The sequence below is a fragment of the Calliphora vicina genome, chromosome 3, assembly GCF_958450345.1.
Source record: "Calliphora vicina chromosome 3, idCalVici1.1, whole genome shotgun sequence".
Classification (NCBI taxonomy): Eukaryota; Metazoa; Arthropoda; class Insecta; order Diptera; family Calliphoridae; genus Calliphora; species Calliphora vicina.
The window spans coordinates 93,365,656-93,437,744 of NC_088782.1; the positions used below are offsets into that span (position 1 = coordinate 93,365,656).

General features: G+C 31.3%; 6 protein-coding genes across 8 annotated transcripts in view; 3 read left to right on the plus strand and 3 right to left on the minus strand.

Moving 5' to 3' along the window:
* The first annotated feature begins 16,994 nt into the window (after nucleotides 1–16,994).
* LOC135953494 (zinc finger protein 706-like) lies at nucleotides 16,995–21,936 on the plus strand. Of its 3 annotated transcripts, none has more exons than XM_065503420.1 (3): nucleotides 16,995–17,152; nucleotides 21,378–21,535; nucleotides 21,610–21,936. In XM_065503420.1, the coding sequence occupies exons 2-3, from the start codon at nucleotides 21,392–21,394 to the stop codon at nucleotides 21,700–21,702; spliced, it is 237 nt and encodes a 78-aa protein (XP_065359492.1). In that variant the 5' UTR covers nucleotides 16,995–17,152; nucleotides 21,378–21,391; the 3' UTR covers nucleotides 21,703–21,936. The 3 variants fall into 3 exon arrangements, with proteins under 3 accessions (XP_065359492.1, XP_065359494.1, XP_065359493.1); XM_065503422.1 differs by lacking the exon at nucleotides 16,995–17,152 and adding an exon at nucleotides 19,263–19,286; XM_065503421.1 differs by lacking the exon at nucleotides 16,995–17,152 and adding an exon at nucleotides 19,317–19,369.
* An 11,036-nt stretch (nucleotides 21,937–32,972) lies between these two features.
* ssp2 (short spindle 2) lies at nucleotides 32,973–51,444 on the plus strand. Its single transcript, XM_065506129.1, has 7 exons — nucleotides 32,973–33,672; nucleotides 33,739–33,854; nucleotides 34,636–34,706; nucleotides 46,330–49,251; nucleotides 49,371–49,442; nucleotides 49,509–49,715; nucleotides 49,784–51,444. The coding sequence occupies exons 1-7, from the start codon at nucleotides 33,626–33,628 to the stop codon at nucleotides 50,018–50,020; spliced, it is 3,672 nt and encodes a 1,223-aa protein (XP_065362201.1). The 5' UTR covers nucleotides 32,973–33,625; the 3' UTR covers nucleotides 50,021–51,444.
* A 4,866-nt stretch (nucleotides 51,445–56,310) lies between these two features.
* NUCB1 (Nucleobindin 1) lies at nucleotides 56,311–59,787 on the minus strand. The gene is made up of 4 exons (XM_065502783.1): nucleotides 59,393–59,787; nucleotides 58,775–59,273; nucleotides 57,340–57,677; nucleotides 56,311–57,269 (listed from the first exon to the last, which is right to left on the minus strand). Exons 1-4 carry the CDS (start codon nucleotides 59,624–59,626, stop codon nucleotides 56,694–56,696), a joined length of 1,647 nt encoding a protein of 548 aa, XP_065358855.1. The 5' UTR covers nucleotides 59,627–59,787; the 3' UTR covers nucleotides 56,311–56,693.
* An 8,945-nt stretch (nucleotides 59,788–68,732) lies between these two features.
* On the minus strand, nucleotides 68,733–69,953 carry LOC135955631 (putative nuclease HARBI1). The gene is made up of 3 exons (XM_065505989.1): nucleotides 69,835–69,953; nucleotides 69,335–69,761; nucleotides 68,733–69,248 (listed from the first exon to the last, which is right to left on the minus strand). Exons 1-3 carry the CDS (start codon nucleotides 69,951–69,953, stop codon nucleotides 68,733–68,735), a joined length of 1,062 nt encoding a protein of 353 aa, XP_065362061.1.
* A 445-nt stretch (nucleotides 69,954–70,398) lies between these two features.
* Nucleotides 70,399–71,629, minus strand: Prosbeta2 (Proteasome beta2 subunit). The gene is made up of 4 exons (XM_065504590.1): nucleotides 71,471–71,629; nucleotides 71,229–71,408; nucleotides 70,667–71,138; nucleotides 70,399–70,597 (listed from the first exon to the last, which is right to left on the minus strand). The coding sequence occupies exons 1-4, from the start codon at nucleotides 71,530–71,532 to the stop codon at nucleotides 70,493–70,495; spliced, it is 819 nt and encodes a 272-aa protein (XP_065360662.1). The 5' UTR covers nucleotides 71,533–71,629; the 3' UTR covers nucleotides 70,399–70,492.
* A 147-nt stretch (nucleotides 71,630–71,776) lies between these two features.
* mRpL39 (mitochondrial ribosomal protein L39) overlaps nucleotides 71,777–72,089 on the plus strand; it is a 5,122-nt gene continuing 4,809 nt past the window's right edge. Inside the window, exons 1-2 of the mRNA XM_065503577.1 lie at nucleotides 71,777–71,939; nucleotides 72,019–72,089. The exon at nucleotides 72,019–72,089 is cut by the window's right edge and continues 248 nt beyond it. Of these exons, the coding sequence (XP_065359649.1) occupies nucleotides 71,867–71,939; nucleotides 72,019–72,089 (144 nt within the window). The 5' untranslated portion in view covers nucleotides 71,777–71,866. The remainder of the gene's footprint in view (nucleotides 71,940–72,018) is intronic.

A 72,089-nucleotide genomic window follows, 5' to 3' on the forward strand; every position in this document is an offset into this window, starting at 1 on the left:
TTGATTTTTCTATTAAATTAATGATAATTAAAACTAAAAACTAATAAAACAATGCAAATTGAAATTAAAAATAATTAAGAATCATGTTTTTGTAAATTAATATTATTATTTTTAAATTTTAGTATGGTTACCAAATTTTATTGTAATACAAATTTTGTGTCATATTGTTGTGGGGTTATTGACCACATAGTGAACCATTAAGTCAACATACATAGATTTAAGAGTTTTTTTCTTTATTTTATTTGCTATAATTTTGTTATTGTTTTTTTTTATAAACGTAACAATTTTCATTACATATAAATTCAATTCAATATTTTTCAACATAATGTTTAAATTTTTAATTTGAAATTTTAATTTTAATAAATCAATATGATTTTGTGCTAAATTTGAAAATTTAATTGTTTTGATTTAAAAACTTTTGGTTATTTGCTGTAAAGAAATGGGATTACTAAGTGGTTTATTTTTGGATTTGGCTTTAGTAATCATGGTAGGGTGGGCAGTATATTGAGTCGAAACATCAGATTCAATCAGACTTTATAGTTTTAGAAAGTTCCTTTTTTTATATTCATTTTCATTAATATTCTTTTAATATATTGCATGCAAAATTTAAAATTTTATAGTGGCAAGATTCACACGAAGCAGCAGGCAACGAACCTCCCCTCCGACGAGCAATAAGGCTGGCTAAATGCATGCAACTCGCTTGTTTATGCTTCCACAAACATTTTTAAATTTTTAACACGTTATATGCTACAGGCATTGGAATATTTTTTAACTTTTTGGGTTCCAAAAACCCCATGATTAATGTTCTAGGGCACAGGAATCTCTTAACGGAACAATCTACCAATCCAAAAAAATCTTTCTGCGACTTTCCAAATTTTTATCTGGGGTGGGCATATGCGAGTCTGGGGTGATTTTTACCAACCCCATCACCCCCCTATCTACGCCAATGTATGTAGTGTAGATAATTGTATAGTGAGGACTTTACTTATTTACATATGTACAGTGGTGGCCACCAATTTAAGACAAATACTTGAATTTTTTTCATCAACTGAATTTTAAGTGCGATAGAGCCAAATAAAAGGACCTCTAAGGGTATGAAATTTATTATTAATGTTTCTAGTTTCTCAAAAATGTTTTGAAAAATCGGTAAAACATATATGGACAAAGATATGTGGAAATACGTTGACCCACCTCAGCGAACATCCGCTGTTAATAACATGATATGACCGAAACTAATGGAACTAATAATAGGAAATTTGGTCCGAATATTTTATAATAATAAAAATATAATGATATAAATGTGAGAAAATATGTTTATTTAAAAAAAAAAAATTTGGTCAAGTTGTAGAAAAATTTTATGTGTTCGTGGTGAATATGTATGAATTGACACAGTCGAATAAAAAACACTTGTGTGTTAAAACAGTCCTCATGCATACATATTTGTGGAAATATTTGAAAAAATAATTGACAATCACGTGGAATTTAGCAAACAATTTTTGTCTTAAATTCCTGGCCACCACTGTATGTAAAAAATAAATATTTTGTTAATACGATTAGAATACATATGTAGATATTTAAATATAAATACAAGCTTTGACAACTGTTAGAACCAAAAAGCGAAAAAATTATCAGTTGTTTGACCTACTCCACCTTATATAAATTCGCCTTGGCTAATGCTGGCCACACACGCATGATTTGTGAGTCCGATTTGTTCGTGTTCGACGTCTTGTTACTTGTTAATGGGGCTGTGCGCGAATAAAATCACAAATCAGGCGAACAAATCATTCCGTGTGTGGCTAGCTTAATATATTACAAAAACAAATCATGTTACAATTATTTTTAAAGTGCCCTGGAGACGATCAAATAAACACATCAATCACATGGTTGTGTGCGTGAAGTCGTTCTATTTCGGCTATACGTACGTGTTGTCGGCGATGATTGATGAAAATCAAAAAGTTTCTATTTTTTTATTTTACGACTGATTATTTGATCGTCTCCTGTTGTGATTGACAATCAATTTTCATTTGCTTTGTGTTTGCCGTCACGTGAAGTGCACGGATGAAAAAAATATATTCATATTTTGTGTTTTACGTCTCTGATTACTAAAAAAATCTTCAGTTTCTTTTAGATTTTTGGTAATAATGGAAAAGTGCATCAAAATACAAATGGTGATTGACGTATTTATTTGTACGTCTCCTTTAAACGGGTTTATTTGATCGTCTCCAGGGCACTTAAAATTTACATGCATTTGATAATAACAAATTATTAATTGTTGAGTTTTAAGCTGTGCAAAATAATGACAGCGCTTCAATTTGAAAATAAACATATTGTAAAAGTTATTCAAAGTTATTATTTTGTTAATGTCTAATTTTTCGACCTTTTTTATTATTAATTTTATTTATTTTTAGTTAAGCTTGAGGTCACTTTTTTATAAACAATTATATTTATGTATTTATTTTCAATATTTCGCTACTCTTTGTGTAGCATCATCAGGAAAACAGTTTAACAAATTAATTATAACATCAAATTGTTTTTTAAATATTTCAATAAAAATTTTCAAAATGAAAAATTTTTAAATATTACACATTAACATCGACTCATCAACAATTCGGAAAAACTTATCAAAGTGAACCTTAAAGCCCACAGTGCTAGAAAAGTACCAATGATGTCTAAAAAGAACGTGCAACAAAAGTTAAAATTTGCTGAATTTGGTCGGATGAGACAAAAATTAATTTATTTAATTCTGATCGAGGTCTTCATACTGTAAGAAAACCAACTAATACAGCATACGACCCCATGTACACTCTTAAGACGATGAAGCATGGTGGTGGTAATACGTTGTTTGGGGATCATTTTCCTACTATGGTGTTGGGCCACTATATCGTATACAGGGCATTATTAAAGCAACTGATTATGTCGAAATCCTCTAGAATTGTATGCTACCATATGCAGAAGAAAATATGCCACTTCGATATTTATTCCAACAGGATAATGACCCCAAACACACCGCAAAGTGTACTAAGAAGTGGTTTGAGAACAACAAAATAAATTTATTAGACCGGCCCGCACAGTCTCCAGATCTAAATCCGATTGAGAATTTGTGGAATACAGTCAAAACATCAATCAGAGGAAAGTGTCTTACACATTACGATGAGCTCTGGGAGTTAATTCAGGCTGCATGGAACGATATAATGGTATCAGCCTATCAAACCCTTATTACGTTGTGAGCTATATCTGGTTTTCATTTGGTCATTTTAATTCGTCTCCGAACGAGTTCATGCATTTCTTTTTCAGCTAAAGAACCTTCACCCATCTTGGAACCCGGCCTGATGATCATTTCTCTGCGGGACAGACCAAGCACTCCAACAGGAACCATTCTGTCGTTGCACGGTTCAACGAGGGCCTCCATTGTTACATGGCCATTTCTCACATCCGCTGGTTCCAACACCTCACGAGCCCATACCAAATCCTCTGCCTCAGTGCTAGCTCTTTTTAAAGGTGGCTCCTGCACACTGAGGGAAAAACAACGTTGCAAAATCGACAACGGTTGGTGTCATTTTGCCACCATACGGTGTCACTTTTTTTCGACACCGTACGTTTACAATTTGTAAACAAACGGGTACGAATCGACAACGCAATGTTGTTAAATTATTCGCGACGCATTTCAACGTGACTTGCTTTTTATAAGTGTTTTTTAATTTTATTTACATTAAAAAATTTAAAATATTTTAATAAATAATAAAGTTTAAGAACCAAAATATAAAAGAATGTGTAATTGTGTTTGATTGCGAATTTGTGTTGATGCAGATGGAGATCCAGGCAGAAAAGACCACCGAATCCAGTGGCGACATACAACTCCAAATGAAAATGTATAGTTTTATTTTTATATTTATATATATTGTATTAAAAAAATGTAAAAAATAAAGAAATTGTTATTTATATTAATTACCAAAAAAATAAAAAGGTGTCAAATCGTACACGAACGGTATCAAGTCGATAATTTTTGGTGTCAAATTGACAACGGTCTGGTGTCAAATCGTACACAAACGGTGACAAATTGTCAACGGTCTGTTATAAAATCGTACACGAACGTTGTCAAATCGACAACGGATGGTGTCAATTCGGAAACGGAATGGTGTAACTTTTTCGTTGTCAAATTGACACCGTTCGTGTACGATTTGTACACATACGGGGTTGATACACTATTGACACCGAATGGTGTCAAATTGTACACGGCTTCTCATTTAAAGCCTCTAAAACTGCCTCTTTTTGACATTGAACTTTATTCAAGTCCGACACCTTTTTATCAATGCCATCCACTCTGGTGTTAATAACATCAGACACATTCTGAATTTTCTTATCTGTGGCTCTAGAAGATTCTTGAAGTTTTGTTAGAAGATTATCGTTGTTTACTCTGAAAGTTTCTTTAACTTCAGCTAACAGTTTCTCGTTGTTTACTTTAAAAGTTTCTTGAACTTCGGCTTTAACTTCAGCTAATAGCTTCTCATTTTTGACTCTTGAATTTTCTTGAACTTCAGCAAATTTCTCATTTGTTTCTTTGAATTTTTCCATCATAGCAGCAAACCTAGTGCTTAAATCCATGCTGCTTGTTGTTGCACGGGTAGAAACTTCTAATTCTTCTTTATATTCAAACTCGTAAGCACCGATGTCATTATCACGCCGCTTGAATTCGTCTATCAGCCTATTCTGCAATTCTGCCTCGTTACCTGCTGTTGGTAGCTCCAACTTACTCAATTCTTTCTTGAGTTGTTCAACTTTTAGTTCTTCAACTTCATGCTTATTATTTTGCAATCCCACTTCTGACACCAATTGTTACGTTTTAACCTTTTCAAAACGTTGGTTTATTTCCTTTAAATAAACCGGGTACTTTTGATTGCAAATAAAAGCCGTTTAGTAGTTTGAAAATTGTAACAACTCTTTATTTATTTAAAATGTACAACAGAATTATATAGTCACTCAATGTTTTATTTTATACACGTTTATAAATTCTCAGAAATACAGACACACTTTATAATGTACACGAATTCACTTGAAAAACACAGCACACTTTAAGGCACTCAGTTGATATTTATTCACAAAGCGTCTCTGATCAACTAACTAACGACTGCAACCTCTGCCACTATTTATAACACTGCCATCTGCACTCTAGATTGTTCTTTAACTGTCAAAGCTCGTATATTCTAGAGCTTTCTAATACATACGCCATCTGTGGTGTACTTTCTACAATGTTCTTTAACTGAATATTCGAATATACGGTCGCAGCAAACAGCGTTGCCAACTTACAATCAATGGTCATTGCCCACAGATATGTTACATAATAGAGGAACTGCTATTTGAAAGCATTATGCAACTTTTAAATCAGCCGTTAAAATCGTTATATTTGAATTCAAGTACAATTTCGTAACAATATGTTTTTTTGGTGCTAACTGATTCACATTAAATAGACAAAATGATTACTTTTACCCAAATAGTCTTATGGTCGTGAAAGGGTTAATTTATGATCACATATTGTTATGCCACATTAGTGTCTTTATTACGTTTCACATCACTGTAAGACTATAGTAAATTGGACCTACAATGGGTCAAAATCGGAAAAAAATATTTTTCGCTAAATATTAAAAAAACAATTCGAAAATTTTTTTTTTACAAAAAATGAAAAAAACAACTTTGGAAAAAAAATAAATTTTGTTTACCTACTGTAATGTCATGAACATGGCAATCCTTTTTATATTTGACATTTCATTATATTATCTTCTTAAATACATACATTTTCAGTTATTATTCTTATTCCTTTTTCAATTACTCTTGTGAGCACACATGTCATATATTGTAAATCCGTTTCTTTTAATAATTAAATAATTTGTACTGAATTTATATGAAATTAAATATTGTTATAAACAAAAGAGCAGCCAGCGTGTATTTATTTCAACAAACACAACAGAACTGGCGCCGAAGAAAAACTAGGAAGAACATAATCGTGCATAACCTCAGAAATGGAGGCTCAAGTCCAACAATTGCTACAAGCGATTACAGCTATGACCGCGGCAATGCAACGCCAGCAAATCCAGCAGAGTCAACAAACGTTTAACACCAGCGTTAACATTATATCAAGCTTTGACGCATTTGATCCCAAAATTTAACAATTTAAAACATACAAGGATCGTCTGCAAATTAATTTTCAGATCAAAAAGATTTTTGAAGATAAGGAGATGTGTGCAAAATTGTTACTACAATACATTGGTTCACCAACTTATTCGCTGTTGACCACATTAGCAGCACCTAAGGATGTTAATCAACTAAAATATGATGAGATTGTTGCGCTTTTGGAAACACATTTCTGTCCCAAAAAGAATGTCTTAGTGGAGCAGCACTGTTTCCTATGTGAAGTTCAGAACGAGAACCAGTCTATTTTAGAATTCGTTGCGGTTTTACAAAAAAGAGGAATTGAATGTGAATTTGTGTGTGAATGTAAAAAGTCGGTGGCAGACATTTTTCTCAGAGCTCAATTCATCAGGGGGTTACGTGATTCTTACATTCGTGAACAATTGTTACAAAATCCGAAAGCAACATTTAAAGATATTGTAGAACAAGTAAGAGTACTATATTCGGCCGTGCTGAATCTTAAATACCCTCCACCTAAATATGATGGTATACCAACTGAAATAATATAACAATTGTTAGAAAGACTAGTTTACGCAGAACATATTTTATTTCAAATGTACAAAAAATTGTATTTAATTCAGCAATTTATAACTGAAATTCCTATTAGAACATATGGAATTTAACTATTTATTTACTTAATAATTAGTTAATACGTTTGGATCAACATTTTTCCCTTTTAACATCAAGTGAAGAAACAGAGTATAAAAAAGTAAGAGTACTATATTTGGCCGTGTCGAATCTTAAATACCCTCGACCTAAATATGATGGTATAAAAGCTGAAATAATATAACAATTGTTAAAAAGACTAGTTTACGCAGAAGATGTTTTATTTCAAATGTACAAAAAATTGTATCTAATTCAGCAATTTATAACTGAAATTCCTATTACAACGTTTGACACAGTTAATTATTGTCTTTTAATTGAGAAATTGTCGTCTAAATTTAATTTTTCTAAATCTTCGTGTAAATTATTATTTTCTTACATAAGTAACCGTAAACAATTTGTTGGAACTGGGTTAAACGATCTACAATATCTGAGTGTCAAAGTGGCGCACAGTGGTATGAGAAAAAAAAAAAAGAGGAAAATAAATCTGTAACTTCTAAACCCTTAGTCCGATTTTAATGAAATTTCACATGCGCAAAGGGGAAGTGTTGTCGAGTTAAAGTCTGGACCTCATGAAATGAAATTTAACAATTTATATGCTTAATAATTACTTAATATGTTTGGATCAACATTTTTCCCTTTTAACCACAAGTGAAGAAACAGAGTATAAAACAAGTAAGAGTGCTATATTCGGCTGTGCCGAATCTTATATACCCTTCACCAAATTATACTTCAAAATTTTAAATATTTTTAGGTAAACAAAATTTAATTTTTTTCCAGTTGTTTTTTGAATTTTTTGAAAAAAAAAATTTTCGATTGTTATTTTAAATTTAATTATTTTTTTTTTAAATTTAAAATTTTTTTTTTAAATTTTAAAAATTATTTTTTTTTAAATTTAAAAATTTTTTTTTTAAATTTTAAATTTTTTTTTTGTTTTTTCAATTTTTTTTTTTTTAAAAAAAATTCGGGTTCAAAATTTTTTTTTCCCGATTTTGACCCATTGTAGGTCCAACTTACTATGGTCTTATATACGTCGTTGCAAATGTCTTTGAAATATCTATCATTAGATATCCATATTGTCTATATTAATGTCTTAGTAATCCAGATATAGGTAAAAAATAGGTCAAAAATAGAGGTTGTCTTGGTTTTTTCCTCATATCTCAGCCATTTGTGGACCGATTTTGCTGATTTTAAATAGCAAAATTCTCGAAAGCATGTCTGACCGAATTATTGAAGATTTGGATCCCGAAGATATCTGGGGTCTTCAGAAAACTGATTTCAACAGACAGACAGACGGACAGACAGACAGACAGACAGACAGACAGACAGACAGACAGACAGACAGACAGACAGACAGACAGACAGACAGACAGACAGACAGACGGACATGGCTTAATCGACTCCGCTATCTATAAGGATCCAGAATATATATACTTTATAGGGTCGGAAATGAAAAATGTAGAAATTACAAACGGAATGACAAACTTATATATACCCTTCTCACGAAGCTGAAGGGTATAAAAAGGGTATACAAATATATTTTGACAAATTTCAAAATATCTGGATGTGGGACTTATGCGGGAGCTATGACCTATTATGATTCGATTGTCATAAAATATTTTTCCGTGATTTTTATGTATTTATATGAGAGCTGTGGCCAATTATGGACCAATAATCACAAAATTCAGTATTATGATTTTTGAATACAAATTACTGATCTGTGTACTATTTTGGTGATGCTATGACCTATTATGGTCCTAAGTATTTAAGGGTTATTTTTGTAGAATTTCATATAAACAACGCTATTAACAAGAGTGGACCTTATGTGGGAGCTATGCCGAATTATGCACCAATATTTAAAAAATCTTGTAGTAGTGTAGATTTTTATGGATATTTGTGCAGGGTAATGTGTTCTCCTGAAGAAGTTCTTATATGGAGGTTATGACCAATTATGGGCCTATCATCATAAAATTTGGTACATCGATTTTTGTATATATTGAATAAATTTGTTTTGAATTTCAACCTGATAACTATATTTGTAAGAAATTTATGAGGATATTAGTGATTTTCGGGTGTGGACCTTATATGGGAGCTATGGTTAAATATGGACCGATATTCACAAAATCCAGAAGTGCGTAATTTCATTTTGATATCGATATGTTTTTAATACTTTTTAAGGTTAATATCTTTTTTCGGAAATGGGCCTTATAGGGGAGCTATGACCAATTATGGGGCAATCTGCATAAAATTTGGTACAGTGGTATCTATGTATATGAGTATAATTTTTGTCGAATTTTAGCATGATAAATGTATTATAAGAGTTTTATGAGTACTTAACTGATTTTTGGAAGTGGACCTTATATGGGAGCTATGGTCAAATATGGACCGATATTCACAAAATCCAGTAGTATGATTTCTAAATATATATACTATGGATGTGTGTGAAATTTTGTTTTGATATTTTTTAGATATTTATGTATGTTATTGTGTTTTTCGGAAGTGGTCCTTATATGGGAGCTATAACCAATTATCGGCCGATCTTCATAGAATTAGGTATATCGATTTTGGTATATATGGGGATTATTCGTGTCGAATTTCAACTTGATAGCGATATTTATAAGACATTTATGCTTATTTAAGAGATTTTCGGAAGTGTACTTTATATGGGGGCTATGGTCAAATATGGGCCGATCCACGAAAAATTTTGTAATATTATTTTTTTTACCACGAAACTTATTTTTGCTGAATTTTATGTGGATATTCCTATTCTGTAGGCATTTATAGACCATAGAACCATATTTCGGGAAGAAATTTGTATGGGGGCTAGGAGAAATCATGGACCGATTCTTATAATTTTCACCATAGTTACTCCTTTTATCATAAAAGTAACGAGTGCAAAATTTTATGATATTTGCTGTAATTTGTAAATGTGAAAATTATCTATTTTTTTTTTAAGTTGTCCCACATTTTCATTCATAACTTTGGTTCTACTGTACCGATTTGGCTGATTTTCAATACCAAACTGCTTAGGATAATAATAAACATTTTTCTTGCAACTCTACTAAGTTTGTTTGCGTATTTTGGACGTGAGCGTGTTTTACACAGACGGACAGACGGACAGACAGACGGACAGACAGACGGACATGGCTCAATCGACTTAGAATTTCATAAGGATCAATAATATATATACTTTGTTGGGTCTCAGATGATTATTTCTCAATGTTACACACGGAATGACAAACTTATATATACCCTCATTCACCACTTATGGTGGTGGAGGGTATAAAAAGCAACTGCATTAGAAGCAGCAAAAGTAGACAACAGAGTGATTGGCAATAGTTCTTCATGTTCAACAACTGATGTACATCAAACACAATACACACACACAACCGTAAAGGAGGAAATCGTAATCGTAACATATCTAAAAATCAAACATCAAAATCAAAAACAAGAGTAAATTACAGTGAGCTAGGTATAGAAGGTTTGTGTCTTCGATGTGGTCGTAACAATCACTTATCAACAGAGTGCACAATAAACAAACATAATTTGAAATGCAAATCATGTGGCAAGACTGGTCATGTCAAGCAAGTATGTATTCAAAGTAAAATTAAACAAATCAAACAAAAACAACAACAATACATCAAATTCAATTGAGACATACACAAGTGATGAAGATTATTTTGGTGTTAACCAAATCATCGATATTTACAATAAAAACGTTATTTCATCTGTAGATGCACACAAATTTTTTATAAAAGTGAAAATAGAAAACAAAGAGCAAAGATTTAAAGTTGATTCAGGTGCGGGTTTTACTTTATTGCCGGAGACAGATTTTAAAAAATTAAACATAAAAGCAAATATCATCAAAACCAATATTGCCTTTCGAGCGTACACCGGTGATATTTTTGTACCTTTGGGTGTTGTTAACGGTAATGTACAATATAACAACAAGTCATCAAATGAAGAAATGTATATTGTGTCGTCAGAGCATTCTGCACTGTTGGGTCGTGTCTGGATCCGACATTTACAAATCAACCTTGCAGACATTGATCAAGACGAGCGTTAACAAGGAAATAACTATCAAGTAAATTCAATAACACAAATTGAGCAGCAATTCTCTGAAATATTTCAGGAGAAGGTAGGGTGCATTCCTGAGCTAGTTTGTAGTCTTAAATTACATAAAGATGCAAAACCTGTGTTTATTAAGGAAAGGCAAGTGCCTTTCGCATTGCGAGAAAAAGTGGATCGTGAGCTAGAAAGTTTAGAACGTGAAGGCATAATAACAAAAGTCAATACCAGCAATTGGGGTTCACCATTGGTGGTGATACCGAAACCTGATGGTAATGTCCGTTTGTGCGTTGACTATAAAGTCGCAGTTAATCCGCAGCTAGAAGCAGCTCACTATCCTATAAAAAGAATAGACGAAATTTTCAACAGTTTGAAAAACTCGAAATACTTTTGTAAGTTAGACGTCTATAAAGCATATTTACATGTGCTGGTTGACGATGAAAGTAAACAAATACAAACTATTTCAACCCTCCGAGGTACATACTAAAGACCTGCACAAGCTGCATTGTTTAACACGAAGACAATTGCCACATGATGCTTTTGTCATGTCATGTTATGTTCTTTTACCTACTTAACAGCAACACGCAAAGGCAATGTATATCAAAACAAAAAACAAACGCAGCATCATTTTAACAACATCATAACACACACAACATTAAAAAAATTAACAGATGCATGGATGACATGGAAAATAATTTCAAGTCATTTAAATCATGTATGAGGCCTTTTTTGTATGAGATGATTTCAATTCACTTGTAGTATTTATTGTGTGCAATAAGAAAAAATCTATATTAATATATAAATGTCTTTGTAAGTTTGTTGGTTTGTTTATTTGTTTGAGCATCACGCCTAAACGGCTGAACCGATTTTATTGAAATTTGGAACGTAGATAGATCCTTACTGGGAAGCGTCAATAGGCTATATATTTTTTTACTACGACAGGGCTAGCGAAGCGCACCGAGTCAAGCTAGTTGACTATAAAAATACAACTGAAATTTATATTTATATTATATAGTAGGTCAAAATAAAAATACGAAAGTACACCAATGGGTTTTTCAATGTTGTTTTGGAAAATTTTACAACATTTAGTAATATTACCTGTTATATTATTACTTTAAAAGGAATACGTGGAATATAAGCCATAAAATGCCAATAATTTTCATGGAATTAAAAATGTAATGTGTTTCACATACATATTTTAAATACTACCTGACTTAGGTACAACCGCTCGAATATTATTAACGGGACATTTAATAATTACATTGCTAAATAAAATAAAACTTCATGAACAAAGCCAATTGGCCTATTAGACGGTGTTTAATTAAAGAAAATTAAATTAATGTATAAATCCTTAACGGTGAAGTTTATAATATATTTAATGTTTAAATTTAATGAAGTGTCTCTGAATCGTTCTCTAAATCTACGAAAATGATCCAATGGAACAAAAGCAACTGCCCAACGATTTGAAGAAAAAGTGTAGGGCATTTATTGCGTAACTTCACAGAATTTTTTTTCCCTATTTTTTGTTTTCAAATAAAATCTAGAAGGCTTAACAAAATTATTTAAATTTTCTAGTATATTTTTATGTTATTCAAAAATGTTTGAAATTTTTCTTGGAAAATATTTAATTTTTTTATGATTTTCAGCTATACAATTGATCAATTCACAAGGTATCTTATCAGTCATATTGTCATAATGTCCTAATATATCACGACTCGACAGCTCGGCTTAACCGACAATTGATCAATTCACAAGGTATCTTATCAGTCATATTGTCATAATGTCCTAATATATCACGACTCGACAGCTCGGCTTAACCGAGCATTCGACGCAGGTCTCTGCTGGTTGGTTACGATAACACAATAAACATAGCATACAGAGTAGTATTATTTTAGGACATTTTTTGCTTGAAAAACAATTAAAACCTTTGCGAAATATTAAGACATTATGACAATATGACATGATAAGAGACCTTGTGAATTGACCAAATGAGAAAATATGTATACGTTTCAGACTTTTCTATACATTTAGAAATATTGGCCAATATTGGGATATTATACAAAAATATTTGAACTACATAATGCAATTTATTATAAAATAGCAACAAATTTGTGTAAAAAAATTAAAAATTTCCTTCATGTACAAATTAATAATATTTATGAACATGTTCTTATTCTGAATGAAAAAAGTTTGGAAAAAATTCATGTTCGATTAATAATATTTATTAAAAAATTCATTCCAATTATGAATTTCTTTTTCCTGTGTTACACTTTATTATTTACATTTTTAAAAATCCTTATATTATTTGTTCTAAATATTTAAAAAAAAATATATAATGCTAAATAATAATAGTTCTCAGATTTTCACAGTTCAGCAGTTATGTACAATTTCATTCTGCTATGCAATTTTATTCTGCCTAACAATGCGACACTTGTTAACATCAATTCAATTCAAGCTACCACACATAACAACAGCATCATCAATAGTTATAGACATGACATGGCACAACACGGTTTTCGCGGCGCAATGACATGGTACAACATGGTTTTTGCGGCGCGATGACATTGAACAACAGATGTGCGCGTCGACACAACAAAACAAAGCATCAAATTTTGAAGTAAGACATTTTTCTACAAAATGTTGTCTTGTGCAGGCCTTTAGTATCAATTACACCTAAATAAAAAGAAGTGCGAATATTAAAAAAATCAAATCAAGTACCTTGGATATGTAGTAAGCCACAATAAAATTTCAAAATGCCAGGAAAAGGTACAAGCGATTATGGCTCTACCAGAACCCCAAAACGTAGATGACACGAGGAGGTTTCTTGGTATGGTTACATACTATTCCAAATTTATACCCCATGTATCAACACTTACGTTTCCATTACGCCAGCTGTTAGAGAAAAACAACAAATTTATATGGACTGCCAAGTGTGAAGAATCATTCAAAAGGTTGAAAGAAGAAATACTAACTGACAGAGTACTAGTACCTTATGATGAAAATTTGCCTGTAACTCTAGCTTGTGATGCCAGCCCAACCGACATAGCAGCGGTGTTGTCACACGAAGTAAATGGAGAAGAACGTCCAGTGGCATTTATTTCTCGTTCGTTAACGAAAGCAGAACAAAACTACAGTCAGCTCGACAGAGAAGCTCTAGCCATTATTTTTGCAGTGGATAAGTTCTTTATGTATCTTTATGGCAGAGAATTTACCCTCGTAACTGATAATCGTCCACTTTCAAGAATTTTTCATCAAAATTCAAAAACGCCTGCAATGACATCCGCAAGACTTCTTCGATATGCATCATTTCTTCAAGGTTTCAACTACAAAATAAAACACCGTAAAGTAGAAGACAACATCAACGCTGATTGCTTATCCAGAGCTAATTGGTGCTCTGGATAAGCAATCATTAACAAATTTTGTACATTTTCTAAATGAAGAAGTACGAATCATTCAAGAACAAAAAATCAATGAAATTTCGACGTTTGCAATCACTGCAACGAGCATTGCCAAAGAAACAAATTGTGATTTAGAGTTGTTAAAATTAAAGCAAGATTTAGTAAATGGTGAAAACTACGATGCTGAATACTCAGTTCAAGACGGTGTTATCTTCAAGGGCGAATGAGTTGTAATTCCACTAAAATTACGTGACGAAATTTTGAAAGAACTACATCACACACATTGTGGCATTGTAAAGATGAAGCAATTGGCGAGGAAATATTGTTTTTGGAGAAGCATAGATTCCGATATTGAGCGTTTAGTTAAATCGTGTGCCAGTTGTGCCAAAATAAAGAACAATCCACCAAAAGTAATTACACATCATTGGGAAGAGCCAAACGAAAATTTCCAACGGGTCCACATCGACTACACCGGACCGTTTCAAAATCATCATTTTTTGATATTGGTAGATGCAAAATCGAAATGGCCAGAAATTCGTATAACAAAAGATTTCCCAACGAGTGAAAAAACTATTTCAATGTTACAAGATATTTTTTACACACATGGTCTTCCGCAAACTATTGTCTCAGACATTGCTACCATTTTCCAAAGTTCAATGTTTAGGAATTATTGTTTTGATAATGGAATTGTACAAAAGTTCATAGCCCCAGGCCACCCAGCAACAAATGGCTTAGCAGAGCGATACGTTCAGATATTAAAATCAAAATTGAAGGCGATGGAAGACGTCAAATTACCATTGAATGTTAAAGTGCAACAAATACTTTTTCGATATAGAGCAACCCCATTAGCAAATGGAAAAAGTCCATCAACACTCTATCTGGGTCGTGATATAAGGATCAAATTAGACGCAATACGTCCAATAAAGCAATCAAAATCAATATTAATATCTCCTGTGGTTCGTCAAATTAGCGTGGGAGAGAGAGTACAGTTGCGATGGTACGATAAAGGCAAACCGACGTGGAAATTTGGAACCATAACATCAAGTGAAGCTGGACAATGGATACGAGCTAAAGCGTCATATAAACCAGTTATACAAATCTGACGTAATTAAACCGAAAAAAACAGTAACGTTTGAGGAAACTCCAGTACAACAAAAAGCTAGAATTGAAGAAGTACAAATAGAAACTACAGCAGCAAATCCAGAACAGTTTATTCAACCACAACCTTTGGAAGAACTGGAAGGCTTAAGACGATCCAACCGAGCTAGAGGACCTCCAGCCCATCATATGGACTATGTACCTCATTAAGCGTGGGAGATTGTAATGTCAGTATTGAGAACATGGCAATCCTTTTTATATTTGACAATTCATTATATTATCTTCTTAAATACATATGTTTTCAGTTATTATTCTTTTTCTTTTTTCAATTACTCTTGTGAGCATACATGTCATATATTGTAAATCCGTTTCTTTTAATAATTAAATAATTTGTACTGAATTTATATGAAATTAAATATTGTTATAAACAAAAGAGCAGCGTGTATTTATTTCAACAAACACAACACCTACAAATATTTAAAAATTTTATTTTGAAGTATAATTTCGTGAAGGGTATATAAGATTCGGCACAGCTTTTCAAATATTTTTTTTAAATGTACCTTGTATTTTATAACCTCTGCACAGTGACAGAGAGTATTAGAGTAGACAAGGAGTATTCAAGTGTACTCGGCAATAAGCTAGCCAAAGCAGGCACACGTCTGCATGTCGACGAGATCAGTATACCGCTATCTTGTTACAACGCAAATTTTTTGAGTCTGCTCTAGTTTGAGAAATTGTTTGGTACCAAGGCTTACATGGCTTTTTTACATATGTAGGGACAAAGGGTAGTCCTCTTATGCGGATCTTTCGACAGTGGATGATAGAAACCCCTTTCGGACATGTGAAGGACTTTTTTATAAATGGGAGCTATGACTAATTATGGACTGATAGCCATGAAATTAGGTGGCGTGATTTATGTCTATATGAAACTTACATATATGTTTTACCAACATTTTTTGGAGATTTATGCGAATAAAACTTATTGGGAGTGAAATTTATGTAGATACCTTTATAAATTAAACATTTATGATTGATAAAGTCCAATTTGGGGTGGACATTTGTATGGGGGCTAGGTGAAATAATGGACAGATTTCAGCCAGTTTCAATAGATTTCGTCCTTGGGTTGAAACAAATGTATGTACCAAATTTTATCGATATATCTTCAAAATTGTGCACAAGGTTTACATAGACTTAGAAGGTGATTCTAAGTCGATCGGTATACTTTAAGTAGGGTGTTAGACAAATATTTTTGGCGTTACAAACATCTGCAAAAACCCTACCATACCCTATCCACTGTGGTGGTGTAGCGTATAAAAATGTTTATAAACTTTAAGTGGAATCAATAATTTTCTCATGCAATTAGTTTGGACATAAACCTATAATTTGTAATTGTTGGTGTTATAGTTTAGGAGTCACTATTAAAAGGCAATATAACACATTACATTATAAATGTCTGGCAACACTCTATAAAATGATTTTTTTTATATCTGCTCATCTCCTTCTGTCATCTATGAATTACGTTGATTAAAAAGAAATAGACATAAACATTATAACCTAGCGACGCAAGCAGAACTTGAAAATCTTTCATTTTATTGCAGAAGTATTTTGTTCGTGCATTTTTTCCTTTAATTACAAAAAGTAATATCAAACACAAATTTACTTATTAAAAAAAACCAATTTAAAAAATATTTACTGGTATTGCAAAAAAAGATTTTAAAATACGAAAACAATTACTTTTACATTCGTTTTTATAAAACATTCTCAAGTTATTGGGTTTAATAACAAAAACAACAACAAATTAGGTAAGTTATTGTATAGCGCGTTGCTGGCAGAGGGCAAATTCGCAAACAAATTATTTATTTTGCTAAAATTAAAAGGTCAGATATATATTTCAATAAAGCTGGATTTAGGTTTAAGATTTTCCATTAAAATTTAAGACTAATAGAAACGTCAAACCAGTCTGTAAATTCCAATTCCGGTATGCTTCTTTTTGTGCTTACGGTGTTGACAGTATTGCAAATATTCATATTACATACAAATGGTAGTAGATGCAGTCAGTCGAAAAATTTCGTGTTTTCAATTTTGTTTACATAAAATCGTCACAAACGAGGTACCCACTATACAATGAGCCTCAAAAGTGAGTATACACCAAAAATTATTTGATTTTTTCTAAGATAATCTTCAAATTTATCCATCGATTAAAATTTTAAAGTTTTGGTTTGTTTTATTTTACACTACCAACTTTATACTGAAATTGACTTTGTTCGTCGATTTATCGAAAAATCTACCCTGCGAAATTAAATGCGTTGGATTCATTGAAAAGTCGTGTTTGCAAAAAAAAGTAGTGCATTAAAAGGAAAATCATTTTGTTATGTTTTATAAACAATAAATCAAAACTGAAAAAATGCCACATAATATTTAATGGCAAAATTATAAGTGCTGTAAAAAAGAATTAGCTTTTTGTGGGAGCACAAGATTTTTTTTTTTTTGTAATAAATATTTTATTTATTTATCTTCAATTTATATAACCAAGCCTTAGGGCCATTAATGGCTAATAAATTAAATATATTAACATTTAACAAAAAATAGTATACATAAAAATAGTTAAAAACAATTACATAATTACAAAAAAGATTGTCACCTTTGAAAAGCTGGTAAAATATGATGCAAACAAATATAACCACCTCAAATGCATATTTTTCAAAATATTGGGGGCTGCCGAAAATATCGTACTCACAACAGATTGAGTCCCAAAATGAGCAAACTGTCGGGCATGACGAAACAAATGGAATTCCACTTAGTCCCGGTCCACACTGTGAAACATTTGCTGCAAAACATTTTTAAATTCTCGTTTGAAACTGCATTCGTGTCCACACAGTGAAGTTTTTGCTTTTCAGTTTTTGACATTTCTGTACAGTACGAATACGAACGAATAAATGTGGATGACATACTCAACAAAAACTTCATGTACATGAAACAAAGTTCCCTTTTTCATTCCTCTTTCCCCTTTCATCAACAAACTCAAATGTTTTGCAGCAAATGTTTCACAGTGTGGACCGGGACTTACACAATACTTGAATCGGCCCGGTTGCCCCCTAACTTGAACCCCATTGAAGAATTTGAAAATTCCAAAAAATACCTAAACCTGTACGTTAATGCTCTGAAATTCCTGTACGCTATTTCGCTGAAATGCTGTTTTCAAAGGCTGGTTTAATTATAATTAACCAAAGGGATAGATCGGTTCAGATCATTTGGATCAACAATTATTTTTACAAAATTCAATTTTTATATGTAAGTAAATCTTATTTCTTAATACGCATTTGAATCTAACTACAGCAATAGAAATACTTCATTTGAAGTTTTTTTAAAAATCCCGAACTTTGTATATAGGGTGATATACAGCAAATATTTTAAAACTTTTATCAAAGTGATAAACTCTAGTTTATTTATTATACTATACAGAATAGTTAAATCTGTAACGACGATACGGTTTATCATACAATTAGTTTGGACATAAACCTAAAATGGACAATTGTTATAGTTTAGGAATCACTATTAGAAAAGGCAATATAACACATTACATTATAAATGTCTGGCAACACTATAAAATCACATTTTTTATATCTGCTCATCTCCTTCTGTCATCATCTATGAATTACGTTGATTAAAAAGAAATAGACATAAACATTATAACCTAGCGACGCAAGCAGAACTTGGAAATCTTTCATTTTATTGCAGAAGTATTTGGTTCGTGCATTTTTTCTTTTAAAAGAAGTAATAACACAAATTTACTTATTAATTTAAAATAACTATTAATTTCAAAAACATTTACTGGCATTGTGAAAAGATTTTAAAATACGAAATCAATTACTTTTACATTCGTTTTTATAAAACATTCTCAACTTATTGGGTTTAATAACAACAACAACAAATTAGGTAAGTTATTGTACCGCGTTGCTGGCAGAGGCCACATGCACAAAAAAAATTTCGAGAAAAAAATTTTTTGCTAAAATTAAAAAGTAAGATATAAATTTCAATAAAGCTGGGTTTAGATTTAAGATTATCTATTAAAAATTTAATTCGCCGAACTTATTAAAATAAATGTGAGAAGATTATTTAAAAGATATATAAACATTAATATTATGTTCAAAAAAACTAAAAATGTTGCTTTAAAAAAGGCCTAAACCAACGTGGTCGCCATTTGCCTTTTGTATTGGATAATGAAGATGTATGCCTTCCATTTATATGGAAAAACATTAGAAACGTCTTCAAAGTTTTCTTTGTGAATATTTTATTAAAAAAAAATGTACTGGAAAAACCAGTCTGTAAATTGTATGTAATGACGCAGGTGTTGAGTTGATGATTTTTCATATCGCTTTTTGTTTTGTTGTGTGGTGTTATTTATAATTCCGGCATGCTTTTTGTGCTTTCGGTGATGACAGTATTGCAAATATTCATATTACAAATGGTAGTAGATGCAGTCAGCCGAAAAATTTCATGTTTTCAATATTGTTTACAAAAAATCGTTACAAAATGATGTACCCACTATATATGTATCGTCACCTAAAATGCAAAATAACGTAACATAACGTGAGATATTGAAACAAAATTTTCAAATTTGAATTACAATCAGTCCAATTATGAATAAAAATTCCACGTGAGTTTTTTCCCTTTTCCCATTTTCCTATTCAAATTCAATGGCAAAAAACTCACGGGGAACAAACTCCCGCGGAATTTTTTATTCATAATTGGTCTGAATGTCTCTAGAAACATAGGGTAACATAGAGATGAGACGTAATTGTCAAAAACCTAAGTCTGTTGTCAAAAACCTAACTCTTGTAACAACAAAATACATGCTAGTCAATGTATTTTGTTGTTGTATCAGACTACATCAACAAAATATCTACTAAAGTATGTATATAAAACAGTGGTCGGCATTAAGAGGACATCATAATAATATATAATGCAATAGCTATTGATTGTGATTTTTGTTTCTTTTTAGATAATTTTACATAAACTTTGTTGACATTTGAGTTGTTTAGAAATAAATAATAAATCATGAATGGGCAATGAGTGCCAACCACTGATATTGAAATGTAATTTACTAAACTAAATTTCAAAAATGACTGCAATTCTGAGAAAGAAAAGGAAATGTCACTCACCGTTTTGTAACTTTGTGAAATTTCGAACAATACCAAAAACCATACGTTATTGATGTGATTCTTCGGAAAGTTCGCATTTTCCCATGAGTATAAAAATGGTGGCGTGAATTATCTTAATATTTAAACAATTGCAGAATTCCATATTAAGATGGATAAATTCATAAGCGGATTTCAATATCAAGTTCATCAGTCATGAACATTTTTTTTCGTTTACCACACGTCTTCACAAGCTATCGTTTTGAGCGTACAAGAATGAATCATTGCCAGAATTGTGGACACTTTGTTCGATCAAGAACATAACATCGGCATCGGTAGTCCACATGAACCATATTTTGTGTTAGGTGCAAATGGTGTTCCAAAATATAGATTTTTTACAATCCAACGACAAAATAAGTATACATGATTGCATTACATATATAGTATGTATACATATACAACACAAAGATGGTTAAGCTTTTTCGCAATGTACGAATACTGAATTCTGTGAATTTTCAAAATTGAAAACGGTTTGAAACCCTACTTCTGAAAAAAAATTGGATAATCGCACGTCTAACATTGCCAAATTAACGACTAAAATACCAATAATTAAATACAAAATACCGGTGTCGTTAAAATTTTGGACATTACGTTAATCTTTAAAATAGGGCTAATGAAATAATAGCAAACATTGTTATCGCTAGATTACAATGATCCGTGAATATCGAAAAATAAATATTACTACATATGTTGCACTTTCGTACAGAGCATAATTTTTTTAAATGTTTGTAAATCTTTAAGATTAAATCTTTAAGATTATAGTTTGTTAATTCTGAGTTAATGTAATAAAACAATATGTATTAATCAATCTCATACTTTATAATTGCAGATATCTAAGAAAAAATGGCACGTGGTCACCAAAAATTACAATCACAAGCAAAAACTCAAGAAAAACAAGCAAAACTCAAAAAACAACAAGGACATAGTGCCACTGATCAAAAAAAGGCTGCCCAGAAAGCATTAGTTCATGTTTGTGCAGTATGCAAGGTAATACAACATTTTTACAACTACCTTAGCTTCATAATTTTTCTTAATAAATGTTTCTTTTGTCTTCATTATAGTCCCAAATGCCAGATCCTAAAACGTACAAACAACATTTTGAAAATAAACATCCCAAAAACGATATGCCTCCAGAACTAAAGGACGTCGTCTAATACGGGTATTATTTTTTATTGTTTTATCATTTAATACGCGCACCCGCCTTGGACTTGAGGGTTATTGCTGAGCAGCTTGCTGTATAATCTTGTAATTAGAAAAGCTGTTTAATTTATTTACTTATACATCTTTTTATTATAAACAATATTATTTCTTTCTTTTTTATGGAAATTTGTGAATTACATACATATAATTATAATATAAATAATAAAAAATTAAAATGACTACACATACATCCGATATTAAAATTAAAATCGATAAAATTGTTAGTGTAATATTTACATATGTATCATACATGCGAGTATTTAATTATATGGACTAATTTCATTAGCATTAAATTGAAAATAATTTCGTTTTTTTTTACATTTTGTTTATTTAATTTTCTTTTGAGGGTTTTCCTTGTCGATATAAATACCATAGAGAAAATATACATAGATCGGAAACTCTGCTGAACTGAAACCATAGAAAAACTGCCCCGTTCTGTCAAACGAAAACAAACTCCCGCGGAAGTTTTTATTCATAATTGGGCTGATTGATACAACAACAAAATACTTCGACTAAGATGTATTTTGTTGTTGCGAGATTTAGGTTTTTGACAACAGATGATCCCTAATTAAGATGCTTATAAACTTAATATAAAAAATATGGTTTTTGCTCACAACACTATTGCACCAAACTTGTTTATTATGATAAGACTGTACCAATGATATTGTTACGTTTTTACTTTTCATAAACGGTGCACAGTGGTATGAGAATAAAAAAAGAGGGAAATAAATCTGTAACTTCTAAACCCTTACGCCGATTTGAATGAAATTTCACATGCGCAAAGAGGAAGTGTAGTCGAGTTTAAGTTTTGAATTTGGACCTCATGAGCCCACCAGGAGCGGGACCAGGGGTTCCCAAAGTAGGAATAAAAATTAAACTTTCAAAAAAAAAAAAATTCAGCGCTATCTGGGTTAACAGAATCCGTTATATTTGAATTCAAATACAATTTCGTAACACTGTCCACAGCTAGTTCTAAATGTACAACCTTAATTTTCGACCTCGGTCTTCCACATTTTCGTATCCTATAGACCAAGGCGTATTAATAGGTATTCGATATAAATTATTTTATCTTCTTATTTTAATCACAAATAGAATAGGGAACAGAATTTTTCGACTTTGTAAAATATCACACTTTTCCTTTAAAGTTAGTGTTTTAAGTTTGGTTTATTATTTAAAAACATGACATTTGGTAGTAATGATAGTACAAAATGTGAATCAAAGTGTGAATAACAAAACATTCGTGGTAAAAACGGTAAAACAATGGCATTAAATTTTTGTTCTAGCATAAAAAAAATATATTCGAACTGGATAGGAAATGTAAAAGTGTCCGAATTATTGGAGTGACCGGTCTGGCTCATGTCTCATTTGCGTGAATCGAGTGGCAGCACCGGAAATTAAAATAAGGGAATTTTGATAGACTTTTTTTGAGAATCAAGTGGCAAAGAAAAATCGGTAAATATTTGGACTCGCTGTTGTCAAACAATTGGAGTGTTGAAATTTAATTTTAAAAAGTGAATATCTTCTAAAGGTTCAATTAGACGTACTAGCCATAACCATATAAAACCAGGGTTTACAATTGATACATTTTTATCAATCTGCATACTAAAAATATAGTTACTATTATAATTTTGTATAACTCTGCTAATATAAATTTGTTGTTACTATTCATATATTACTATACAAATTGCAATGTTAGTTTGCAATTTCTAGTAGCAGATACAACCAGTTGTCCACTCGTTATTGTAGCACAACAACCAAAATATATGTTCGTGCTATAGCAGCATATACACTTTTTTGCCGAACTAATATTGCGCGTCAGCATTCGTTTTTGTTTTGTTGTGCTAGCAATTTTCTCTGGCAGCAATTTACATTTCTTTGGTTGCTCTGCTATGGTTGCATTGATATTTCTTGTTTTTTGGCTATCTGGATGCTGCTAGTTATTTTATTGTCAAGTATGTAATACGAAATAACGATTATTCATTAGTGTAAATATTTTTGAATCTAACTGAGATATTGACTTGCATTTTTTTTGTAAGACCAAAAATTAAAATATCTAAACAAGAAAAAAAAATGTTCGGAATAAATGTGGATCAAATTGTTCCTAATATGTATTTGCAATCCTATTAAAATTTTGATAAAAATTTTAGTTTTAGAAACTCAATAAATATGTAATATGTAATAAAATCTTTATTTATTAGCAAAACTCAATGAAATTTTCAACGTTTTTTAAATTTGTCATTCCAAATTACAAAGTGTAAAAAAACTTTTCAAAAGGTCAAAAGGAATCCCACAATTCCTAAAAATTTAAGCGAAAATCCGAAAATGGTATTTTTTACAATTTTAACCATAGGGTCTACATTTCCTTCGGGGCTGGGAAAATACTTTGGGGATAAATAGGGAACACATCAAGGTTTCTAAAGCTGCTTTCCGTTTTTTGATCCCAACTTAGGGATTTTAGAACATGTGGCCCAAAGTTGAAATTTTTATCAAAAAATAGGTCAAATTCCGCAGGACGAAAGGGCAACATGTTCAAAAAATAGGACATGTTTTTTATACCAAAATGTTCTCTGTAAAGCTACCTTACAGAAAAACATAAAATTGTTATATGTTCTTAAAGAAAGTTTTTTTTTAATAAAAAAGAGTTAAGTCACCTTTTCATCCAAAAAACAGCAAAAATCTACTATTTTTTGAATTCTTAAATTGAAAATTGTTTATTTTTGGATCTATAATCGATATTACTCTGAAATATTTTGTATATTATTGATAATTTAGTTGTCTAACTAACAAAAAAAATCGAGCCCGTTCGGTACAAAAGTACGACCTATATTTTTAAAAAAGCGGACCAAGGTATGGCAAAATTTTAAAATTTCAATTTTGAAATGCCTATAACTCGAAAAGTATAAGAGATAAATAGCATACGCAAGCATATTTTTTCAAGACATAGGCGAGCGCTTTCTAAACATATAAAACTCTTTGAAATCAAATGGGAAACAAAAAAATGGGACGTGTTTAAAAATGTTGCATGTCGAAAGTACCCTATTCTGAGCCCCCATAGCGCCGCCCCTGGGGCATTTGTAGGGCCCATTTCAATAATTTAAACTCGAATACTCCTTGGCTACGCCCGCGTCAAATTTTATCCTGATCATATCAGCCGTTTAGAAATGCCAGATTTATTTCAAAAAAATTTTGATTCTGCCCAACTGTACATTGGGTGTGTTTACTGATATGTTGTTATGCACTTATCAAGAACAGCAACTGATAGCATCAATTGCAGAAATGTCAATTGTGCTATAGCACAACTACAGAAGTGTGTATTTTTGCTAGAAAAGTTTGCCAGCACAACAAAATAAAACGAATGGAGTGCAATATTAGCACGAAATAAAAACTGTGTGTGCTACTAAAGCACGAACATATATTTTGGTGGATATGCAATGGATTGTGTTTGCTACTAAAAATTGCAGACTAGCATTGCAATTTTAATAGTAATACGAACGAACAGTATGAATATTTATATTAGCTGATTGTGATGAAATGAGATAATTTCATATTTATTGCATAGTCAAATGTAAGAAATATGTTGCTAGAGCTGAATATCGAAACCCTGTATAAAACAGCTGTTCGAACCAAGCTTATGGGCAACACTGTATATGATTATTGGTGACATACCATAACGCCATAGCCATAACCGTAGATATCAACTGAATTTTGGTTTTCTGCCATAACCATAAACAGCTGATTGACAAATTAACGTATTTTTTGTATTTTTATCATTTGACTTTTATTTTTCATAGTTGTTTGGTGAGTTTTAATTTATATTTTTCATTTGTTTCATTTCATAATTCAAAATAAACAAATGAAAACATCAAAAACTGCTGTTTATGGTTATGGCACCACAAATCGAGTATTGTAAAAAAGCTTATGTTATGGCTATGTTTACGGCTATGGCGATATGGTATGGCACGACTCATTGAACCTTAAGCTGGGGGGTTACTCTCTATTGCGATGCGAAAGAAAAATGGTACAATTGGTACTCTTTATTGCGTTTTCGAATCGCACAAAAAATTAGTTTATTTACAAGTTTTGACATTTTATTTTGTCATTCTTCGCTATTGTTTATTTTGGTGTCAGTATTGCTTCTTTTTGCGAAAGCGTTTGCGTAGACGATACAGAGTACACAATTGTATTCTAAACGCATTTACCTTTCGCATCGAAATTGCTTTCGCATCGCAATAGAGAGTAACCCGCCTGTAATATGTAATTTTGAAATCGGAAACGAAGAAATATGATTGTTTTAAAGATTTAACATACCCGAGGTGTCCTACTGGCCCTGGTGGACACATGAGGTCCAAATTCATAACTCGACAACACTTTATCTTTGCGCATGTCAAATTTCATTCAAATCGAACTATAAGTTATAGATTTATTTCCCTCTATTTTTCTACCACAAATTAAAATTACATATTTTTTCGAACATCCAAGAAATACATGTTTAGTGAGTATAACAACTGACATATTTAATTTACACTAGGATCGCCTGGTGGTCAAAATTCGACCACTAATAACGAAATTATACAGTTACTTTGAGTATACGCAAAAATATTTTTTCACGTTTGTGTACAAATACACGTGTATTTAGATGTGCATAAACATGTTGTTGTTTTTCAAGCAAATTTAGAACGCTTTTTAACACTTTTATGGAAATATTTTTTAAAAAAAATTTATATTGTGCACATCTAGAGAAAATAATCTTTTAAACCATATATGTTTCATCAATATTGGTGGACAATAACATACTTAAAATTGTACCACAAAAAAACGTGCGGCCTCTTTATATATAAGATGTATTTGAAAATTTGTATTTACATGTATAGACGAAACTTTTTTTGCAACGAGTCTTTATCAGAATAATGAAACTATTAAAAGTATTCAAAATCTAAAACAATCCAAAAAGAACTCCAATGGTATAACGAAGGCTTTTATATGCTTAGAAAAAACTAAACGAAGGACTGAGATATTGTATATTCTTTATCATGCTTTAATTTCTCCATCATCTACAATCAGCGAGAGTTTTTTCCATGTCAAGTTTTTTTAAATCTAAAGAAAAAATTAAACGATTTAAGATAAAACATTTAAATTATATTCTTTTTTAAAAGATTATATCAGTAGATCTCACTAAAATCCTAAAAAAATCACATTTGTATACAAAAAGGATTTCAAATACCATATTTGCTATTATTTTTTGGTTGGACTGTTATGTTTTGTTTGTTTTTTATGTTTTTGTACACAAAATTCAGGGTTGTATTTACAATTTAAAATTAAAATAGAAATTAATCGGTTAATCGAATAATTTTAAATTAACCGATTATTAACCGAATAAATTATTTGCTCGATTAACCGATTAAACCAGAAACCCGATTAATTGAATACCCTACTACATACCATTTTGTGTCGAAGATAAATATAACGATTTTAACGGCTGATTTAAAAGTAGCATAATGCTTTCAAATGGCAGTGGTGTAATAGCAAACTGTAACATATCTGTGGGCATTATTAACATTGAATAAAAGCTTTCAGTTGACCATTGATTTACAGACTATCGCTCTGTTCGTCACACCTAATGCCGGGAGCAAGCATTTTTTTTCATATATTGAGCTGTTCGCTTTTACTTATTCATTTTTTTAAGCAAGTTGCTTTTGCCTCACACATAGTGTATTAGAATAAGACAATAATAGTTCTAAGATTATATTTTGTTATACGGTCGTTTGTATCTCATATTAAAAAAAAAAAAAAGTCTCAATAAAGTGTTTACTTACTTACTTACTTGACCATTGATTGTAAGTATGGCAACGCTGTTTGCTGCGACCGTATATTCGAATTCGAATATTCAGTTAAGCCCATGTCTCCACGTAGCAATATTTATTGCTAAGCTCAAGCAATAACGTCGGCAGAACAACAGCAGAGTGATTGCTGATTGCTTTAGGTGGAGAAAACGTTCGTCACAAATACAAAATTTTCAACGCGAGAAGTTCTATGAAAAACTTTAGTGTATTTTGCTTATATTTTGTATTGCATGATTTTTTTCACTTTTTTTCACATTGAGGCAATCAAATTTGACAATTGCAGCAATAAATATTGCTACGTGGAGACATAGGGTAAAGAACATTGTAGAAAGTACACCACAGATGGCGTATGTATCTGGAGTGCAGATGGCAGTCAGTTTATCAGAGACGCTATTCGAATAAACATCAACTGAGTGCCTTAAAGTATGCTGTATTTTTCAAGTGAATTCGTGTACATTATAAAGTGTGTCTGTATTTCTGCGAATTTATAAACGTGCACGTTATAAATACATGTATGAAAAAACATTGAGTGACTATTTAATTCTGTGGTTGTTGTACATTTTAAATAAATAAAGAGTTGTTACAATTTTTAAACTACTAAACGGCTTTTATTTGCAATCAAAAGTATCCGGTTTATTTAAAGGAAATAAACCAGCGTTTTAAAAAGGTTAAAACGTAACAATATCAAATATTCTAGTTTATTAGAATGCTGTAGAAGTATACTTTGTGGTAGAAGTCATACTGAATAGTTATAGGGATAGAATAGTTAAAAAGGTTAAAACGTAACAATATCAAATATTCTAGTTTATTAGAATGCTGTAGAAGTATACTTTGTGGTAGAAGTCATACTGAATAGTTCTCCGTCTTTTACCACAGATCTAAATTTCTGAAGATATATCCGGAATACTCTTTATTATTACATAGGAAGTGGCGGCACTGGTGTACATGTAGTGTTGCCATGTATTTTTTGAAGAAAACGTTTTATTTCCTAAAAAAAAAATTTTTAAGTACAGTAGTTTTGACTTACCTGCCTTTCACTTAAGAGCATTTTACATATAAGTGCACAAAACTTGTGTTTTGTATATTTATTTACCAAACTCCATATAAATTCGTTAATTTTAGTGCATTGTTCATACCTGCACATTTAAGATAAGTGCATAATACTTTTGGAAGCTATAACTGGTTTTCATGAAAAAAATTTAATTTAGCTGCCTAATACAAAATTAAATCAAAACAAATAAGAAAAATACGATTTTTAATGAAAAAATATGATGTACACTTCTTAATAATTTTAAAAGTAGCTAAAATATCAATTTGACGTTATTTTTAGACGGAAAAATCACAAAGCTTCGTGTAAATTATTTGCCGTTAGCTGCTTTTTTGGGCAGTATACTGTAAATGCACTTACCAGCATCAATGAGCAGGTAAGTGCATTGAAGTTAACTGCATTTTTAACTTACCTGCACAAAATATCGTGCAAAGTTGATTGTGCAGGTAAGTCAAAATTACTGTACATACAGAAATTACAAAACCCAATTCGTACATTCAGTATTGGCCACAACTAAAGCACTCCCTCAATGATTTTTTTTCATATGGTATTTCATATGGCGTTTTTCGATATTCCTTCCCAGGCTATTTTAATGGCATGAAATAAATCGTGAAAATTTTCGATCCTTATTTCAGCAATTTTCACGATTTATTTTCATATTAACAATGTGCCACAAGTTCTCAATAGGATTGAGATCGGGAGATTGACCAGGCCAATGAAGAACTTGAATCATATTGCATGACCAGAAAAGCAACTCCAGACCATTACATTGCCACCTCCATGTTTAATTGTTCCTTCCCAATACTTAGGATTCAGTCTTTCTCCTTTTGGTTGCGTACACGCCTTATTCCAGCGGAACTTTTTAAGTTGTATTTGGATTAGTCAGGGAACAGTACTGTCTTTCATTTTTGGACAATCCAGTCGATGTGGGCTTTGGCAAATTTAAGTCTAGCTTTATTGTTCTTAGCTGATAGAAATGTTTTTTTAGCTGGTCGTCAGCTGAATAATCGGGCTTCTACTACTCTTCTACGGATTGTTCTTTCGCTAACGCATAATCTTAGACTTGTTCGTACTTGAATAGCTGATGCTGTAGGATCTTTTTGTATTGCTCTTTTGATCAAGGAATCATAATATCGTGTTTTTTCACGAACGACCTCCAGAATGCACCGGTGATATGCGACCAGTCTTAAAAAATTTTGAAACGAGCCTGGAAATAACTGATCTGTTAATTAAATATTTTTCACTCAATTCATGTAGTGATAAATCCGTCTTTCAGTCTTCAATAACTTTAATTTTAAATTCACTGGAGTACTTGTTCCTTGTCATTGTTTTTTTTCACAATAAACTGTATAAAACTTAAATTTTGCAAACTACGTCTTCCTTCATTTTTATCTTTTGGAATTTTTAAGTCCATTCATTGTGATTCCCGATAACTCACATTGCAAATGTGCAGTACCGAGTCAAATTTTTAAACATCTTATAAGAGGGTGCTTTTGTTTTGTCCGTTGCGTTTTGAGTTTTTATATGATTTATCATTTTAAATTAATTTTTAATAAAATTATCTTAAATGAATATTAAATGAACATTAACAATATTAGTTAATAAAATATATACAAATACATCCCAAAAAAGCCGTTTTTATCAAAAAAAATTATGATTTGAAAAAATCCATTGAGGGGTGCTTTAGTTATAGCCAATACTGTATATGTAATCAGACTGAGATAATTTATGTGAATTTAGTGCTGTAGACACTTTAAATAATTTCAAATCGATCACCCCATTTAGTAAATGAATATCATAAATTTACAATTTTCCAAAAAACTTTTTTTTAAAAAAATAAAACTTTTTTCATCTCAAGAACCTTGCAAAAAAAGGGAAAACTTGACATGTGGTAATACTGTGTACATGTTACAACAGACATAACATATTTCTGTCGTTATGCGCCATCTATTGTCATTTCTAACATATAATTTATATTTAAGTGCAGCAATACAGAACCATCTTCTGTATTCCATACACACAACTAAAAACAGTGTTGTCGTTTGGTTTATTTATCATAAATTTAGATTGCGACAATTCTAATATTTATAAATTTATAGTTGTTGTCTAGGTTATCTTTTAGACTTCCAAATGAATGTAGCATTATTCAGGCTGACATATCAGCCATAAAAAGGGCGGCTAACTGGCTTAGTTATAACAAGATATCAGACAGGGATATTCGTATATATACTGACAGTCAGGCCGCTATAAAATCTCTAACGGGTGTATACACAACATTTAATTTGGTCCAGGAATGCCGGGCATCCATAAACAGGATGGCGAGACATTCAACAGTCGTAATCAAGTGGGTACGGGGACACGGGGATACTACTGGCAACTGTGTTGCTGATGATCTGGAGGTTGTGAACCCACATGCACTATAACCAGGATGATATGGCCCCGACTGAATCGGGGACGAACAACACATCTTCTTGGCTTTACACACTCACAATTGAGTGGTGTAGTGGCGGTCATAACTGGACACTGTACCTTTGGTAACCACGCTAGGAGACTTGGTCTGACATACCACGACTTCTGCAGAAGTTGTCAGAACGAGGAGGAGGGTGAGACTATTTTTCATCTTCTTTTTCACTGTCCGGCATTAGGAGATTTACGCCTAAGGTTTCTGGGATATCGTTCCCTAAATAGTCTTTCTGAGCTCTCGAATATGACGCTTGAGGGTATTAATGCCTTTATAGGAAGTAGTAATTGGTTAAAAAAAAGACCTGACACGGAGATCTATTAGAGAACCTAATAACCGCCGACTCATTGGCACGTAACTTTTTTATCTCCTCCCTCTCTCTCTTTCTTTGGACATCTCCTTCTTAACTTTTTTTAATCTTCTCCTTCTCTCTTTTCACTTATTTCTGTCCCTCTTTCTTTTGTTTTCTTCTACTTTCAGGTAACACAAAGGGACCACTGCTTGGACCCACGTGAGCTGCTCTTCTTTTTCTTCATTTCGTGGCTGCCTGGAAACATAAACCTAAACCTAGTTGTTGTCTGAGAAAAAGAGTTAAAAAAGCTACTCTTACTAATACAAAAATAATTAATAATAATCTTCCAATAATAAATAATAAATTTTCTATAAAAAACAAGTACATTTGTAATAAAAATCACATAAATAAATTCTAAATTTATTGCACTAATCTGCCAAAATAGTAATTACATTAATTATATTCAATATAAAAATAATAATTTATCAAATATTAAGTCCTTTCGTACTGAAATATTTTAATTTTTAAAGATAGAAGATAGTTGTCTGAGAAAAAGCACCATCCATTTTGTCATAATGAAGCAATAGGTTTAGGTTTATTCTCATATTGGTGACTATGCACCTTATATAACGAATAAATAACGAATTTTACTTCCGATATAACGAATAGTAAGCGATAATAGTCTGTTCTTCCCTCTTAATTTCTTTTTACAATTCTTGTTTTCTTACTAATTTTGGCATGCTGAAGATGAATTTTATATTTTTCAATCATTAATCAAAATAGTGAATGCCGATTCTGAATTGAATTACCATGAAAATATTTTACCTTTTTGTTTTTGGAAAATATAATGTCCATGGCATCAAAATCAATGGTTAAAGTTGGAGTTTGCTTAAAAAAGGATCTACTTTTAAAGTGTCATCTATTATTTTACGATAATTTACACCAATCAAACTCCAAAAACAATTAAAAAAGCAAAAAAAATCTATAAATTTTTGTTTAATATTGTTTATTATTATTTTTGTATCTTATGTTGTATTATTAGCCGTTATCTTACATTAATCACGTTAAAAACTGACAGATTGCATAAATGTAATCAAAATAATTTAATTTTATTAAAATGTAAAATCCTCTATCATAAATATTGAATATTTTGTGAAGAAAAATAAATTCTCCAATAATCCAAAATTTTAAAAACCAATTATATGTGAGATTCAGTAGTTGCTTTAAAATAATATTGTAGAATACGGAATTTTAATAACTCAAGTAATATGCGAAAGAAACATTTTTTGGCTCTCCTGAAAAGTTGTGTTTTTCATTTCTATCTGTCCCATTGCTTGTTCGATCAGTAATGAGCATAGCGGTAACGGTTTTAGCTGTTATCACCCTGAAATAAACTTATATTATTATATTTTAAATATTTAAATTTCAATAAACTTATTTTTGGAAATCTTAAAAAGAAGTGATTGTTCCTATTATTTTTACCAACACTATACATATATACACAAAAACTATTTCAGCTGTAAAAATCACAATTTTTAGTTCTCATATATGTAATAGAAATCGCTAGAATTACTTCAAATCGCTGAATTATCATCACTGTGGAGAATTTATATTTTTTTCGAGGGCTGGGATGAAAGAAGCAAGCATAGCTTTATTAATTGTATTTTCATTAATAATGTGAATATTTCAAAACAAGTTGGTGCAAAAGTATTAGATTGAAATATTGCAAATATTGTGTAAATAGCTCTACAAATAATTTAATAAAATGTAAAATATTTTAGTGTTATAAAAATAAAACATTACTAGTGCTTCGTACAAAGAAAAGAAAGCAAAAAAACAAAGTTGAAGAGTCAAAAGGAAACAAAACAAAAAATAAAGAGAAATTAGCAAAAAATTACGTCGTGTGGTGCCTCTTTTATAATTTTTACCCTTTTCTTTTAATTTTTGTCATCATTTATTTTATATTTGAAATAAAATAATAAATATTTGTGGCAATAAATAAAAACATAATAGTACGAGTAGATAAATATAATTGTGTATGCGACTAGCATATTGAAATAATATAAAAGGGCCAATCAAACAAGACTCAAGTAAAAAATACGTGTTATTTGTTGTTTTACTTGAGATTTGAATTCCCTTGCTTTTTGTACCCGACCGACCAACAAACATAAAATAAAAAAAGAAAAAAACGAACGAATAACTATTGTTGGTTGCTGAACAAACTATTTTAGTCATCATGGATATTGTAGATGTCGATGAGGCACTTAAAGATGATTCCTTTATGTAAGTTATAAATGAAAATAAATTGCAGAGCAATTATACCAATTGAAAGATTAATCGATGTTTTAGATTTCTTGAAGACAAAACACACGACGATATATCGAATATATTGCAACAATGGAAAAGTAATAATGGTATACCGCCTTCGAATAACACCTCCCATCAGCCACAGCAACAAGAACAAGGTAAACCTAATCGTCCCACAATGAAAATAAAAACTTTAGATTTTTTTGTTACTTGAGTATGAGTATTACCCATACATTATTTAAAAGTATGTACAATGTCTTAAAATGGGTTACTGCAGCAACGGTCTTTCACAAACAATCAACCAACCAACCGGTAACTCGTTTTATCCATAAATGTTATAAAGTCTTCAAAAAAATATGACATAAATAACACTTGACTTGTAATTACCAAACGTATGCACATAGTACAAACGTTATTCTCTGGTACATTCATATGTATGTACAAATTTCTAAGCCCATGGTTTGACCATTACTTTACGTATTAATAGTGACTATAAACAACTTTAGGAAGTTAAACAAGTTTAGATGTGTAACAAAAAAAATTGCATTCCTACATACATATAAACTCAAATTGACTGGTATTTAAAAAAGACAAATTTGCATATTTTGTTATCAAGTCTATAGTTAAATTTTTAACGTTTATTGCCCTCATTTTGTAAAATTGTTTGACTATCGAAAAAGTAAACACCATCTTTTTACTTTTTACATTTCTCTTAACATTTGTTGTACAACTTTAGGTACTTTCATGCCAAAGTTTTTATTATTTTTGTTTTAATGTTTTTGAATTGTATAGTCAGTCGTATACCTCCTCTAACTATCTTAAAAAATGTTTCTCTTTTATATTTCCCACGCATTCATTCAAATTAATTTGCAACTGCTCTGCATGCAATCTTAAATATGGATATTGTTGGTTAAAATGACGTTTTAAATATTCGTGCAGCTTATAAATATGATTCCAGAACATTCACGCGACCCAAACGGAAATCTGCTCAAAATCTTGAACTACAATTCGTAAGTATTTATGTAAATTATATATCATTGCATTGTGGTCGCAAATAAAATTATTTTTAATTTAATAACAACTTTCTTATTTTAGTAGTACATATGTACATACTATTTATAATCGAATGCATTGTTTAAGTATTATGTATTAGGGTATTCAACCGATTATGATTAATTTTAATTTTTATGATTTTTAAATAGCGAATAATACGATTAATTAATCAATGCGATTTAAACGAAATTATTTTTGAATTATGGAATACATAAACTATATACATTCATAATTTTACTTAAATATTACGTCAATTCCAGGATAGATCGCCCAAAAATGTCAATATTCACCATATTGAGCCATATGCTGATTTCAGTTTCCCAAAATTACAAAAACTCGCGATTTTATTTCGGGTTTTCACTTTTTGAACCCTAAAAACACAAAAGTATGTAACTTTAAATAACTATATCTTTGGGAAGGCCTAATGCATTTAAATGTTAAAAAAACGGTTGTATTGTTTTCTTTTCCTTAAATTTGTTTTCATATTTTATTATGATTATTATTTTCTTGCTAAATAAGTCTTTAATGTGAAATTATAGCATATATGGGAACATTGGCTAATGAATCCTAAAAAATACAGATCTTGTATCCAAAAATCGGTTATCAAAATGAAAATGGTTGATCGAAAATCGATTCTTATCTTTAATAAATATGTGAGAAAAATTACATCTCAAATGTGATCAAAGTTTTTACTCAGTATTTTGCAGCTAAGCGTCTCAGTAAGACTGCACATAAATTTATTGTAATTTATTTTATTCCATACTTAATCGGAGGATGTCTTCTTACAATCCAATAAAAAAATCACAACTATCTCAAAAAATTCGTGTTTTTATTTTAAAACGAAAAGGTTTGATACATTCAAGTCGTTCAGTGCTAAAACATTATTGGATGATACAATCCAATGAAAAAGAGCACAACTATCTCAAAAAATTACATTCTTTGTGAGAACCCTTAAAAAAGTTTACAAATTTTTTTAACTGGTTTTTGCCAAATAAATTAAGGTAATAACTTCCATTTTAATTTTGACGATCGTGGCTACAATTCTTCCTCACACCCAAAATAATAGAATTATTTAGATGGTCTAAAAGAGCTTATTCTGCTTATGGTGAGCTTATGATATTCTTGTCGCAAGTGAATTTAAATTTAAAAACAAAAAATTTTAAACTGGAGAATTCTTAGATTTTATTTCTTTAACAAATAAATTTAAGCTGCTTCAAAAAATTTAAATAACCAGTCTAGAGCCAATGATGGCAAAAAATATGGAAAAACATAAAAAAATAAGTAAACATTGGATATTGTAAATTTTTATTTATTTATTATATACGAAAATAAGCTAAAATAACAAAAAATTGGCCTCATATTGTTTTTCCTTTTGATATTATTCCGTAATTTTAAGATTAATATCTTAATTTCCTTTGTATCGATGGATTTTAATTCTTTTTTTTTATTTTTAGTTGAGGAATTTAGATTTTATTTATTTATTTCATCACAACCTAGCCTATTATAGGCGATAATCGGTCACAAATTTCTACTTAAAAATATATAAACAACAATAAATATTATTTTTTTCTTATGTTTAAATTAAAACAATAAAATATAAAATAGTCTTAGAAATAATAGTTCTCCAATGTAAATGAACAAATTTTTAACAAACAATTAATATACATAACAATGAATTCTTAACATTAAATCGGAACAGATTTTAGTAAAAAGAAAATACAAAATTTTATTAATTACTATATATGTGTATACATATAAACACACATATATAATATAAAAACATATAGGACAATAAAATTGTACATAATATAATTTAAATCTTAGATCAGCAAGAAAAAGAGTAAAAATGGAAAAAGAAAAATAAAAGGTGTTTTTTTTGTTTAAATATAAATGTTATTACAATGCAGGTCACAGAAACAACTATCAAATTCGTTAAGATCAACAACAGCTACAAAACTAATAAATGCATCCCGTGATCATTAGGGTGGGTCAATTTTTTTGACTACTAAGCGTATAGCAAATTCATAATCTACGGGAAATTCTAAGAACTTTTCCAGAAGAAACCATGGTTCTAAAATCAAAATCGAGCTTCCTGTTTTTTACGAGAAGATTTGGAGCTCAGACCTCTTTTGCTAGGAGACCTCGGGTATGTTCAATTTTAAAAGTAATAATGTTTCTTCGTTTGTGTTCCGATTTCAAAAAAATACATATATATAGAATCTTCTCGTCGAGTACTACATATAACATCTCGTAGCTATCAATTATCTCTTATAGCGTAAGAGATATTGACATTTGAATAATACATTTTTAACATTTTTACCCACCCCACTCCAGTTTTTTGATGACCGCGGTTTCAAATATTTTCCGATTTTCTCTATTTTTAATTTATAGGACTAACAAGAAATGTATATATGTATAACATAAAGAAAAAATAATGACTGAGTCCAAAGTTATGCTTAAATTTCAAAAAATTAAAAAAGGCGATTTTTCGTTATTTTTTTGGGAAAAAGGTGCTTTTATTATTTTTAAGTTATCTAAAAAAATTTCTAAGAAGATGTATAAAGAATATATAGCTACGAGATGTTATATGTAGTACTCGACGAGAAGATTCTATATATATGTAATTTTTTTGAAATCGGAACACAAACGAAGAAATATTATTATTTTTAAAATTGAACATACCCGAGGTCTCCTAGAAAAAGAGGTCTTGAGCTCCAAATCTTCTCGTAAAAAACCGGAAGCTCGATTTTGATTTTAGAACCATGGTTTCTTCTGAAAAAGTTCATAGAATTTTCCGTAGATTACGAATTTGCTATACGCTTTACCACGTTTTTTGGGCCCGAACAAATTGACCCACCCTAGTGATCATATTTAAGGGACGTATAAAAGTAAAAGAAGCAGTCATACATATGATGACAATATATTCAAATAAAATCAACAAAACCAACAGCTCATATATCGAATAAAATGATTAAGGATTACTCCAACAATAATACCATAGACTAAGTATTCTCCTTCAAGAAACATTTACAGTCAAAAAACAAAATCTATCTCACTATCGCAAATTAATGACCACACATATTAGCCAAACTATTTTTTTTTATTTTTTCCACGGTATCCTTTTCTATAAACCTTCCACTATATATTTGCTTAAAAAGTTTTTCTAGGCCTAAGTTCAGGAACTTTTTTTTTTATTTTTTCCACGGTATCCTTTTCTATAAACCTTCCACTATATATTAGCTTAAAAAGTTTTTCTAGACCTAAGTTCAGGAACTTTGAGTGGGTTGCTTACTTTCAACATAAATTAGATTTTTCTGTAATAGTTAATTATTTCTTTGACGAAGTAGGCGATCGTTAAAACTGGACAAAAGATTATTTTAACATTTGATTGATATTTTTTGATGAATTTTTGAAATTTTTTTTTCTAATAATCCGATAACGGAAAGAACTATTTCACTTTAGAACTAGAATCATTTTAGAATCTATAAAAAAACTGTACACAAAAAATATCCTCTAAAAATCAAACAGCGAGACCTGTTTTTGTATGATATTCTTAGGTTTTTCTATAACAATTGGGGTATTCAAACGGTCTGCTATTGATCATATTGTGTTTCAATTTGTTTAAACTAAAATAATATATTAGGACTTAATAGCAGACCGTTTGAATACCCCAAATATTTAATTTAAATTTTATGTTAATGAACATTGGACATACATATTAATTAATCGCAAGTTTCAGTCTATTCAACAAATATGTTTTGATTTTAGTACCAAAATTCTATGAACCAGATTTTTTTATTTTTTTTTTATTTATTTTCGACTTAAGTAAAAAAAAAGTTTGAAGTTGTTCCCAAGGTGTTTTCAATGCGCCTTGGTTGTTTCTATTATAAAATCTCTATTTTCCAATGTTATTATTAGAGTATCCAAAACCGAAATTTCTGTAAATTTTCGGTTTTTTGACAAATCGGTTTTTATATGATGGTTAATGAAATATATTTTCTAAAGTTCATTTAAACATATTTTTAAAAATCTTTGATACCATTTTTAAAAAAATATATTTATTCTATAGAAATTGTAGCATTTGACATAATTTCGTGAAACATATAAAATAATTGCATAAAGATATAGAGTCTTATGAATTCAAAAATGTAAAATTTCCGAGAATTTAGTACACAATTCTTAACACATTTCTTATTAGCGTCTACAAAGTTGAAATAGGATGGCAAAACAATAAGGATTCAATTTTAATATTAGTGTTTAAAGGTAAATGTAAACACATTATGTAAATTAGACACCAACGTAATGTTTTTTATGATAGGGATGAAATAACACATGGAATTAAAGCCAACAAGTTTATTTATTGCTATTATTTATTTCATTAATAAAAAAATGTAAAATTGTATGATAAAATTTATTTATTTTTCTTATGAAACATGTAATTGTTTTTTCTTTAACATAAATGTCTATAAAAATAAATTTAAGTAGAATTTTTGCATATTGAGTAAAAATTTACCGGTTTATTCAAAAACACATTTTTTCGGTTAAACCGGAAACCGGGTTTTTTAATTTGTCGATTTGGACACTAGTTATTATATTTTCCTAAATTCCGGAATTCGGGATTTGAAAATTTGGGACCACACAGTAGGCAGTACATCAATTTGAAATACAATTGGGGTATTCACACGGTCTGCTATTAGTCATATTGCAATAATGTTCTAATATATTATAATCAGAGATCGAAAATAACTCGTCCATATACCAAAAAACCCAAATTGTGATTTATATTTTTGTGATAAAAATAAATCACTGAAAATAACAGTTATAACAAGATGTATTAACAAGGTGGCAGCGTAACTACAACAATTACAACAATACAAGAACAATAATCATTTTTGTTTGTGTAAAACCGTGCAAAGTGTCAAAAAAAAAATTCACAAAAACGCACTTTTATAAATGAAATAGTTTTTTTTAACACTTTTAAATATTTTATACACATAAAGCGGTGACAAATACTCACTTATTTAAATATAAAATAATCTTTTTAATCTTATAACAAATTTAAAAATTTTTGTAAACAAGCTTTTGACATTTCACAAGGCAAAACAAGAGTAGAGCAAAAAATAGTCAGCTGGCGTTACGCTGCCACCTGGTTAAATATGCCTTGAGTTATAAAATGATTTTTATTTAAATGGTTTGGTATGACCTTTATTCGTTTTTGTTGTTTTTTAATGGTTTGATGAGAGATAACCAATTCATTTGTTCTTGTTCTTAATAACTGTTACTTTCTCTTTTATTTACACACAATAACTTATTGTTAGTAATTTTTAACAAATTATGGAAAGAATATGATAAGTATGAAATAATGAAGTCTGAGTAACAGAAATGAGAATTTTTTTTAAATTGTTATTAATCGTTTCATAAATTTTATATATTAAAGCGTTGATTTGCATCACATTCATTTTTGCGATTTATTTTTCATGTTCGCAAATAAAAGTCACAAGCTGACCTTTACGAAAAAAATAAATTATAAATCACTCATCCAGATTATTTGTGTTTGTTTCTTTTCTGTTTCTCTCAACCTCAATCATAAAATTTTCTCGAATAAATCACTCAGTGATATATCAGAAAACATTATTTTTAAATGGCTGCGAATGAGAATTTACCATTGAAATGAAATTGAACCAGTTATTTTCAGTCTCTGATTATAATAGTTGTTGTTGTGTTTTAAACAAAAAAAGTATTATTTTATGACAAAACAATAAGCATAGTTCAAATAGTCTTATTAGTTTAGAACTTTTTTGTTTGAAACACAACAAAAATTTGATTAAACTATCATAATATATTAGGACATTATGACCAAATAGTAGACCGTGTGAATACCCTAAATGTAAAATATTCACTTATTGAACCTTGCCAGGTGTTTGTATTTAAAATTTCAGAGTTGTTAGTTTTCTATATATATAAAAGAGTAACGTTACTGACTGACTGACTGACTGACTGATTCATCATCGCACAGCCCAAACGGCTGAAGCTAGAATCATGAAATTTTAACTGTGGGTTCCTCCCTCCTCAAAACGATCCGATAAGAAGGGATTTTTGGAAATTCGAACGTTTAGGGGGTAAAAAAGGGTAAAAACGGGTAAATTCGGTAACCTTATATCTTCAAAACTAATAAAGATACAAAAAAACTTAAAATTGCATGTTACTCTATTTAAAAAATAAGCTGACAGGTGTTTCGTACTTTTTCGAAATTCGAACCCTTTAGGGGAGAAAACGGGTAAAAACTGTATTTTGGTACTTTTTTTGCACCCTATGTATCTTTTAAACCAATAAACATAGAAACAAATTTTAAATCGTATTCTTTACTTATCAAAAAATAAAAAATATAAGTTTGGTACTTTTTGGAAATTCGAACTCTTAAGGGATAAAAAGTGTTTTTATTTTTAGTACTTTTTCATAAAATATGTTTTTCTATAATTTGACATAGACAATCGAATATTTTATTATGAGCTGCCACCACGATACAGAACATTATTTTAATAATATTTTACCACCGCAATGGGGATAAAAAAGGTACCAAAAAGGGGATTAATCGGGAAAATACATTTTATTGCAAATTATTAAGCCGATTTTGATAATTTTTTTAACATTGGTTCCTGGATTCATACAAAAATCAACTAACAGGTTGTTATTTGGAACTCGAATGCCATGCTGTATTTTTGGCCAAATCCGGGTAAACAGTTTGGTACTTTTTTAAAACATATTTATTATTGGGCACATTAACACAGATTTTAATCGATTGAGACATGTCTGTAACATAAACAACTTTTGCAAAATGAAATATTTTTAAATTTCAAACTTGAGGGGTGTTCAAGGAGGAAAAGGGAAATTGGTACTTTTCTCCTAAGGTACCTTTTTAATATTTTAAATTATTTCAGTTATCAACATTAAAGTTAGCTGATATGTATCTGAGTGAAGTTAGTGTTAGGAATAGGGGATAATATTTAGGTACCAAAATGTGTGAACTGAACTATAGGTACTTTTTTGTTCTTCTAATGGTACTTTTTTGAAATTTCTATAACAATGGACTTAGAAACATGAAATTAAGCATATATGGTCCTAAGTGAGTGAGAATTCTAGGGGAGACTTTTTGGTACTTTTTCTTTATTGGAATGGTACTTTTTGTTATTTCTTCACCAATGAACCTAGAAACATGAAATAAAGCTTATATATAAACCGAGTGAGTGGGAAACCACAAGTGTGGGTTTTTTGGTACTTTTTATATATTCTAATGGTACTTTTTTGAATTTTCTATAACTATGGACTTAGAAACATGAAATTAAGCATATATGGTCCTAGGTGAGTGAGAATTCTAGGGGGGAGACTTTTTGGTACTTTTTCTTTATTCTAATGGTACTTTTTTGAATTTTCTATAACAATGAACTTAGAAACATGAAATTAAGCATATATGGTCCTAAGTGAGTGAGAATTCTAGGGGGAGATTTTTTGGTACTTTTTCTTTATTCGATTGGTACTTTTTGTAATTTCTTCACCAGTGAACCTAGCAACATGAAATAGAGCTTATATGGAACCGAGTGAGTGGGAGACCACAAGTGTGGACTTTTTGGTACTTTTTTCTATATTCTAATGGTACTTTTTTTAATTTTCTATAACAATGGACTTAGAGACATGAAATTAAGCATATATGGTCCTAAGTGAGTGAGAATTCTAGGGGGAGAGTTTTTGGTACTTTTTCTTTATTCGAATGGTACTTTTTATAATTTCTTCACCAATGAACCTAAAAACATGAAATTAAGCATATATGGACCGGAGTGAGTGGGAATCTACAAGTGACTGTTTTTAGGTACTTTTTCTATATTCTAATGGTACTTTTTGAATTTTCTGTAATAATGGACATAGAAATATGAAGTTAAGCATATATGGTCCTAAGTGAGTGAGAATTCTAGGAGGAGACTTTTAGGTACTTTTTGTTTATTCTAATGGTACTTTTTTTGAATTTTCTATAACAATGAACTTAGAAACATGAAATTAAGCATATATGGTCCTAAGTAAGTGAGAATTCTAAGGGGAGACTTTTTGGTACTTTTTCTTTATTCGATTGGTACTTTTTATAATTTCTTCACCAATGAACCTAGAAACATGAAATAAAGCTTATATGGAACCGAGTGAATGGAAAACTACAAGTGGGTGCTTTTTGGTACTTTTTCTATATTCTAATGGTACTTTTTGAATTTCCTATAATAATGGACCTAGGAGTTCCAAAAAAACGAAGAATTTCAAAACCACGGTTTCGGTTTTAAAAAATTAAAAACCGATCGGTTTCGGTTTTGTGATAATTTATTAAATATTGAGTACTATAGAAACAAAATTAGTTGATAATATAGGAAATGATATACAAATTTAAAATTCAAACTTGACGGGTTATGGTTTAGTGAATGCGAATTCAAAAGTGATAATCAATGTTACTATTTGTTTATTGCAATGGTACTTTTTGAATATTTTATAATAAACCTAAAAATTTAAAATTAGGCACACATGATTCTGAATGAATTTGAATTCACAAAAGGTGACTTTAGTAGTAACTTTCTTTTGCATTTTCTATAATAATAGACCCAGAAATATGAAATTAGACATTTACAATTAGATTCACAAATGGAGACTTAATAGTACTATTTCATTCTTCTAATTGGGGTGGCGAAGCGCACCGGGTCAGCTAGTATAATATAATTTTTTATAAACACCCAAATAGTTTTTAACATTATTTAATTTCCTCAAACTAATTGACCGTTAAAAACTTTTCGACCTTGAATTCAATAAATCAGCGAACATGAGAGCACTATTGTTTGTTTATGTGACGAATTTAATGCTTTAAAGAATATACATCGATGGATCCATACAAAAACATACATTCACATGTATGTATGTGTAGTACAACTGCGATCTAAATAATAGTGACAGTGCAAACCTGTTGTTTTAAACAAATACATATAATACAAAAACTGTTAAAATATTATTTTCTAAAGAATACATAATAAATTATGTATACTTGTCTATCTATGACAGCCCTCTAAAATTGGACATTTCCGTTTTAGTAAAAAAGGGGCCGTGTTCCGGATGGAATAACTGTCGTCTGAAAAGATTTAATTTTCTCTTTATGAATAAATATTTTCGGACATAAGATCCTCTTAAAAGGAAATGTGCTATTGTCATTGTATATCCTGTAAAAGTATATTTTTTTAGGAAAGTCGACAACAACGATATAGTTTTGTAAAAATTCCAAAATGGTATTTCAATGTTATCTGTAGTTATTAGGGTATTCAATTAATCGGGTTTCTGGATTAATCGGTTAATCGAGCAAATAATTAATCGGGGTTTAGTTTTAATCGGTTAATATTAAATTATTCGATTAACCGAATAATTTCTATTTTAATTTTAAATTGAAAACAAAAACACGAATTTTGTATACTTATATAAGCATTTTGGTAATAAAATGAACAAAAGCATTAAAAACAAACAAAACATAATAATTCTACAAAACAATAAATAAATATATACACATGTGACTTCTTTTTTCGATTTTAGGGAGATCTTCTGAAATAATCTTTTAAAAAAAGAATGTAATTTAAATCCTTCAATTTTAAACGATTTTTTTTGTTTTAATTAAACTGGACTTGAAAAAACTATCTCACTGTCCAATTTCTCAGTTCTTTTTTAGTTTTTTCTAATCATATTTTTTAGATTTCTAATACTTTAATAGTTTCCTTAAGTTCTGATTAAAGACTCGTTTCAGTAATGTCTTTAGTTTCGTCTATTACCATATCGTCCTTCAACTCATTATCACAAAGTTCAATATAGAATATTCTAGAAAAAATGTCATTTCCAAATTCCTTAGTTTCAGTTTTCGTACTATACTTCAAAAAACTATTGCTAGAAGGGAATGTTCACGAGTTAAAAAATTAAATTTTACAAAATAATTCTGCATAAAGTGCAAAAAAATTGACATTTCGGTTAATTGGTTAATCGACACAAATTAATCGGTTTATTCGTTATTTGAAAATCGTCAATTTTAAATTATTCGAACAGTTAACCCGCAAAAATTAATCGGTTAACCGATTAACGGTTAATCGATTGAATACCCTAGAAGTTATGGTAGTTTTCCTATAGCAAACATTTCACAAAAATCGTATTTTTTCTCGCATATTTTTTTGAGTAGTGAAAAGTAGTGTTAGCTCTTCAGGTTTCTCCAAAAAATTCTCTTATTAAGAAAAATGAGAAGATTCGTTTCACTTCTCATTTCGCAGTAAAATTTAGTACTCATACTTAAAAAAAATTAGAAGTGAAATGGATGTTGCTGGTTCTTCAAGTTTCTCCAAAAAATCTCTCTTATTAAGAAAAATAAGAAGTGAAAGGAGGCAATATATTAAAATCTTAAAATTTCCGAGTTTTACCAGGATTTTTTTTCTTTACAAACCATCTCCTGAAAATTTCGAATCGAGTAAAAAATCAGCCATATCGCTCCAGCCGTTCTCACGTCATGTCATTATATATATGACCATTTCATTTTCATATACATATATAGATAAGCATTAATTTTATTAAGAACAATATGGGTATTAGTAGAAAGTTCTTTGAAATGATTTTCGCTTTGAATAATATTTATATTATACAAATAAATAATATTTATAGGTTTATATATTTTAATACATTGGTGTTATTTATATGATTATTTGATGAGATTTTAGTCCCGGTCCACACTGTGAAACATGCTGCAAAACATTTTTAAATTCTCTTTTGAAACTGCATTCGTGTCCACACAGTGAAGTTTTTGCTTTTCAGTTTTTGACATTTCTGTACAGTACGAATACGAACGAATAAATGTGGATGACATACTCAACAAAAACTTCATGTACATGAAACAAAGTTCCCTTTTTCATTGCTCTTTCCCCTTTTATCAACAAACTCAAATGTTTTGCAGCAAATGTTTCACAGTGTGGACCGGGACTTAATAAATTTGAAATAAATCTTATCTTCCAAAGAGAATTATTATCTTCCCAACAGTTTTTATACCTAGCATGTCGAATGAAAAATAACCATGTTATACCAGATCATATAATAAACGATTTCTGTATCTACTATAAAATGTCTAAAAAGGAACTTAGCAAGTTTTCTCACTAAGCTAACAAAATGTTTCTTATTTAATTTAAAATTTGTGATGCAAGTTTTTCCCGCATCTGCTTATATATGTTGACTGGTTAGTGACGCAAATGACAATTCATACACACATACATTGGAAATATATGAGTCACGTTCAAAGATATGAGCTAATGTATCTTCTTAACATCAGTCTTAACAAATTCGCAATATTAAATAGTAAACATATTTTTTTTTTACTATTTAGCCGTTTGTATAGTATGGTTATTAATTGTTAAATAAAACATATTTTTTTAAATTTGTTATAATATGATTTGTGTGATTTAAAATTACAAAACTAGTAAAAACAGAATTACTTTATTCTTTATAGCTCTAAATGTAGTAATTTTAACATTTTCTTCTCCATAGACAAATTCTACGAATGCTCCGCAATATCAGCCAAATAATCAACACCAGCAAAATATGATTAATACACAACCTGATAATCCAATGCTTAATCTTGAAATTGGTGGTTTGGTCACAAATATGCATAAATCATTCTTACAAGACACATCACCGCCACCATTTGCTTCCATGGACGCATCAATGGATCGTATGAACAATTCCCTAATAACTTCCGCAGATTTTTCGAATATAAATTTTTTACAATCTACCAACTGCATGGATTTTGGTGGTCCAGATGCGGTTGGATTTACTAATTTTAATCTAACTGGTAAAGTAACAAGTGAAGGTTATAGCCTAAGTGACATGATTAGAGATCGAAAGGCTCTTGAATCACTGACTATGTCGAGTGATGGAACTTTAATAAAAGACTCACATATTGGGCAAATCGATGACATTTCACTGACGCTTAGTAAAACGGCTTCGGGTTGTAGTACAATGGACAACTCAACAGAAAGCGTCGAGGCTATTAATCGCACAGTAGAAATCATTAACAGCAACATGGATCGAACATTCAATGGTGGCGTGCAATTAGAATTGGCCACATGCCATGGATCAAAAACGATAGGGAATAATAGCAGTGGTAGCCAAATTCCGAGTGCTCTTCAGCGAACCATGGTTCTGTCAGACGAAATGATTGGTGATATCACCTATAATTTGGTTGAGAACAGTATGTACGCTAGCATACCTTCGGAACAAGCTAGTGTGACTCAAAACTTTGGAGAAACACACAATTCGGAACAATCTCTTAGTGTGACTCAAAACTTTGGAGAAATACAAAATTCATCAAATGAGAATACATCCAAGCCTGCTTCAGTTTTAGATGAAACCATATGCTTATCAACAGGTGGTGGAGGTGGTGATAGTGGCACAGCAAACATTAAAGCCGGAAACTCAACATTCGACTGTCAGAATATTACTCCAGATACGCGCTGTGAAACACCTGAGGGTGTAGAAAAGAACACTGCAGCAATGAAGTATTACGAGTCTACTCCCCATGCATCAAGTGTACGTTACAATAAACATCATTATACACCAACGCTGAAAATGGTTTGTGATGTTAATATATCGCCAATTGTAGGAACACCAACCAATGCTCCACATAATGCCACAAGAGTTCTCAATGATACTTTTGAAAATGATCAACATAGATTAAACAAGACTAACAACATCATCAATACGAACACATTTTCAGGTAAATTACCTTTAATGACCACTGTTGAAATGATCGAAAACATTGAAAATCCTACATTCGATAAGACTTTCAAACGTTTGGAACAGCCGAGCCCAGCTTCGCTTGAAATGAAGAACGTAATGGATTTAGCCCAAGCAGAAGCTAATCTACTGGCATCGAATAACAACGAAGAAGAGTTTGATCACATGTTAGATGAATTTAGTAGAGTGGAGCTGAACGCTGAGCAACTGAAAATGAAAAAGTCATTGGACTCAATTAAGAGGCGTTTTAATTATGGCCCAAATAGAGAAAAATCGCAGCACAGAGAAATATCGCGTGAAGCTAAAGATATGCGTGATATGATGAGAGTATCTGCCGACATATTGGGGGAAGAAGATCACTCTTCGAAAGATTACCTTAATATGACCATGGATATTGCAACACAAGACAAAGATGAATTTAAGAAGTCAAAAGAGCATTTAGTGGAATCCCCGCATGCTTTAAGTGAAACGTCTTCTGATGTGGTGAGGAGTCCCCTTAAAGATTCTGTTACGACGAGTAGTATTTCGGATTCCAAAATTTCAAATGGTCTTAGTCTGTCTTCAGTAAGCAATGCAAGTACTGGTGGTGAGCGCCTCTTGAGTCGGCGAAGTCGTTTGTATGATGACTTTAATATGTCCACATTATCATCAAGCTCAATGCATGGTACTAAAGTATCATTGGGATCATCGTTTACCGTACACAAGGAAGGCGATGTTATAGGTGACATTCGGCCGAATATAACAAATGAGACTGAACACTTAAGTGGCCAAAATCCACTGGAAATGGTGCAAGAAAAGACTGAGTCAACGGCAGAAGAACTATCTAATGTGTCTAACCAAATATCTGATAACGTTAAAGAATCGTTATCAACTGGCCAATATAGACTAGCAGAGAAACGAGAACGGGATCGTGATCGATTTAAAACTATTAAAATAAATAAAAATCGCAATGGCGACTCGGGCTGTGGGGATGGTCTTTCGGGATCGGAATTAAATGTGCCTTGTATTGATGACTATGCTATTGAAGTAAACGTTGAAAGTGCAGAAGATTCCGAACAGTCGAATCAAAGGTTTTCCAGACGTGATCAGACAGCTTCCCCTGTTTTCAATAATAATAAATCAGAAGTGGAGATGAATAATACGAATAAAACAACATCGAAAATAAATCCTAACTTCTTAACTTACAAGAAACCAAAAGATAAACAACAACCTAATATTCGAAACTTGCCAGAGGTTGCACCCGCTCCTACTACCGCATGCGTAGCACCGGATGTAGCATCCTCTAAGCCACGTTCGTTATCTCGACCACGTTATCTAAGCGGACTGACAAAGTTTTCCGCAGTTAGCAAAGCGACATCGGCTGACGAACTGGAGAAATCTATTCCACGACAAACAAATCTAAATGCAACAACATCTGCATTGAATGTTGGTCTCTCAAAGGGATCAAGTGCGGCCAATGTCTCATTGAATCGCACTCAAATTGGTGGACCTACTGAAAAACAATCTGGTGAACTTAAAAGCCCCATGGGTATCAAATCAAAATCGTTTCATAACTTATCAAGTCATCACACATATGCCTCAGCTTCAAACAACACCACCGGGGGAGGCTTAACAACAACTAAAAGTTTTGGTCTTAAGAAACCAAGTGCTACTGGAATTTCAACCGAAAAATTGGTAAATATCAAAAATATGTATTTTTCTTATGTAATTTTGTAAAATTGGTAAATATCAAAAATATGTATTTTTCTAACATAATTTGTTGATACTCATGATTTTGTGTATATTTCGTTAAGGCTAAAACAAATCCAAATCGAAATTCATGTTTGTTAAATCCCAGCAGCAATCAAACGCCAATCATGCAACAGGTTAATATTTATAATATTTTATTTTTTTACATTACAATAAACACCTAAAATTATTTATGATTTTAGAAATCTGACGAATCAGTATTTAAAGTTCCGAAACTTGTATCTGGCATACGAGTTCCTGGAGCAGCAATACAAGGTGGGCTAGCAGCAAAACGTGCTGGTTTGGTAAGGCCGTCTTCGGGTTACTATAGTCTCACTGTTACAGCCAAAGGAGTCCAACCGGCAACATCAGATGCAGATTGTGATGCGGGTAGACACTCTCCTACAGATGTATGCAGTACTTTTTTTATTTTAAATTAATTATTATGTATTTTCTAATTATTAATTTGTATTTTTAGAGTATGTCGTCAGCATCGTCAAGAGGTAGCGCTCAAAGTCTTAACAAAACTACGGTTGTTAAATCATCTGGAACCTCTAACAGTAGCAATACGACGAAAACAAATGCTACAGCGGCTCTTACAAAAATCACAATCGGTTCTACAGGTATTCCAAAACCGTCTGGCCTTAGGCCGCCTTCAAATATAAAACGTAGTGGACTTCCAAGACCTTCGAGTTTTATAAAAACTGATAAATAAAATAAATTATTATTTTAACATTTCTTTTCCTATAAGAAACTACATTACGTTGCTCTCTTTTTATCTCATACACTTATTTACGTTCTCAAATATGTTAGTATGTCTATAAAAACCAAACCCACTCCCCCTCCCCACATTATAACTTTAAGTATGTACTAAACAAGTGTACTAAGTGAAAAACTCAGTTTTTGTCCATTTACATTATTACTAATTTCGTAATTATTATAACGCAAAACTGATACTCAATCGGTCAATCAATTATTAATCCTACTAACTTTGGCTAATTATTAATTTCGACTGTATTTTTTGTATGTCGCATTTATTAAAGAACAAAAAGAAAAAAAACCGTTACTTTTACAATATAAAAATTATAAATTTGGTGTATTGTAGATTATATTCTGCTCAAATACAGAATTTATAAAATATTTTTGAAATTGTTATAGATATGAAAATTTAAAATTAAAGAAAAGTTTGTTAAAGTTCCTGCCTTTAAACAAAAAAATCAGGAATATTACAAAGATAATGTCCTTAAACACAATTAGTGCTGCTCAGTTAAACGAAAGAAAACTAAGAAAATGTATTAAATATTGAAATTAGTATTTATTTTTGAAAGACAATTAATTGAATTGAATAAATAACAAAATAATCTCCCATCGTTTATATATACAAACATAATATTATTTTCCAATTACTCCAATATACAAATATATCTTGAGTGCCAATTATGATTTCCTTGCTTATTCACGCGAAATTCAAAAAATATTACTTGTCCAATGAACTTGAGGAGAACGATATAAATAAAATCATAAAAAAGAAAAGAAAAACGTCGATCTAACCTCAAGAGAAATCCTAGAACATTTCTTTAGTTAAGGAAATAGTTTTTCCCTTTTACATGCATATCTATTATTTTTGTTTGTAAGTTTTTAAAACATATAAATATTCAACTATGTTAACTGAATAATTATTAATATACATACATTGTATTTTATTTTATATTGCTAAAATGTCATATTTAATCCATACACAAATTGCCTTCTTAAATACGAATGATATACATATTAAAGAGCTTGTTATAAATTTGCTTTAAACACCCGTTTATTATTATTTATTTTTTCTTTTCATCTTGTTGCTTAGATTATCTACATACATTACAATACATATTATTAATTGGCAAATTATTGGCTTGTTATTTAAATCTCATAGTCGTTAGTTAATACATCATAATAAACCTAATCTCCAGATGATCATTAATACATACATATTTAACCCAATCAAATCAATTCAGTTTAGTTTTTTTTTATTCTTATGTATTATTTTTAAGTCTTTATACTAAATAATATTTTATGCATTGATGCTGAAAAGCATATACAATAAAAAAAACATTAAATAAAATTGTATAAAAATACAATTATTTTTATTTCGGAGTTCATACGACTTTTAATTTTTAGTATATCGATCGATGTGCAAAAAAGTAGCTTTTGTTCTGCGGCTCCTCATATGATAGCCGCAGAACAAAAGCTACTTTTTTGCACATTTCAAATTTTTGGGAAATTGAGTTTTATTTATTTGGCCCCCTTATAAAACTGCATGAACATGGAAATGGTAACAAGTTTCTTATTTGTCAATAGATACATCTAACTGCCATAAGTCACCACATTAAATGTTAAGGGTGTTTGGTATAAAACCATTTTAATATCGGAAAAAGAACCTTTTGTTAAAAAATAAAGATAAAAAGTACGTTTTTTAAAAACAAAATTAAAAAGTATCACCCTAACTATGAAATAAATTTTAAAGTTAACTTTTGTTAAATTCGACTATTTTAAAATAGAACTTTGGTTTTTATTTGAAAAAAGCTTCAAAACTTTTTCCAACATATACATTCAAATAATTGAAAATATTTTTCAATGAATGTAAATAAAAAAAGGAAATTTCAAAAAATTAAAAAACAAAATCATAGCGTAATGATTATAAAGTGTATGCGTTACGACAACAAATACAACAATACAAAAACAAATCACTTTTATAGTGTCAAAAACAGCTGCTTAATGTATACAAATTAAAGCAAAAAAAAATTTTGACAAGATGGAAGTTGTAAACAAATTCGAGCAAAAAATAATCAGCTGTTTGATTAATGTCACCATGTATTCATTACACCATGAACAAAATGTACATAAAAGTTCAAAATAAAAAGCTTTTTTTGAAATAATAAAACGACATTTTAAATTATATTTGAAATTTGTTTTATGGTACGAAATTTAAAATAATAGTCAACTTTATGAACTTAAAATCGACTTTAAGGATTTCATAGTTAGGCTGAATGTTTTTTATGCGTTTTTTTAAACGATAATATTTTAAATTAATGTTTTCAATCCTGGGGGGTAATTACAGCAGTCGAACGCGATCGAATACTTATTCGAATGTGCGAGGTTTTTTTTTATTTTTGGGATTCTCTTATTCGATATCGAATAAAATGTGTAGAAAACTATAATGATTGTGCTCGATAACGAACGAGTTTTTACTCGAACGCTAATAAGCTTTCGAAATTTATTTCGATTACGAGTGCGAGAATTTGCCCCCTGATCTAATATGCAAACATATTACACATTGAAATTAAATATTTTTTTAAGCACAAATTTTTTAGAACCCATTTACTTAGTAAAAAAATTTTATAAAAATACCAAAAAACAAATTTTTGAAAAAATGCGAAAAAGTAACTTTTGTTCTGCAGCTCCTCATATGTTAGACAGGTAATGATGCCAAACAATTCTTCCATCACACAGATGTTGTTTGGCATCATTATCCCATTTTAGGCAACAAATATTAGTTCAGTACTGTTACCGGATGTATCCATAGACCTCCAGGACGGAGTGAAATGAGGTTGACCGAACAGTCAAAAAAGAAGAGGAATTTCAGCGCAGGCTGGTGGATGGCCTACAAGTACGATATTAATACGGTAACCTGTCATTTTGTACAGGCGATTATCTTTTCTGACATGCCATCGTTATGTTGTATTGTAGTTGGGGTCCCTCCGATGACATCCCCGAAATTATACTGTTGTGTTACCTAACCAGTAACACCTGTGTTTCTTCATAAATATGATGTTCTGAGGACATCTGTTGGTCTGCATTTTGGCAGCTTTGCATGTTTCACCACTGGGTACAACACGGAAACGGTATAATTGAGCACTGATCTGCCAATCATTTTAAACGTAGACAACAACAAGGTATATTTTATATTAGAGAAATCGACCTGTACGAAACTACACGGCTCGCGTTTTTTCTTAAAATTATCAACCTATCGCTTCCGTTTGTCCTCGGTAACCAACCTGCTGATTTTTTTTGTTCTGGTGAGCAATCCGTGTATTGCTAGGTAGTGCGGATGTTGTAACATTGGAATTCGTCCAGACAGTATAAAACGAATGGCTGTTTTATACCGGCATTGTAGACATATGAGGATTGCAGGAGATCGTTGAAGGTGAAGTTTGTGAAGTCGCTTCAGTCTGCTTTGTTCTGCATAATGTATGTGTGGCGTGCTGACACAATGGAAAGGTAGTCTGATCGAAGTGAAACGGCTCGCTAGAATGTATAGTTGATCAGACCTGCGCTAGAAATTGTGATATCGTATGAGCTGACTCATCTATAATCAAGGTTGGGACATCATCATTCACAGTAAAGAAGGTGGACTGGTAAATCTGTTCCGCCAACACAGCACCTTTCATGGACGGAATACAGCTCGGAGACACTATCTTTGCTTATGGAAACACACTTTCCTGGTTGTGTTGGACCGGGATGATCTAGGGATGACGAGCAGGGGGACATTGTGCCTGAGTGTATTAAGGAGTGAGATCGAAAAAATCTTAACATACATATGTACATAAATGTTAATAAAAAAGAAACCACTAAACCTAAAGTTTAGATTTTTTTATTTGATTGAAATTATTTTTACAACTTATAAATACAAAAAATATTATTTTTATAGTTCTAATCAATGATGAATTTATGAACCTTTTCCGAAAACCTTTCCATTAAGGTCGACCACACTTTTGGACACCTTTTTTGTGCTCTTCAATTCTCTTTTAACAAGAGCCCAATATCAAAATCACTGGCATTAGCACCATGCAGTTTTGAGGATTTGCCTCTCTTGGTACAAATACCACATTATTGTTCTTGTACCACTCAATACCTTGATTAACATAGTGACTATTGTTTGTGTTGGACCGTGATGATCTAGGGATGACGAGCAGGGGGACATTGTGCCTGAGTGTATTAAGGAGTGAGATCGAAAAAATCTTAACATACATATGTACATAAATGTTAATAAAAAAGAAACCACTAAACCTAAAGTTTTGATTTTTTTATTTGATTGAAATTATTTTTACAACTTATAAATACAAAAAATATTATTTTTATAGTTCTAATCAATGATGAATTTATGAACCTTTTCCGAAAACCTTTCCATTAAGGTCGACCACTCTTTTGGACACCTTTTTTGTGCTCTTCAATTCTCTTTTAACAAGAGCCCAATATCAAAATCACTGGCATTAGCACCATGCAGTTTTGAGGATTTGCCTCTCTTGGTACAAATACCACATTATTGTTCTTGTACCACTCAATACCTTGATTAACATAGTGACTATTGTTTGGCTTCTTTTTCAACTACATATTGCTCGCCATACCAAGAAGTGTGTGGAAAAATGTTCTGCTTTTGGGTCCTAAACTTTTCTATAACATTCCCTCGAGCATCAGCAACATAAAAATGTTGATCCGGAAGCTGCGAACAATTTTCCATGCGTACGTTTCGTCATCCATTATGCAGCAGGTATATTTTTTTTATAAAATTTGACTTCAATTTCCGTGCTCTGTTTTTGGACTCTTAATTTTTAGCAGAGTTCCTGTCAGGAACTTTTTGAGCCTTGTATGTTTTTAAACCTGTATTGGCTTTAACTTTTCGTACCAAATAGCCCTAGTACTGAGCTAATCGGACTGTTATGGTTGCACAGTGTGGTGGGTGGCAATGAGGAAGCATTGTTATAGAATTATACTCAACAAAGCTCAAGGTGTGCATGTTTAGGTATAACAGGTGCCATTGGATATAATCTTAATCCTACTACCCATTACAGTTTTCACTGATGGATCCAAGATGGAGTCTGGTACGGGGACTGGGGTTTATATGGTCAACAACGATATTAAACGTCATATAGACTCTGATGAGTTCAGCGTCTTCGATGGAAAAGATCATCCCGATCTGAGTTGATAAAAACACACGTCATAGAGGGGTCTGTAGTGACAATGTCATTCAATAGCTTATTGGAAGACTGCAGGAGAGCTCTTGAAGAGAAATTAGTACTACTAGCGAACGGGGAGTAAGCCATCCTATTTGTCAGTACTACAGTCTATATTTGAAAGATTCCGTAATTCCAACAACCAATCCAGGAATAGTAGGACGGATTATAAGTGTCCAAGGCCTTTTTGCAAAAACTGAATGCAAAGGCAACCAAAACTAATTTTGTTGGATAGGTGTAATATTCTAGTAGGAGCGATAACCGGTCACTGCTCAATTGGGGCCTTTATAGGTAAATGGGATGGGATAGAGAATTGAAATCTGTAACCTCTTTTCCCTCTTTATACAGATATGGATTTTTCTTTTTGTTTCTCCTTTTGCTATTTCTAAGACACTACCTTTAGTTAGAAATGGCATACTTTTCTTTTTATCTGACTCTTGAAGGGAATCACATTGGTTAACAATTTACGATTAGCAAACTAAAATTAGCACAATTCTTACTATAATAAAATTAAATCTTTTTTGTTCTAAAATCTAGTTTTTAGATCAATGATCATGTTCACCCGATATTTTTTGTTATTTATGTATGTACATTAACCCTCTGCAACTGATGTGGATTAATTTTTACAATATACGATATAACTCACTTTTAAACACATTTACTACGTTGAAGTTTCTGATTAGCACCTTTTTTGCCTTATTTATTTATAACAGAAAATAGTTTCAAAGCTAACATAATATTAAAATTTGAATTAAAGGACGTTTTTTTAAAAGTATGACTTATTTTATTTAGTTCCACTTGACAAAGGTACGAAAAATTTGCTTTTCGCGGTGTCTGTCAGACTACGACATCAGTTTCTAAAAAACCTATTTTTTTAGGAATACACAAGGAGTACACTTTCAATGTACAAACTCTAGCGATTTGCAGAACATCAATTTAAGAATTATACATTTTTGAAATCACTCGATTTAATCACTCACGTAATAACTGTATGAAAATTAGACACTAATTAAATTTGCATTTCATTTAATTTATTTATAATAAACGAAAAGAAAACAATACACAATATAAAATCGTCTTAAACGTACAATATACATATATAAAAATATATGACATAACTTTATAATTGTTAAAAAAAAATTGCATGTATGTATACAAGAAAATAGGTTATTGAAATGTTATAAACAAATGCAGATATTATACAATTTTGAGATGGTAAATGAAATGTATCCGTATGTATTTAGTTTACCATGAAAACAATCACATATTATTAGTAGATAATGTCAATATTTGGAATAAGAAAAGTACAAATGATTACGAGATGAATGAATGTTTCTTAGACAATTTGTGTTCAAGTTATATATTTATTGGAAAATTTAAGCTTGAACGATTCTAATGCTTTTGAGGAATGTTGTTTTGCTGCTGTTGCACATTATTTATTGGCTGTTGGGGTATAGCATTATTTATTGGTTGCTGCTGTTGCTGTTGATTAATGTTGTTGTTAGCTACAGGCTGCTGTTGTTGGGATGGTAAATTGTTCACAACAGGTTGTTGCTGAGTGGGAGAATTGCTGGCAACAGGTTTTTGGGGAGGTAAATTATTAACCGGCTGCTGTTGTTGCTGAGGTGGCAAATTATTTACGACAGGTTGTGGTTGTTGCTGATACTGCTGTTGTTGAGCTGGAATTTGTTGATACACTTGATTCGGATTTAGTTGAACTTGTTGTCCTTGGAATTGTGGTTGCTGTTGATTATGTTGTTGGTATTGTTGCTGTTGATATTGATGCTGCTGGTATTGTTGCTGTTGATGCTGATATTGTTGTTGCTGTTGCATATGTTGTTGTTGGGGATCTTGATAATGCATTTGTGGCTGTTGTTGGTATCCAGATGGATGTTGTTGGCCAGTTTGGTATGCAGCATTTGGATCATGAGCATAATAGCCTTGTGGCATATTTGGATGTGGAGGAAGCTAGACAATTAAAAGAAAATATATAATTTAACAAAAGTAGCTTTAATAGAAATTAATTATTAAAATATACCAATCCTTGTGCAATCATTCGGTCGATTTCCTCCTTTCTTCTGCGTTCAAATTCTAAATATTCTTCATGTGTATATTGTGGTTGTTCGTCTATAGTTTGCCATTCTGGATCTCTATTATATTCATCGCGCTTTGTTTGTTCCAAAAATTCCTGAAAACTAATTAACCCATCTCGATTGGTATCGGTTTCTTGGAAAACATGCTCACGCATACGTTCCATTTCTTCAGCACGTTCGCGCATATCGTCTTCAGGTAAACCAGACTGGTACACTTTGTCTAATTCTTTTACAAACAAAGCTTTAACTTCAGTTTCATCCCAAAATCCATTACCATCGACATCTAAAATTAACGAAAATTTGGTTAAAAATTTTGATGTTTATGTCCTTGCCTTTGGGATGAAACTTAAGTTAGTTTCATCCAATCAACATCAAAAATTTTTGATTTTTTTTTTTTTTTAAATTTAGATCGTTATGTTAAAATGATTACTATGTTTAATTGTTTTCTATACCATCAGTGCTGTTGATAAATATACAAGCATTTAAAATTTTACTTTAGACGTATTCAACAATATTGAATTAGCTTTGATTCTGTAATTCTTTTTAATCGATTGTCCTCAAATTTTGCAGTTATTTTTAGCTAATAAAGTAGAAAATAAAACCCATCCAAGAGTGCAATTTTCCATTTGTTTGAAATTATTTTTTAATGCGGTATTGACAATGTATAGTACTTGGCCTGGTAATGTAATAAAAGAGCACAATATCAAAAAACTAAAAATGAAATATGTACATTATAAATTTAAATGTTCGTTCCATACAAAATTTGAATAAGTCCTTAATTATATTATAAACCATTACAGTACGGGTAGCGAAGCACACCGGGTTTTAACTAGTATTATATAAAGGCATGAAAAACTTAATTTTTGTTCGGCAATAAAATAGTATTCAAAAACATCAGAGCACTTAAAATTTTATTATTTTCGTTTATACGTAGCTGTGTGTTGTAAATAATCCACAAATCGTCTGTTATCACAAAATTGTCTATCAGCCCAATTATGAATAAAAATTCCCCTGGAGGTTTTCTCCTTTTTCTCACATTTACTATTCAAATTCAATGTTCAAAATAAGAAAAGGGAAAAAACTTCCGGGGAATTTTTATTCATAATTGCGCTGATTATAAAATATTTTCTATCGAAAATGTTGTTAAGGTAAGATTTTTTATAGAAAATGCAGTTATACAGACGATCTCCTATAGATATTGTTATACGGAAGATTTTGTACAAAAAATATTATGAATTTGTTTCCAATTATATAGAAAATATTATAATACAAAAGATATTCTTAAAAAATATCTTGAGCACAAGATTTTTTATAGAAAATATTGTGATATGGCATCGTTTGATCATTTTGAATAACATAATTGTTTTACTATTTTCTTACCATGTATCATAAAGAATGTATGAGGGTCAAAATCCTGTTTATCCATATGATCCTGTTTCTCCCATACTTCTTCTAATTGAGCTTTGTTTCCAGGATGATGTACTTTTTCATGTTTCTTGTGCTTCTCCTCTAATGCTTTTTGTTCTTCTTCGAATTTTTTGCGTTGTTGTTCATCTAGTTCCTTCTTGACCATTTCTTTTTCAAATTCTTTTTGCATTTCATACTCTTTAAACTCAGCTTGTCTCTTACGATCGGCTTCAGCCAAGTCTTCGGCAGTTTTTTTAATTAATTTTTTCAAATCCTCAATCTCGAAAGTGTGCTCATTTGCATGATCCACATGCTGATTGATTTTCAAGTGTTCACGATCAATTTCATTCTCTAATTCATATTCCTTTTTGGCCAACGCACGTAAACGTTCCAATTCACGGCGTTTGATTTCATCTAATTTCGTGCGTACATGATGATTCACATAGTCAAGTTCTTGGGCAATTTTACCACTCTATAATGAAATTAACAATATTGCCAATATATAAATTAATATAGCTCCATTCCCGTAATTGTACGAATTTCTGATTGTACAGGAATGAAAATATGTTATTGTATTTTATATAAACTTACACGGATATCAGCTTCTGGAGCTTTGTCTAATTTTTTACGAAAATCTGGATCACTTTCCAATGCATCAACGACCTCTTTTAAATAGCGTTCATATTCCAAGGCTGTCTCAACGTCTGGCGATTCGGGAGTGCTAGATTCTTCTTTTTTCTCATCTTTTTTTGTTTTGGTAACTGGTAGTGCACAGCTCAAAAGTATGCAACTCCCAATAAGGAGTATTGTTATGGATGTTTTCATCACGTTTAATAATGTTATGAAGTAATGTTTACTTTAATTGTGCAATATTCGTTTAAGTTTGAATCTGTTTTTAGCTATACAATTTACAAACAATTGTGCAAATATTTAACACGAAGTCAGACTTTATGTTTTTGTCTTATTTTCCAGAAATTCAAGAACTTCTGACGTGTCCGTGACTACAAAGAAAATATGGCGTTTTTACACAGAGTTACAAAGTATAAAGTTGCCAGATTGGCAGAATCTCTAGTTTTTTGCAAGTTGTAGTGTCAACACCGCGGCTGACATCAGCGGCTGACGTCAGCCAAACCATTTTTTTTATATGAAGTTTTTACGATTTGAAATTGTGGGGTCTATCAGCCAAAAAATCCCATAAGAATTACACAGGCATCAGCAAGTGAGCGGCTGATGTCAGCCAAATTGGCTGATGTCAGCCGGAACATCCGGAGTATAAAGTTGCCAGATTGGTAGCATTTTATTATTTCTAGTTTTTTTAACGTTATTAACTCCATTTTAAAAAAAAGTACAGTGTTAGAAGCTAGAAGCTGCTAGTAGAGGTTACTAAAAAATTTAATTTAATATACATACACATTATCAACCATTAACTCCATTTTAAAAAATGTACAGTGTTAGAAGAAGCTTCGAAGAAGCTAGTAGAAGTTACTAAAAAAATTTAATTTAATATTTTAATACATATATGTACATACACATATCAACCCGTTTTTAAAAATTAAAATAAAAGATTAAAAAAGATATTTAGATATTTATCTAGTTTTTTTTTACGTTTTTGTTGTTACTCGAACCAAGAACAACTTAATTTTGGAAGTAACTGCTCGCTTCAAAGAAGAACCTTTGTGATTTCCAGGTAAGATTAAGTGATTAAGATTCAGTTTGTGAACTTTTTTAATAATAAAATAAAATTTGTGTTCAAATGCATTTCAAATGCATTTTCTGAAATACATAGGAAAATTTTAAGCTATTGGAGCCTTGGAATCGAAAAGTTCATTTGCTGAAAGTGGATTTTTAATAAAAAATACCGACCACAAATACGTTACGAACTACAGCAAGCCATTTACTTTTTAGCCGATTCCAAGGCGATAGTGGGCAAAACAATTTGAAACATGTTTTGGAAAACATAATTTCATATACATATTTTTATTTTTTCAATTAATTTTTTCTTTTTAATGTCTAATTTTACATGACCTACTGAAAAAAAATTTAGATTTTATATACACATTCACACAAAAAATTTTATTTGGTGTTTGATTACACAAGTTATTGATTGAATTACCAAAGTAATTAAAACAAATTTAAATTTCTTATAAACACAGAAAAAATTATTTCTTAAACATTTTCAATTAATCGATTTATAAGAAATTTAAATTTGTTTTAATTACTTTGGTAATTCAATCAATAACTTGTGTACTCAAACAGCAAATAAAATTTTTTTGAGTGAATGTGTACATAAAATTTAAATTTTATTTTCAGTAGGTCTTTTAAAATAAGACATTAAAAATAAAAAAATAAAAAAAAAAATTATATGAAATATGTTTTCCAAAGAAGAAATGTTCAAATTGTTTTGCCCACTATCACCTTGGAATCGGACGAAAAGTAAATGGCTTGATGTAGTTCGTTGTTGGTAAAGAATTGGTGATCAGTATTTTTATTACAAATGCAGTTTCAGGAAATGAACTTTTCGATTCCAAGGCCAATAATTTAAAATGTTTCTATGTATTTCAGATAATGCATTTGAAATGCATTTTGAGTTTCATAAAATATTAGATTACATCTATTTTATTGTAAATGTAGATATTTGTTTAATTATTGTATTACAAATCTATTTATCCAAATCATCCACGCTTTTATGCATTCTGCATAAAAGCGTGGATGATTTGTAACCACTATTAATTACGGTTTTGAAAAAAAACTTTCGGTTTGTACAGCTGTCGCTGAGTTGACAATCTTTGGCCGAATATGATTCGGGTCGTTCCGGAACGGAGATCCAATTGTCGTGGGAACGTGAAGGGGTGAAGCAATCTTTAGAAAGATAGTCCTTCAGGCGGTAAGGCGCTTTATCCCCGCAGGAAGAATACCAAATATTAGACCAAATTTTCCATCACAGGCAGCACGATTGGCTCAGGAACGCGATCTCCTGCGTGCTAGCAATCCAGCTAATGAGCAAATTGAGCAGTTGACGGCTGAAATTGACTTTATCGTCGACGAACATCGCCGCAACAAATGGTTGGACCACCTGAATCATTGCTCAACAGACTCTAAATCGCTATGGTCTACTATCAAAAGTCTAACTGGAAACAATAATAGAAATCAAAACCTCGCTGCTATTGCGTTTAATAACTTGCAACATACAGATGCCAAGAAATGCGCAACACAATTCTGCAGGCAATTTATAGAACACCCCGCCACGCAGAGCCGGACCAAAAGGACTATAGTTCGGAGAACTAAGAATCTTACTCGAGATCCTCAGCCACGCTCCTTCACCTCCCGTGAAGTCGAGTTCATTATCTCCAAATCGAAACCTTCTAAAGCTCTAGGTCCGGATGGTATCTCAATGATAATGCTAAAGAAGCTCGGTAAAGTAGGTCTGGAATATCTCACCCACCTTCTGAATCTCTCGATTCACCATTTGGTGATTCCAGATATCTGGAAAGTGGCTCGAGTTATCCCAATTCTAAAACCGGAAAAATCAGCTACCCTAGGAGAATCATACCGCCCCATCTCCTTATTGTCACCAATAGCAAAGATTTTAGAATCCCTACTATTACCCACCCTGAAAGAGCATTTCCCGCTCGCCACACATCAACATGGATTCAGGGAAGCGCATAGCACAACAACGGCTCTAACTCAGATAACCTCCCAGATCGCCAATGGCCTCAATCAGCAACGACCGTGTCAACGTACCATCGTCGCCGCACTGGATTTATCCAAGGCATTCGATACGGTCGATCACTCGATACTGATTAATGACATCGTGAACTCCACACTCCCAAATGATGTCAAACGCTGGATAGCCAACTATCTATGTGGAAGACATGCGTTTGTCGAGTTCAGAGGCCAGAAATCAAAATACCGCAAGATAAAGATGGGCGTGCCACAAGGAGGAGTACTATCACCGATGCTCTTCAACATATATCTTGCCAAGCTACCTGAACCCCCCCCAAATGTCTCTATGGTGTCGTATGCAGATGATTGCACTATTATTTCATCAGGTGTCAACATCGACGACATAAGTGCCAAAATTACCCGATACCTGGCCACCATAACAGACTTTTTTCAGGAACGCAAACTCAGGTTATCTGCTCCGAAATCCTCGGTGTCCCTTTTCACCTCTTGGACTAAAGAAGTAAGGACGGCGCTCAACATCTCAGTCGAAGGTCGAACTATCCCCACGGTTCAAAACCCGAAAATTTTAGGGGTAGTCTTCGACAGCCTCCTTCACTTTTCAAGGCACGCAACCTACATCAACCAAAAGGTTAAAAATAGGAACAAGGTCCTTAAAGCTCTAGCTGGCACCTCTTGGGGCATGAACAAAGAGACGATTGTAGCGACATACAAGGCAATTGGTCGCTCTCTTCTCAACTATGCTGCCCCAGTATGGACCTCTTTCCTCAGTGACACCCAATGGCGAGGTTTACAAACGGCCCAAAATAATGCTCTCCGGATCGCAACCGGTTGTGTCAAGATGACGAAAGTGGATCATCTACATGAGGAGACCAGGTTACTGTCGGTCAGACAACATAATGTGTTGTTGACTAGACAGTTCCTGTTGGCATGCCATCTGCCGAGTCACCCCAACCATCAGATTCTGATGCAGGATCCTCTTCCCCGACACATCCGGATGGACTTTCGACACTTTCGCAGCGACATCCAAGACGTCATACCATCGGACGTCGACAGATTGTCTATTGCAAGTGCTCGGAAATTGTTGCATCAAACGGCGGTTACTGAAGCCATTAATGGCTACACATGCAACAGAGTCCTAAATGAACACCCCCCTGCGATATCGGATTGTGAGAGACAATTACCAAGGCATACAAGAACTATATTAGCACAATTAAGAGCCGGTTGGTGCAGTTTCCTCAACTGCTACCGAGAACGTATCGTTCCTGGCACTTTAAACCGTTGCCCCGCCTGTCATCAAAGTCCTCACGATACAATACATTTATTTAATTGTCCCACCAGGTCTACAAATTTGCGCCCCATAGACCTGTGGTTAAGACCAACTGAGGTGGCGCAGTTTCTCCAACTCCCACTTCCACCTACTGACATCAACACAAATAATTAAAATATTCACTCTTATAATTACAGGAAAGAACAATCGGATACAGTCGAACTGTTACAACAACAACAACGGTTTTGAAATTTTTGATTCAAATATTAATCAATAATTTTTACCATAATCAAATACTAGAGTAATTCATTTGATTACATATGTCATTGACTTTCTTTCTATAATTTCAAACAACTACAGTAATTGAATAAACAATTTTTGTCATTGGTTGAACTTTAATAAAAAAAAGTAATTGAAAATGTGATTTTCGTAATTGAATTTACATTTCAGTTTTTTCTGTGAATCGATAAATTGAAAATGTTTAAGAAATAATTTTTTCTGTGTTGTAACAACAGACCAAAATTTGAAAATTAAAAAAAATGGCAGAGAATAATAAGAATAATGCATTCTGGAGCCAGTTTCTGGAAATATACCAGGCCCATCCAGCTCTGTGGCAGTTTAAGATGGACCATTCTGCCGACGCCAAAGAAAAAGGGATCAGCCTGCTGATTCAAAAGATGAAAGAGGTGAATCCTGAGGCAAACCGGGTGATTGTTTTAAAGAAAATCAACACATTTAAAGCAGCATATAAAAAAGAAGCCACAAAGGTAAAAAATAGCATGAGGTCAGGGTCATCAAAAGAGGATCTTTACAGACCTAAATTGTGGTATTTTGAGCAGTTGAAGTTCTTGGACGAGACTGAGGGTAACGCCATCGGAGTAACGTCCGTAGAAAACGATATGGTAAGTAGAAATGAACCTTACTACATACATACAGATTAAGCGCTTCTGTTGTTGGAGTAGATATTGAATATTAAGGATTTGTTTAATTTTTTGTACTAAAAATCGATTTTCGGTGAGAAGTATGAGTTATCATTGGTAGCAAATGTAAGATACTTAAAAAAATGCTTTCGAAGTTTAAAACCGTTTTCAAAGATTTTGAAACGCCCTCAAAATATTGAGTTTTTTTTTGAAAAAACTGTTTTAGGGTAGGTCGTAGTACCGATTTTAAAATTTTAAACAATTATGGATAGGCAAAGAATTAAGCTTTCATAAAATATATGCATAAAATGTATATTCAAAATTATGCAAGTTTTTATAAACCACTTAGGTTTCTGACAATGAGTTAGGTCTTTGACATGAGAGTTTCCGCTCTTATCTATTCTCTATGGCTTGAAATATATAATTTTAGTTTCATGTATATATTAAGGGAATTCATTTAAAAAAAAGGATAATTACACTCAGACTTTTTTACACTTTTAGACAACAAACACATGAAAAAAAATTCCACCAAAAATTTTATTTTTTTGTTGAATTTTCAAATGTTCAAAAATATTTGAAATTTTCAAGGAAAATTTCTTTATGATTTTCAACTGCAAAATGAGAAAATATGCGCGAAATTGATTCAATTTGTTTAAGAGAATGATATGCTTTAATGTTTATGGATGTTTTATTATGTTTAATAATATTTTTTAAGTTTCATATATTGTTGATTTATCTTAAAATATTGGCCAATATATTATGAATTTTTTTGATATAATACAATTATACAATATATGTAATACAATTATAATGCAATTTATTATAAAATATTATAAAATTTACGTAAAAAAGCAAAAATTTTCGTCAATAAAATGAATAAATAATAAATATGAAATTGTACATTATGTACAATTTTATAATATTTATGAACATGTGTTAATCTGAATGAAAAAAGTTTGGGAAAAAAGTCATGTTCAATTAATAATATTTATTACAAAATTCATTCCAATTATGAATTAACTTTTTCTGTGTACTATTTTATCCGTTTTATTCCAGTCATTTGATAAGACCCAAAAAAAAAAAAAATAATGATGGAAATTCACGAAAGGACAAACTTTTAGCAGCGGCCTCAAAATTACTGCAGAGAGATGAAGAAAGTGAAGAAGACTCCCTGGAAGAAGATTATATGTTCAAATGGTGGTACCTCAAATTCAAGAAAATTCCAGCGGGAGCACAGCGTGAACTTGTAACAAAAGTATATCTAGATATTGCAATTCACTACAGCCAGGGAGGTTCAATTAATAATTTGCAAGTGAAACAAATTCAAGACATTCTGTACGCTTCCAACGTTCCAACGGATGCTTCCAATATTTTAGAAGAAAAATAATAATTATTATCATTATTATTATTAGTATTATTATTATTATCATTATTATTATTATTATCATTATTATTATCATTATATTATGCATTTTGCAGAAACGCCGGTTTTTCATTGTCATTCGCAAATTTTCTTTATCTCACTTTGTAATAGTTTTCCATAAAAATTTTTAAATTAACAAAAACACTTAAAATTAAACAATAGATAAGACCACGTCAGTGCGTGTGAATTTTCGTCAAAGCCCACCGCCCTTGTAAACAAACACCATAAAATGTTGCCGAGTAAAAAATCAGCACAGATTATGTGCACTTTGTTGTTCACTTTCACAACAACAAGTCTATGGGCAAGTTCATTAGCTGACGTACCACGTCCCCGTGGTGTGTCTTTGTCAAAAGCAACACGTGCGGCTCAGAAATTAATTACAAAATGTGGCTAAAAGTAAAATTCTTTTTAGTTTGTGCAAAATGGACCTTTCGAATTAATTCATAATTAAGAATATTAATATCCTAGCAATATGGCACTGTCTTTCATACAAAACATAATTTCACAAAAAACAGAGACATATACAACAGAAAATGTAATAATAATTGACAAATTGAATATTGAAACCCGTATAGGTATGTACTTGAAATAAAACGGATAATTTCAAATCAATTTACAGAACACCAAAAAAATGGGTAAATTCGTTTTAGAAACGAAAATGTTACTCAGATTTAAGTAAGATAGAAATTACTATCATTAAAATATAACAACTAATACCGTTACCGAAATTGTCCATTTAGAATTATCTGGGGCAGGCCAAATTACCGCATTCGATATCGAGTAAAATGAATCGTAATTCTGTTATTTGAGATTATCGCCCATGTTCTGAAAAGCGCATATCGCTTAAAATTTGCGTTTTCGATTTTAAAACGCCGAACAGGTGTTCCGAGAAACGAAAACGCTAGAAATTTGGCGTTTTCGATTTGAAACCGCCAAACAGGTGTTCTGACAAACGAAAACGCTAGAAATTTGGCGATTTCAAACCGCTAGTGTATACTGAAACGATTTGGTATATTTTATTTAAACTGCACTTTAAAGAGGGAATTAAATGATGCACAATTAAAATTTAATATGTTTTATTTTTATTTTAAGAATAACCCGTAACATTTTTTCTCGATTTTAATTAAAAATATGCAATTTAAAAATATGCCGTGAATTTGTCAATTGTCTGTCTCAATTGTTTACTTATGAACTGGCGATTTATGCAAACAGCTGATCAAATTGATGTTCGAAAAAATGTAATGCTAGTGGCGTTAAATTTAAAATAAAGTATTTGGTTATTTCTTTCATAAGTTTTGATATTAATATTTGGAATTTATTAAGTACACATATTTATATTAAAACGTAAAAATGAACCCTTAATAAAAGTTCAAAAATAATTTAAAACCTGTATAAGTACCTTAAAACATTTACGAGAGCTAAAATATCATACAAGAACATATTTTAAAACCGGTTACTCGTGTTGAAAATTACCAATTATTCGCATGTATTTATATGTAACATCTCTAAATACAAAGAAGCATTTGCCGCCAATACTCTATAAATAAAATAAAGTCAAAAATTGCCAGTCGCCGTTGGACAATAAAAATTTAAAAAAAAATAAAATTTTAAAATTCATAAATGTAAGTACATACATAAACAAATATTTGTAAGTTAAATAATAAATCTTATTTTAATTAAAGGGCGCCACAAAAATCCGTACAGCAGTGCAAAATATTTGTGGAGTTTATGGAAAAACATCCAGATATTGCTAAAGGTCTCTACAAAGGCGATAGGGTCAAACTAGACAAATTGTGGAGCGACTTAACGGATCAGCTCAATGCCAGTGGACCGCCCACTAGAAATATTGCAAATTGGAAAAAGGTAACAAACTGGAAAAAGGTAACACGATATTTTTAAGCCATTTTAAATTGTGTTTTTATTTAGATTTGGTGTGACTGGAGACGCAGCATTAAAACTAGACTAGGGGAAAACAAGATGTCATTAAAAAAGACGGGAGGGGGAGATTTTCAGCAGCACTTTTTGTCGCCAGTTGAAGAGCAGTTGGCCGTAATATGTAACATATTCCACCCAGTCGAAGGTATTGCAAAAGCAAACTCTTTGTTCTGAGCCAAACAATATTGAATTTGAAGAGGATATGCTAATGGAAAACTCAACAATATCTGATACAATAGTTTTGGAAAGTGAAAAGCCAACATCATCAGCGTCTCCTCCTCGAAGAAAGAAAGCTCATTTGAGCGGTGACATTCAACACTTAATGGACGAAGAAACAAAGAATTTCAAATGTATAGCTGAAGAAATGGAGGCAATGAACAATAACATGAAGGAATACACTAGACATATAGATAAAAATATGGAAGAAATTTGTTCTTTAAAGAAAAAAGAACTCTCTGAAATAAAAAGACATCACCTGGAGTTGGAAAAAATTGCCATGAGTCGCAATGAAATGAAACTAGAATTTCTGAAATTAGAAAAAATGAAGATGGGCATAGAAGATTAATTTTAAATTTTTTTGTGATGTTAATGATCTCTTTAATGTATTTTATTTATAACAGTTAAGTTTTTTTTTTAATAAATGAATTGTTTATTTTTGTTATGTTTTTAAAAAATATGTATTTATGTATATATATTTTTTTATTACAACAAAGTCCTTGCAATATTGTCTCTAATTTCCGCTCCTGCGTTATTGCTTTGTAATTGATCCGGCTCTTCTTCCACTTCTTCATGTGTAGTGGGAACTAGTTGATCTTGATCTTCTACAGGAATGTTATAATGTTTGCAAATATTGTGCAGAGCGCAGCAAACATTTACAATTTTTACTACTTTCGGCGGACTATAGGGAAGACACATCTGAAGGCTTCTAAAACGACTTTTTAAGTTCCCTATAGTCCTCTCTACTATATTTCTAGCTGATGAATGTACTAAATTAAATTTATGTTGCATTGAACCAAACACCGCTGATTTGTACGGCACCAAAACATAAGGTTTTAATGCATATGCAGAGTCGGCCAACAACCATGAATTACTATTCCCATGGGAATACATTTCCGCATAGTAGGTGCTTGCATTGCTTAAGTTCCAAACAAAAGCATCGTGACATGAGCCAGGCCTAGTTGAATCCACACCGCGAATTTTCATTTGGTAATCACAAATCTACATATTAAGAATAAAAATTGATTACACTATATTCCAAAGAATTATCACATACATATATGTATGTATTTAAACTACATACTTACAATCAACACATTTAAGCTGTAATATCCCTTTCTGCAATAGTAATGTTCAGAATCTTGCGCAGGCTTTATAAGTCGCACATGGGTGCCATCTACAGATCCAATGACGCCGGGTATTTTGAATTTTGAATAAAAACGTATTTTAGATTCTCTTGCTTCAGATTCTGTCATATTCAACTTAATCCAATGTGGACACAGCCTCTCCTCAAGAATATTGAGTACGTTCCATAAAACTTTACAGAAAGTGCTACGGCCCATACTTATATTAATGTCATTGGCGATCACACCTTGAAAAGACCCGACTGCCAAAAATCTTAAAACACCAGCCAATCGCACTATTTCTGGAATTGAACTTTTGCTCATATGCCGAGAAGTTCCTTCCACAATAATCAAAAATGCAGTCTTGTTTAACCGGTAGAGAGCTATAAAACTTAAAGTGCATAAACATGCTATGAAACCTGAACGTTTTGTCTATGTACTTATATGTGTATGTATGTACTTACGCTTGGTCTGGAATGTCCAATGGATTGGAAGAATCCCTTAGTGTTTTTTTTTTAATAAACACTTCTTTAGTTTGTAGCTTTTTTAAAGCCAATACAGAAAGCAAGAACGCTGTAGGCATTTTAATTTAAAATTTATTTGTTTGTGTTTTTTTTTTAAATTTATTTGTTTGTTTATGTTTTGTTATGATAAAACATATGATTTCATTGTTCGAACACAACTTCGAAAAATAGCAAAACGAAAGCAAATCGCGTGGATTTCAGAACATGCTGAAATGCGTTTTGCGTTTTTCAAACCGTAAGCGATTTGAAAACGCTGCGTTTTCCAGAACATGGGCGTATGACAATCGATATCGAGAAATCAATTTAGTACATATTATTATAATTTCGATATCGAAATTATTTTTCGACACGATAGCTCATCCTTAAAACTATGGTGACTAAAAAATAAAATAAATTATATGTACATTTCGAGCATATAAACTTTTCCCCGTATTTTCGTTTTACCTGAAATTAGCTAATCGGGTTAAAATATAAAGTTGTACTTAGTAAGATCAAAAATAATGATTCCTCCAAAGAATAGCATTTTTATTTAAAAGAAATTGTGAAAAAAGTAATTTTATAAATTTTTTTTCTGAATGTTGTATAGATATACTAAAATTTAAGCCGTTTCCATTGGTACAAAGTGAACCTCTTCTGTTATGTCAAATTCCTTAACCTTTGTGTCCAAAATAGCAGTTGTTCCCAATTTGAAAGAGTAATTTAGCTAAATAATATTGGAAAAAAATAGATTGTATATGTGTATTTATAACATTCAATGGAATGAATCACTTACCTGTCTTTCTCCCTTTTTGTTGGCCAATTCATAATTGCGCAAGTATTCAGTAGAATCCTTGCGAATTACACAAAGATCAATATTAGAACCTGAACCTAAATCATTGAAGACACCAGCAGCAATAGCATCACGTACCAACTTTTTGCCTTCTTCTTCACTCATATCGGGCTTCCAGCGAGCTTCGAATACTGCCATTGCAGCCAAACTGCCGGATCCCATAGTGACGTAAGGCAATTTGTCTGTCGAACCATGGGGATGAATAGAATAGATATACGAGCCTGTTTTGTCAACTCCTCCCAATACTAAGGCAGCACTTATATGACCCTGGTAACGGAACAACATTTGTTTCAACAAAGTGTTTGCTGCAACCACAGGCACTTGCCGACCAGTGTTAAGGCGATGCAACTCTAATTGTGAAGCAATCATGTCGGTAGTCATTTCAGTATCAGCAGCTGTACCAGCTCCGCAACAGCTTAATGAATATAACAAGTGGACAACAATTTTATTATATGTTCATCACAGATCCAAATTTAAATATTCTTGTAATTGTGTTTATACTTACTACATATTTTTGGCTAAATAATGAATTTTTGAACAATTTTTATCCGAGACAATAGGTCCCTCGGTGGCACGTGTGTCAGCCCCTAAAATCACACCATCCTTAAAGACAATTCCAGCAATAGTGGTACCTGTTTTAACAGTCTTGGGAGGTTGGAATCCATTCTTCAAAAGATCAGAATTTCTGTGGACAAATTATTTTTTTTATTAAAATTTTTTATAATATAAAAAACCACAAATATTTACCTTTTGCAATTTTCAAAATTGAAACCAGATTTCGGTACGTCTCTAGTTAGTTCAAGTTGCATTTTTTATATTAATAAGAATTATTTGTGAGAATAAAAATTTCTGCAGACGATTGTTAATTTTGCAAGCGGCGGAATGACAAAACACAATTTTTTGTTTGACATTTAATAATTACTGTTCAAGGAATTAAGCAGGGCTTCTCAAACTATTGTGTCAAACATAAAAGTACAGAGTTGTTTAAAGGCAACAGCTGTTACAGTGTTACCAATCTAATGTGAGTGATGTTATTTAAACTGAAGCAGAATATTTTCCAATTGGTTTTATAATTTTGCCAGTTTCGATAAATTAAATTTTTCAATTAAAGTTGTAAGAATAATAAAAATAAATTAGCAAATAATGTCGGTTGTTCAGCAAATAAAACCAATTGTTTGGAATACTCTCGCAAAATGGCAAAAAATTAGTAATATTCGTAAGTTTTTTCCACAGCAACACCACCGGCATGAGGTAACCTTATTATTATGTTTTAACATGTTTGTAATGTTGCACAGGTTTATTTTCGAATGCTTCTATTGAGCGACGCAATGAATTATTTACCATAGAGCAGAAAAGACAAAGAGAA

What these genes read in the sequence shown, in the direction of transcription:
- LOC135953494 (XM_065503420.1), top strand. Translation starts at nt 21,392, where the DNA reads ATGGCACGTGGTCACCAAAAATTACAATCACAAGCAAAAACTCAAGAA. An exon ending in ATGTTTGTGCAGTATGCAAG is followed by an intron (nt 21,536 to 21,609) that starts GTAATACAACAT and finishes TCTTCATTATAG; the next exon opens with TCCCAAATGCCAGATCCTAA.
- ssp2 (XM_065506129.1), top strand. Translation starts at nt 33,626, where the DNA reads ATGGATATTGTAGATGTCGATGAGGCACTTAAAGATGATTCCTTTAT. An exon ending in GAATTTCAACCGAAAAATTG is followed by an intron (nt 49,252 to 49,370) that starts GTAAATATCAAA and finishes TATTTCGTTAAG; the next exon opens with GCTAAAACAAATCCAAATCG. An exon ending in AAACGCCAATCATGCAACAG is followed by an intron (nt 49,443 to 49,508) that starts GTTAATATTTAT and finishes TTATGATTTTAG; the next exon opens with AAATCTGACGAATCAGTATT.
- NUCB1 (XM_065502783.1), bottom strand. Translation starts at nt 59,626, where the DNA reads ATGAAAACATCCATAACAATACTCCTTATTGGGAGTTGCATACTTTTG. An exon ending in TACATTCTTTATGATACATG is followed by an intron (nt 57,678 to 58,774) that starts GTAAGAAAATAG and finishes CGTTAATTTTAG; the next exon opens with ATGTCGATGGTAATGGATTT. An exon ending in GAATGATTGCACAAGGATTG is followed by an intron (nt 57,270 to 57,339) that starts GTATATTTTAAT and finishes TTAATTGTCTAG; the next exon opens with CTTCCTCCACATCCAAATAT.
- LOC135955631 (XM_065505989.1), bottom strand. Translation starts at nt 69,953, where the DNA reads ATGCCTACAGCGTTCTTGCTTTCTGTATTGGCTTTAAAAAAGCTACAA. An exon ending in TTGGACATTCCAGACCAAGC is followed by an intron (nt 69,762 to 69,834) that starts GTAAGTACATAC and finishes ATGCACTTTAAG; the next exon opens with TTTTATAGCTCTCTACCGGT. An exon ending in ACAGCTTAAATGTGTTGATT is followed by an intron (nt 69,249 to 69,334) that starts GTAAGTATGTAG and finishes CTTAATATGTAG; the next exon opens with ATTTGTGATTACCAAATGAA.
- Prosbeta2 (XM_065504590.1), bottom strand. Translation starts at nt 71,532, where the DNA reads ATGCAACTTGAACTAACTAGAGACGTACCGAAATCTGGTTTCAATTTT. An exon ending in TATTTAGCCAAAAATATGTA is followed by an intron (nt 71,139 to 71,228) that starts GTAAGTATAAAC and finishes ATATTCATTAAG; the next exon opens with CTGTTGCGGAGCTGGTACAG. An exon ending in ACAAAAAGGGAGAAAGACAG is followed by an intron (nt 70,598 to 70,666) that starts GTAAGTGATTCA and finishes AATATTATTTAG; the next exon opens with CTAAATTACTCTTTCAAATT.